This window comes from Chelon labrosus, assembly GCF_963514085.1.
Source record: "Chelon labrosus genome assembly, chromosome: 23".
Taxonomy (NCBI): domain Eukaryota; kingdom Metazoa; phylum Chordata; class Actinopteri; order Mugiliformes; family Mugilidae; genus Chelon; species Chelon labrosus.
Window position 1 is genome coordinate 20990333 of NC_140356.1, and position 68610 is coordinate 21058942.

The window sequence follows — 68610 nt, forward strand, 5'->3', positions numbered from 1 at the left end:
GGCCAATCAGGAGTTGCGAACGCGGAGCGACGGGAGGGAGAGCCAATGAGCGCCAGAGAAGACGCAAACGGGGGCGGGGCTGCACGCGGGAGTATGTGATCAGAGAGTTGATGAAGAACAGAAATGGCAGTTAGTGTTTTTATTTATTTTTATTATTAACTCGACACAAACAGCGAGTCTGAAGCTTCATCCCCCTCAGTAGTCTCCTCATATGTCGCTTCTTCGAGCTTTAATCGGGTTTAAAGTTATTTAGGGTAGAAACAGGAAGTAGCACCACGGACAGAGGCAGCAGGCTCCGTTCATGTCGGCGGCTTCCAGCCTCCAGCGGCTCTGGTTCTCTGGTTCTCTGGTTCTCTGGTTCTCTGCTCCACCCTGGTTCACACACAACACACTCGGCCTCCGTTCAGTCCAGAGCTCCGGTAAAGTTGGAGCCGGTCGGCGGCTCAGACCCTCCCCCACCCCGGAGCTCTGCCGCTGCATCAGCTGCTACTTTTCATTTCACGGCTCAGCGGTGAAACTCCCCGAGTCCTCTCCGAGTCCTCTCCGAGTCCTCCCCGAGTCCTCCGTGTGCTGCTCCGCTTTAGAGCTGCTCTCAGGCCGAGGAGGAGCTGGAGCTGGAGCTGGAGCTGGAGCTGGAGCTGGAGCTGGACCTGGAGCCGAGTCCTCTCCGAGTCCTCCCCGAGTCCTCCGTGTGCTGCTCCGCTTTAGAGCTGCTCTCAGGCCGAGGAGGAGCTGGAGCTGGACCTGGAGCTGGACCTGGACCTGGACCTGGACCTGGACCTGGAGCTGCTGCTGCATCAGTCTGAGACAAACATCCATCCTCTAACAGCTGGAGGAGATTGAACACAGACTGGAGCACAGATACACAATAAAACAGGTAGAAATAGAACAAAACAACAGCCACAAGGACCAGGAAATAAATAAATAAGATACAAAACTACAGATAAAAGACATACAGATATGGAAACATGACAAATAGAGATAAAAAAAAATAGACAGAGACAACTAAACTACTGGAGAACATCTACAAAACTATAAGAGAAAGAAAAGAGAAAAACAACCACAAAGAGACACTAGAGGACAACAGATAGATGCAAAATATGACAAAGAGACACAAAACTGGACACTGTCCTCTATGGAGACATTAACTACAGGGACACTGTCCTCTATGGAGACACAAACTACAGGGACACTGTACTCTACATAGACAATGTCTTCTAAATAGAGACAAGAAACAAAGAGACACTGTCCTCTACAGGGAGAGACAGGAACTACAGAGACACTGTCCTCTAGGAACCACAGAGACACTGTCCTCTAGGAACTACAGAGACACTGTCCTCTGCAGGGAGAGACAGGAACCACAGAGACACTGTACTCTACATAGACAATGTCTTCTAGATAGAGACGGGAACTACAGAGACACTGTCCTCTAGGAACCACAGAGACACTGTCCTCTAGGAACTACAGAGACACTGTCCTCTACAGGGAGAGACAGGAACTACAGAGACACTGTCCTCTATGAACTACAGTGACACTGTCCTTTAGGAACCACAGAGACACTGTCCTCTGCAGGGAGAGACACTGTCCTCTATGGAGACAGGAACTATAGAGACACTGTCCTCTACAGGCAGAGACACTGTCCTTTACAGGCAGAGACACTGTCCTCTACAGGCAGAGACACTGTCCTCTACAGGCAGAGACACTGTCCTCTACTACAGGAGCCATAATAACCAGATATTCAGTGTCTTTGTGGACAGACTCCAACTTTTCCTGGTCTCTGTCAGTGAAGCAGCTCCAGCTTCAGACTCCTGAGTCTCAGCGTCACTTTCAGCGGCGGCCTCCTGCTGCTCTGCTGACAGCGTCGACTCGTAGCTCTCTCTGCTCAGACTGTGACCCACTTCTCACTCAGAGCTTCTTTATTTCACTGCACCAGAAATAAATAAACTCACCAGTTTTTCTCTGGCGACCAGCCGAGCAGATAAAGGCAGCAGCTCAGCGCTCAACACAAGAAGGAGGCGTGTGCAGCCGCTGAACGGGAGGAGAGTGTATTGTTCAGCTGGAAGTTGTCACGCAGAGATAAAACGCTGGAATAATGGTGATTCACTGAGTTTTTGTGTCTCAGAGACATGCAGCGTTTTCAGGGACGGCGGCTTGTTTCACAGCTTTTGTTAAAAAATAAAAAGTAGCTGCAGAGGAAACGTCAGCTGCATGTGATCAGATTTCTACGAGCTGCAAAGAAAGAAGCGTAGAAAACATGTGGAGCTGTTCACAAGGACGTCAGCTTAGAGACACGTCTGACCTGCAGCACAAAGAAGATCAGAAATAAATGTGTTTGACTTAGGCCACGTCCACACGTACCAAAACGGTCTTTTCCCTCTCCGTTTTCCCTGGCATCGTTTCAAGAATATCTGCGTCCACACGGATTCGTTTCAACACGACAGAAAACACTACTTCATATTCCAGGCCTATAGGTGGCGCTGTTTCAGTTTCAGAAATTCACCAAAAACGGAGAGGAAGAGGCGGAGCATGCGCACAAAGCTTGAGCGCTGTTTACAAATCGGCTTTAGAAGAAACCAAACTCAAGGAGAAATGATATGTTGCCCTGGTAACCCTGATAGGCTCAATATCTTCTCCAGCAGGAACACGAGCATGTAGTCCGCCATTGTTGTTGATGTTGTTATGAGACGTCTCGCGGGACATAAGAGGTGGAAGGCTGCTCGAGGGGTGTGGCGATGACATCATCGTTTTCGCCGTTTTTGCCGTCCACACGCAAACGCAAGAGCTGCGTTTGCAAATTTTTCCACCCTGGGACCCGGTTTCAGAAAAGTGCGTTTTAGGGCAATGCGTTTACAGGATACGTGTGGACGATCGGCCAGAACGATGCAAAACATCTGCGTTTAGACCAAAAAGCGTTTCCGTGTGGACGGCCTCTTAAACAGCACCAGGTAGCAGCTGTTAAAGGAGCTGGGCTGTTGACATGAACAGCAGGGGGCGCTAGATCCACAGATGCCTCCATTAAAACACTGTAGCACTCACATATAAACAAATATAAAAACATGTGGGCGGGGCCAGTGAGGTAAACACTAATGAGCATGTGCAGTGGACAGAAGCAAACATGGAAGCTTGAAAACATCTTGAGCCCAAGCTAAAGCTAAGCTAAGTATACTGTTCAGTTAAATCTAATGACAGGAGCCAGAGCTGCAGTTCCTCTAACGTCCACCAGAGGCTCCACCAGTGAATCTGTCCAAGTAATAGTTTCAATTAAGACGACATCACCCAAATAAAAAACTCACTTTTCTTCTGAGTAAAACTTCTTTCACATTTAGTTGCAGTACAACAAGTGACCACTGGGTGGAAAATTAGCGTCTGTCCAGAAGTGAAGCCAAAACATCTCAGAGACGGGAGCCGCCATCTTGTTGCGGTGACATCATTTTCAGGCAGAGTCTCCAGGTTTCCTTTCTTGTAAACATGCAGTGAGTGTCCATGAAAGTCTACGACGACCAAGATGGCGGCGGTGGTTTAGGTCGAGGAGAAGTCAAACAACACTGAGCTTCAAAATCAAGATGGAGGAGGGTTCGTCCATATTTGTGGACAGGAAGTGGAGCAGGAACTAAACCTGGTTCCTGGTTTGTGAGGACGATCACTGAGTTTTGTGTTGAGCTGCTTTTTATTCTGAACGTCCTCCTTCAGGTTTAAATGAAATGAATTATTAATCCTGTCGGTCTGGCTGTTGTCCCTCAGTGTCTCTGAGGACACGTCACATTAGACCAGACAGTTTGTAATCAGGAGCTTTAAAGAGTCTGAGACACATCACGCTGCTTCCTCCTCCTCCATCATCATCATCTTCATCATCTTCATCATCATCAGCCACTTTAAGGATCTTATTACAGCTACAGGAAGTGAGAAAATCAAACTGGATGAATGGATGAACATGTGTGATGAGGAAACCAAAAACTGTTTCAGAGAAAGTCTCACACTGTTTTTACTGCTGTGAATGTGTGAAAGAAATAATTAATGAATGAATGAAGGGATGGATGGATGGATGTACAGACATATATTAATATATATATGAATGGATGAATGATTATGTTTAATTAATGAACGAATTAAAGGATGAATGGGCTGGGGGATGAGTATGTCCCATGAATGAATGAAAGAATGAATAGATTAATGAATTAATTGACTGACAAACAAATATATGGATGAATGAATATGAACGTGTGTGAAAATGGGTGGATGAATGAATGAATGGGTTATTAGATGTTGTCACGTTAGCTTCTTTCTCAGCCGCTAGAAGTCATGTGGTTGTTTTCCTCTGTGCAGAAGTCCATTTAAAAAACAGTCGTTTTAAGCCAGAAACAAACAGAGGAGGTGGTGTGAAGGTTTCCTGTTAATTGGAGACGTTTGGCATCGTTAAGAGACATCAGTTCTGCTTCGTCTTAATTTGTCACCGCACTAATTGACGTCAACGTGGCCAGTCAATTAATTCAGCCTAATTATACGTCTCCATTTGCTTGACGACTTAATTGACGCGTAGATCTGAGCTGAACGGGCGATTAGAGAGGAAACGTGTGAAACATCAAACACATTAAATAAAATGATTTCATCCATTCACATTCATCAGAGCCACGCCAGGGTCCATTCAGAAAAGACACAATTTTAGGTTCCACTCTAGCTGCTCATTAAAGAGAAGTGGATCTGCAAGGAAGTGAACGAATGAACAAATGAATTAATTAATATGTTGATACACTGACGAATAAATGGAGAGAGAGAATGAACAAATGAATCAATGAATCAATTAGTAAATGAATGATGGGACTAATTAAGTACATGTAAACAGTAAATAAGAGTAAATAAACAAATGAATGAATGAATGTGGACCTGTATCATCACTATCAGTCGCTCTAATCTCTGATGTTCAACATCTCTTCACGGCGGCTGATCAATAACTTCTCCTTCGCTCTCAGCCTTTCATTCTGCTCCACGCCTTGAATTCAGAGGGGCCCCCTGCTGTGAGGGGCCCCACGCTGAGCCCAGGGGGCCCAGACTGAGCCCAGGGGCCCCACACCGAGCCCAGGGGGCCCAGACTGAGCCCAGGGGCCCCACACCGAGCCCAGGGGGCCCAGACTGAGCCCAGGGGCCCCACACCGAGCCCAGGGGCCCCACGCTGAGCCCAGGGGCCCCACACCGAGCCCAGGGGGCCCAGACTGAGCCCAGGGGCCCCACGCTGAGCCCAGGGTCCCCAGACTGAGCCCAGGCTTCCTCCGTCTCCATCTAACTAACCTAACTAGAACCAAAGCTTTATTTAATTTAGCTGCTTTTCATTTGCAGCAAATTAAAATCATTGTGGATAATAACTGACTCTGAAACGTAAAAAGCAGACGAAGGAAATGAAACGATGGATGTTACATTCAGTTAATTCAACAGAGGAGGTCTGAGAGAAAATTAGGTTCTACATTTAAATCATCAAATAATGGACGGATGGATGAACGAATGAATGACAGATGATAAAAGACGAATGGGGTAATATAGGTATAGAAATATATATTATAAATGAATGAATGAAGACGCTGAGAGACTTTACATTATTCCTGCTTATTTCAGTCTAACATGGATAAACGAAGGTTTTTAATTCCTCCTCTACTTTTTAGAGTCGCCTCCAGACTGAACTCGTTTCCACCTGTTTTATAAAAACTCTTTTTGAGAATCTGCTCTGAGTCAGTGTTTCTCTGGTTTCTCTTCCTTCTGCATTAAACAGGTTTTCTCTCTCTTCTGCTGCCAACTCTCTCCATCGTCTCCATCGCCAGCTGGTCAGGGGTCTCCTGCTGCCGCTACAGCCCTCAGCTCACTTCCTTCTTTCTGCAGCACCTGTTCCTGTTTGGCAGCGCCGGCTTGGAGAGCAGCCATCTGCTGCCCAACTCTGCACCATTTTACCCCCGATCCCTCCCTGCATGCGTCCTGGTGCTTTTAGTTCCTACTCTTTCTACTCTCAGAGCGACGCTGAGAGATGGAGGGAAAAGTGAAACTGACTGCCTGGCAAATCCCCAAATCACCATTTAGCCGAAGCAGCGAGAACGTTGGATGAATGAAAGCAGGAGCAGCAGAGCTCGTTTAGTTCACCAAGGAGGAAAAGACTCTGACTGAACCGTACTTTGACTTTTCTGCAGCAGCAAAACTTTAGCTTCCTCCTCAAGCCTCTGTTTAGATTCATGAGAATAAAATAATGTTTTTAATTAATTTGTGTAATTCATTCTGACATATACTGATGGTTCATGTGAATGTCCAACTTAAATCTAACTTCACAGTGGTTGTGTGTTCACTAAATAGCATTAGCTAGCTCCCACTATTAACATAACGCAGCTAACAACATTTTACTATTTCGTTATCCTCTAGTCATTAGCCTATAACTATTGCATATATAACTCATTAACGTTAAGTTACCTTACCCAGTCATGCTAGTACAGTTAGCTGTCCAAACGTAGCCGTTGGTTCTGTTCACAATAACACAAGCCTGGCGCAGGTTTGTTTTCCCGCCTTGCCGCTAGCTAGGCACAACGTTAGCTCACACAACACAAAACTCATCTGTTAAATCTTTGTAAGTTACGTCTTGTTCATGACCATTCAGGACACAGCTGTCAAAAACAAGCCGACGCTATCTGCTAGTCAGAGCTAACTAATGTATTCCTGTGGAATGTTTTGCCTCCGGCCAAGCCCCGCCCACTAACACAAAAGGGGTCAAAGAAAAATAAACAAACGAAGACATTTTTTAAAAACCCCTGGTTATGGACTACAACTCCCACAGTGAAAGTCTCCCTTCCTGCTGCGCATGTCCAAGAAGGTGGGGCGCGCGAACCCATGCGGATATACCGCTATGTAAAATGGCGGCTTGAGAAGGCTCGTTTAAAAGTGCACAGCGCCGTTACCTGTGAGCTGGTTCTCTAACGTCGGTGAGACGGTCAGTGTTTCCCGGAGCTGTCGCAGAGTCACTCGGAGGCAGAGGTTGGAATTTACGGTCCAGAAATCGTACGTCAACTTTACGTTTTAATAAATAATCCAGAGCGGAGAGCGCGAGGAGCTAGCGTTAGTCGGTTAGCCTTCAGCGCTGTTTAACATGACGTTAGCTGCTAGCTGCTAGCTGCTAGCTGCTAGCTGCTAATGTTCGGGCCCGGTTAGCTCTAATAGCGATAACCTGCCGTTAGCTCAGCGGCTAACCGCCTGAACATGGTCGTTAGACACCGGAATAAACGCGGTAGCAGAATGTTTAGTGTTAATAGTCCGGTAATTTAGCCGCTTAGTCTAATGAATGAAACATTTAAAGGTTAATTCTGTTCATACGAGGTGAGAGTCTGGTTGTTGTTACCCGGAAAGAAGAGCTAACTAAGTTAAGCTAACTCACCGCTGGCTAACTCACCTGGATGTTTGGTGTCTGGTGTTTGAATGAAGATTAATTAATCAGATAATGGACAAAATGATGTGTTCTTAAAGAGCTGCATTAATAATCAGTGTTTATTAATAATCTATAAACCAAGTCTTCAACGACACAACAGCTAATAATGATGGAGCGACGAGTTCCTTTAATGTTCTGTTTAATTTGTCTAACTGATGATGTTCATTAAATTATCTTCACGTTTCTGTTAAACACCGATAACAAAATGTCTCTAATATTATAATGATTAATATTATAGTTAAACGTCTACATTTCATCTGCTTTAGTTCTGTCTTTATTAGAAATCAACAGGTAGCTATTTATTTAATATAGTTGTACATTTGATCACATGTTTAATAAGTAAATGTTATAAAGCTTAACACTGATTTAGAGTTATTAGAGTGTTTACATTTAAATTCATACGTATAATAATAACATATTGTCTGTTGTGAAAGGACACGAGTGAAGTTAACTGTGTCTTTAGTGTTTTATATATTATATATATATATATATATGTATAATACACACCCCCTGTCCAGTTCATTAGGTACACTAGTGAAGTCCTTCTTCACTAAGGTAGGAAGGTTTAACCTGACCTGGACCCGTGTGTGAGACTCTACAGACGTACGGGGACAGTGGGTTCAGGGGGACCCGGGACTGTTCATGTTTCTAGTTCAGACAGACTTCAGTAGTACAGTTACCTTAACACGGCGCACTGCATGCTGGGAGAATACCAGACACACCTGCTGCTTTCACTGAGCTGTAGAGTTGATCCACACTGATGGACCTGATCCTGGTCTAGCTGCTGATGGACCTGATCCTGGTCTAGCTGCTGATGGACCTGATCCTGGTCTAGCTGCTGATGGACCTGATCCTGGTCTAGCTGCTGATGGACCTGATCCTGGTCTAGCTGCTGAGGGACCTGATCCTGGTCTAGCTGCTGATGGACCTGATTGATGGTCTGTTCTTTGTGTCGTTCCAGAGCTGGTGGGATGGCGAAGAGGATCGCTGACAAAGAGCTGACGGACAGGAACTGGGATCAGGAGGAGGAGGGAGAAGAGGTGAGGCCTGAAGTCAGACTGCAGCTGATCAACGTCTGTTTTTATTTTATGGATGAAACTGAAAGTGACGCGTCTGTTCTGTGTTCCTTCTCCAGGCCGGGACGTTTTCACTCGCGAGTCAAGATGTGTTGAAGAGTCGAGCGATAAAAAAGGCCAAACGCAGAAATACTGGAGGAGAGGTACGGACTGAGTTACCTGTGATTACACTGTGAGTGTCACCTTCCTGGTGCTAACGTCAGCGTCTGTTCCCAGAGTGAGAGCGGAGCAGCTTTTAAGGGCTTTAAAGGATTCTCTTTGGCTGCAGCGACTGGAGGCTCAGCTCCGGCCTCGTTCACCGGCTTCGGCAACGGCGGAGGGTTTAAAGGCCTCGGTGGACTCACCAACGGGAACAGCAGCGCGCCTTCGTTCGGAGGGTTCTCATCTCCTGCCATGTCCACTGCTGCCACCGGTGAGAACAGCTGACTCATTCAGGTCACATTAAACAGACACTGTGATGATGTCAATGACTCAAACTGACAAAATCCCAAAGAAGAAGAAGTTCTTAGAGTTTACATGACGTTAAATCTGTTTATTATCAGGTCGGTCAAAGGATTAGCTGAACAACAACTGATCAAACTCTGAGTCTGTTTTAAAGGTTCAACGTTTTGTCGTGGTTGATTTTAAAACCTGAACTTAAACTGAAAGAATTATTGTTTTGATTAAATCAATTCATTGTTTCTGTCTCTGTCAGATTTAATCAGCTGTATTCAGAGCAGCTGTTTTATTATTTCATCCTGTTGTAGAATAAACCAGCTCCCTCATTGGTTCAGTGTTGGGGGGGGGGTGGAGCTGAAGCGGCGGGGGTGTGTTCCTCGGCGTGTCGCTGCAGGGCGGTGGAGGGGAGGTGCTTCTTGTTCTCTACTTCCTCTCATCCCTCTCTCTGTTGTCACTCAGGTCTAACGTTCAACGGGCCGTCCTCCTCCTCCTCCTCCTCCTCTTCCTCCTCTTCCTCCTCCTCCTCCAGCGCCGACACCGGCACCAAACAGACCAACGGCGCCGCCCTGAGCCCGGCTCAGAGCGGCAGCAGTAAGGAGTACAGCCGACAGCTGACGGCGCTCAACTGCTCGGTGCGGGACTGGATCACCAAACACGTCAACGACAACCCTCTGTGTGACCTCAACCCCATCTTCAGGGATTACGAGCGCCACCTGGCCAGCATCGAGCAGCGCTACGGCGCCGGGGCCGGAGCCGGGGCTGCAGACGGAGGCTCGGAGGAGAAGAAGCAGCAGCAGGGAGGGACGCTGCCGACCACAGCGCCCACCCCCCCTCCATCTTCCTCCAGCAGCAGCAGCAGCTCGGCGGCGGCGTTGACTTCAGCTCCGGCCGCCACGTTGTTCTCCTTCAGCAAGAAAACCACAGAGGACTCGACCCCCGTCCCCGCCGGCGTCACCTTCAACTTCGGTCAGAAGGTGGACAGCTCGGTTCTGGGCTCCTTAGGATCCAAGTCCAGCGCCCCCAGCTTCTCCTTCTCCTCTTCCTCCAGCGCCTCCACCAGTCAGACCTCCTCTCTGTTTGGAGCTCCGGGTTCTGCCGCTCCGCTGTCCTTCGGTGGGACGAAAGCCCAGGACTCTAAGCCTGCAGGTGAGGAACTCATTCACCCCCCCCCCCCCCCCCCAGGTCTGTTTTATTTATTCTCCTGAATGCAGCCAAAGAAAACCAGTTCCTTCTTCCTGATGGTTCACTTCCAGGTGATCGTGATGAATTTGAATCATTTAATTGGTTCAAAAATATATGAAACCTTAAAATATTCATCTTTAGTCTTTTTACTGTCAAACAGAATAAAATACTCAATTTATTGATTTCAGTCAGATTAGAAATTAACTTCAGTTTCCTTGTTGATTAATTAGTGTCAGTATTAACTAGTTCTAAACTATAAGCAGCTTAATATTTAATACTCAGTTAGATAATAGTACAGTGTTAGAAGACTAAATAAATGTTGGTTAAAGTTTAATACAGTATTGATTAACGTTAATCCAGCTTCTGCTTAAATCTCCTGTTTTTTGAATGAACTCTGGTCCATAAACATCCTTTATGTTCTGCTTTAGTTTGAATAGATTCACTTTAGAAAGGATCTGAGTTCATATGGATTTTATATCTCAGTCTTGAGGATGAAACTGTTTCTGGAAATTAAAAGCTTCTTGATTGAACATGACGTTAGTTAGTTTTAATTTAACTAAAGTTTCTTTTTTCCGTAGACGAGAACGGAGACGAGGAGTCGGAGGAGCCGCCCAAACCTGAAATCAAGGAGGTGAAGGAGGACGACGCGTTCTACTCAAAGAAGTACGTCACGTAGTTTACACTCTGTTTGGAACCAGACTCAATTTAGAAAACGTGCGATTTAAGCTCTGGCTGTGGAGCAGGAGGCTGAACTCCGTCTCTTTTTCATCCGTCAGGTGTAAACTGTTCTACAAGAAGGAGTCAGAGTTCAAAGAGAAAGGAGTTGGAACGCTGCACCTCAAAGAGACGACCGAGGGGAAGACTCAGATGATCATACGGGCCGACACCAACCTGGGTAAAACACCTCAACATGTTTAAATCTTTAGGAACAGGAACAGAAGCTTCATGACCAGAAATCACTGTTAAACACTGGAGCTGTGGTCACACGGCGCCACCTGGTGGTCAAACACAGGAGCTGCTGCAGGCTGACTAATGAATGCTGATGGAGCGTCCAGATGTAAAGCGTTAATTAATTGTGACTGATGAGCGTCTCTGTGAAGCTGAGGGACGTTAACCAGCTGATCCGTCTCCTCCTTCAGGAAACATCCTGCTGAACATCATCGTGTCGGCGTCCATGCCGTGCTCTCGGGTCGGGAAGAACAACGTGATGGTGGTGTGCGTCCCCAACCCGGCCGTCGACGACAAGAACCCCAGCTGCCCCGTCCCGCTCCTGGTCCGGGTCAAGACGGCCGAGGACGCCGACGAGCTCCACAAGACGCTGGAGGAGAAGAAGAAAGGCTGAAGCTCTGAGCGTCCCCGTCGTCCCCGTCGTCCCCGGTCTCGTCCCCCGCTGCTTTTATCCACATTCGTTGTCCACTCTGGTAAAATCTGGTCGTCATACTGTGAAATCTTTTAAATATTCTATCTCCTCCCCTCCACCAAGCAGTTTTACGGTTTTTAATTTAATCCTCCTCCTCACCACTGAGCTGTATTATTATTTTGGGGTGGGGGTGGGGGGGCCCCCACGTACAGGGTCGGTCAGTTTGGTTTCACAGATGAAATACTTCCAGCGACAGTCGTCCTGGGACCGAGCGTCTGCTGAGTCTGAAGTATTTATTGTGACGAGCGTCTGAACCCTGGGTGAACGAATCAAACGCACCCGCTTCACTCTGTTTGTTTGTTTTTCCAAGTGTCCTTTGTGTGGCCCCTGGGTGGGGGCCCCTGGGTGGGGGCCCCTGGGTGGGGGCCTCGGAGGGGAGCATGCTGTCGTCGTCTGAACATTTGTAAAAGACGTTTATTGGAGAATAAAAGGAAAGAAACCAACGAACCAAACAGACTGCTGCTCGTTTTTAAAGTCCTGCCACTTCCTGGTTTAGTCTGAGGTCAGAGGAGGAAGAGGAGGAAGAGGAGGAAGAGGAGGATGAGGAGGAAGAGGAGGAAGAGGAGGAAGAGGAGGAAGAGGAGGATGTCAGATGAACCAACGTATTAAATGATGTGTAAATGAATTCATTTGTGATAAAGTAAATGAGGTGAGAGGAGACGCTGCTCTTCATCAGTTGGTCCAGCAGGAGGCGACAGAGAACAGGAGCACGGGTCAACTTTTCTGCTAACGTGTATTTCAATAAAATACAGAACGTACAGAACGAGTGTGAATGTGAGCAACAGAGGAAGAACATGCACAGTAACCTGATGAGGACAGCGTCTCTGGTTGGTCAGCGTGGATACATTCAGCTGGAGGAGCTAAGGACACCGAGGACACTGAGGACACCGAGGACGAGGGAATAAAAAACACTTTGATCAACGACGGCGTCAACCCAGAAACATCTGGAAACCTGAGACGCAGTTTCCCTTCAGCGTTAAACAACAACAGATTTAAACATTTGATCAATCCAGTCAGAATCACCTCAACAAGGAAATAAAACACAATAATAATAATAAATACAAAGATTTTATCTCAAGTCGACGCTTTTTAAATTTAGACTCAATCTTCTCGTCACATTATTTTAATTTCCTTTAAAACATTGTGTCGCGTCTAAATTAATACATAAAAATCAACTTTAAAAACATCAGTGATCTTTAGATGAGACTTGTTTTTAATTAAAGGCTTCACCAGAGGACGACCTCTGACCTCTGACCTTTAATCTGCTGCTTCACACGTTTTATTTTATTCCCTTTAATTCATCCTCACGTTTTATTTTCAAGTCTCGGCTCAGTTTAGAAAAAGGAACGAGTCGGCGCTGGTGACGACGTGTCGGAGTCAAGATCCTCAAACTTTAAACATTTAGTGACAAAAAGAATCTGAACTGATTATTACAGATGTTTACAGACGCCATGAATTAATAACTGATTAGTTTCTATTATATAAAAAATATCTGAGAATAAAACTAAAAGTTTTACAAGAAAAGATTTTGAGTTTATGATTCTTAGTGTAACGTGAATATAAATAATGTTCCACTAACTTTAGTTTTTATAAATAAGTGAAACAGTGAAATTCTCAGATTTTACATTTTCATTCTTTCAATTTTTATTTAATTTTTTTCATTAAACTCATAATTTGAGGAGAATCATTTGTAGTTTTCTAAATAAAATAAAAGTCCCATCAGGACCTCATTAAACACTTTAAATGGTTTTTATTAAATTAATGAACTTTCATCTCAGATTATTTATGTTAACAGAATAAAGTTGAGAATTTTTAGAAATGTTTCATTTTAAATTCATTCTTAACCTTTGACCCTTTTCTTTTATAAATGTTAAAATGTGAAAGTAAAATTTACAAAGTTGACAAAGTTTTCTCGGAAATTTACAATTTATTTTTTTTCTTATTTCTTGACTTTAATTTTTTAAAGTCATTTAATAAAACCATATTTTTCTCAGTATTTAGGATTTAATGGTTATAAAGTCTCAGTTAATTCTTCTTCTATAACTAATTTAAAATCTGCGCCGCACAGAGATGAGATAAAGAACTGATGATCTAACAGCTGAACAGTTAGTATTTTATTGTGACTCTAAATGAACTGGTTCGTCGATCACTTCCTGTTTGAAATACAAAAACAGCTGATCTGAGCCGACACTAACACACGGGACGGTCCTAGAACCTGACGAGTGGGACGGGGACAGACGGTGTCTTTAAAAGCACAACCTTCAGTCAAGGCGTCTCAGTGAGTAAAGCAGCAGGATATTTACAGGAAACACACATTCTTTACTTCCCTCTACTTCCTGGTCAGAGTTCAGCCAATTGCCTTCTCACACGGAGGTCATGTGATCCTGACGCCGAGCCCGTTTCCGTGGAGACGACCTGGAACACTGCTGAAAAGAAGAGGAGGCACTTCTCGAATGGCTGGTTAGTTAGTGGTGTCTCTGACAGCGTCTCTCTGACAGCGTCTCTCTGACAGACAGCGTCCTCTCAGGTGAAGCAGGTGTCCTGTCTCCGTCTGGACACCGGGGGACGCTGCTGTTGTCTCGGGGGCCTGATGCAGGAGGCACTTGGTAGTGATGCTCTGAGGGAGTCAGGCTCTGCTATGTCATCAGGATGGGCTTCTGCCTCACCTCCACGATGTCTGGACAACGCAACACAACAACACAACACAACAACACAAACACACGTTAGAGACAGGCGTCCACCGGGGACAGCTGTGGGACATAGCTACAGAAGTAGAAACAAGCTAACTATACAGATAGCCTTAACAAGAAGCTAGCTACACACCTACAGTCACAGAAACAAGCTAACACACTAACTCAAAACAAGCTAATTACACATCATAGGTAAAGAAGGAGAAACCAGCTAACTATGTAGCTAAGGTAATAGAAAGAAGCTAACTACACACCTAGCATTAACAAGAAGGCAGCTACACAGTTAAAGAAGTAGAAAGAAGCTAACTTTACAGCTAAAGTCGTAGAAAAAAGAAGCTAACTACAGTGCTGTAGGCTAGAAGCTAGCTACACACCCACAGTCACAGAAACAAGCTAACGCACTAACTCACAACAAGCTAACTACACCTCTGATCATTGTTTTGGTTCTTCAGTTGTTTTGCTAATCAAACGCAGCTAAACTCCTGCTAAAGGTAGCTAGCCTAGCATATGCTACCGTCTATTTTGGTTTTTAAGCTGCGTTTAATCGCACACTTGAAACATTAATGTGAATATTATAAATGTATTATATTGAAAGAAAACTAAGACAATGAGCTAAACTAAGATATAGACTGTTTCCTCTACTTCCTGTATTCTGTACTTCCTGTACTTCCTGTGTTTCCTGTACTTCCTGTACTTCCTGTGTTCCCTGTTGACCTCTGACCTGCAGTGATGCGGTGCAGCGGCAGCGTGACGTAGGTCAGGTGTGAGTAGAGCAGGAAGTAATCTTCAGCTCGGTTCAGTTTGAGCCACGATCCGACCAGAGAGCGACCGGTTCCCGACAGAGAGCGAGAGCGAAGGTTGGTGGCGGTGTGGAGGTCTGGGAACATTAAAATAAATACTTTAACACTTTCATCTGTTAAAGGTTTACCACGGGTCCGGTCTGAGCGTCTGTTACCTTCGTCCTCCTCCTCCCTGAAGAACTCCTCGCTGTCGTTGGCTGAGTGAGACTTCTTCATCTCTGCGATCCGGTTCCTGGGAACTTTCCGTCTGAGGGACGGAGAGAAGAAGGAGGGACGGTTCCTCTCTGGGGTGGGAGGGGTGCTGAACGACGTGACCTGAGGGAGGACGTCCTGTTTTAGTCCTGATTAGACATTAATGCCGTGTCCAATGAATGAGAGAAATGTTCTGAGTCTGAGCTGTTCTTTAACGACGTCTAACATCTTCCTAACGTCTGATGAGATTTATTTAGTTTTAGAATCATGAATTAATTCATTCAGTCTGTTTCTTCTTCTTCTATCATTAAATCATTCTTAGTAGAACATATTCAGTTATTCACAAGGACCCAGTAACTATTGAACACATCTGTTCTCTGGCTTGAATCGGGACCAGAGAAACTAATTTCGTTCCATCCCGTGTACCAACATGTGTTGAAGTGACAATAAAGAATCCTTGAATCCTTCTCATTTCAAACATCAGATTCTTCAGTTTTTCTTCTTTTTAACGTTTCGACCAGCGACTCAGACGTCTGTGGGACGTCCCGCCACTAAATGATGCAGGATCCAGAAACATTTATTATTGATCACGACCTGATTTCATTTCTTTGTTTTCAGCTTCAGTTTTAACTTCAGCTTCTGGACCAACAACAAATAAAGTTTTATTTCCTCCAAAACGAACAAAACGCTTAATTAACATCTGACCTTTAAGGTCCTGTAGAGGAAGGGATGACGGAAGGTGAGTGTGTGTGTCTGTGAATCAGCAGCGCCATCATGTGGTCACAGCTGCTGTCTCTAATGGATCTCTACCTACCACTGGATCAGAACCATCAACAGCTGCTGGTTGACTTGGAGACATGATCCAGATGTTGGAACAAGATGGAAAGCGTCCTCACCCTCTCGTGCATGGGGGACACCTGGTCCTCCTCGGTGCCGCAGGGGGACGTGTCTCCGGTCGGGACCCGGCTGACGGCCATCTCCGCGTGGCCCTTCCCCTGGGGCCCCTTCATCCGGACGAACTCCATGTTGTTGTACTTGTAGAAGCCAAAAGACATCTTCTGGGCCATCTTAGCGGCCACGCTCACCTGCAGCAGACGGAAGAAAAAGAAAAACTATAATAAATGAATGAATGAATGAATTAAAAGGTTAGAGGTGTGGTCTGCTGGTTCCTCACCCGGTTGTCGTAGACCTTCTTGAGGGCCTCGTAGCGGATGGAGCCCTGGAAGATGACGCCCTGGAAGGTGTTGGTCTTGTCACTGGCCACCAGCTCCACACAAACCATCTCCCCCTCCCCCACCGTCATGTCACTGAACACCTGGACACACAGAGAGAGAGACAGGTAGCTTCATCATCAGCTTCATCATCAACATCCACCTCAGAGATTACTCTACAGACGTTGATTTGTTCTTATTTAATGGATCTACAATAAACATCTGGTTCAGTAGAAGAAGAAACAACAGAACAGATTCATTCATCCTCTTTATTTAGGATTCTTCTTCTTCTTCTCCTCCTCCTCCTCCATAGATCTCAGTTCTCTAGATTCTGGTGGACATGAGTAGAGACTGAGACATGTCTCTGGAGACTAAAGGACCAAAGGAGACGTGGACGCCTGGTAGAGACGTCTCTGACGAGGACACATGTCCAGTGGTTTACCTCCTCAAAGTTGTCGATCATGAAGAAGATGTTGGGGTAGCTCATCTTGGACTCCTCTCCTTTGCTGTCCATGGCGTGTTTACTGGGAGACGCAAACACTTCCTGTGAGGAGACACCACAGAAGAAGACGAGGTGATGAAGACAAAGGGATGAAAGAGACGTGATGAAGGTGAGGCGATGAAGATGCTCTCCTCCTACCTGACACTTCTTCTTGTGGATGTGGATGTCTCCAGCGTCTGAGCGCGTGCAGACGGCGCACGTCACCACGTAGTCCAGCTGTAGGACAGGTGAGAGAGGACAGGGTCAGAGGACAGGGACAGAGGACAGGTGAGAGAGGACAGGGTCAGAGGACAGGGACAGAGGACAGGTGTGAGAGGACAGGTGAGAGAGGACAGGTGAGAGAGGACAGGTGTGAGAGGACAGGTGAGAGAGGACAGGGTCAGAGGACAGGTGAGAGAGGACAGGTGAGAGAGGACAGGTGAGAGAGGACAGGGACAGAGCACAGGTGAGAGAAGACAGGTGAGAGAGGACAGGTGAGAGAGGACAGGGTCAGAGCACAGGTGAGAGAAGACAGGTGAGAGAGGACAGGTGAGAGAGGACAGGGTCAGAGGACAGGTGAGAGAAGACAGGTGAGAGAGGACAGGTGAGAGAGGACAGGGTCAGAGGACAGGTGAGAGAGGACAGGTGAGAGAGGACAGGGTCAGAGGACAGGTGAGAGAGGACAGGTGAGAGAGGACAGGTGAGAGAGGACAGGTGAGAGAGGACAGGGTCAGAGGACAGGTGAGAGAGGACAGGTGAGAGAGGACAGGTGAGAGAGGACAGGGTCAGAGGACAGGGTCAGAGGACAGGTGAGAGAGGACAGGTGAGAGAGGACAGGTGAGAGAAGACAGGTGAGAGAGGACAGGGTCAGAGGACAGGGTCAGAGGACAGGTGAGAGAGGACAGGTGAGAGAAGACAGGTGAGAGAGGACAGGGTCAGAGGACAGGTGAGAGAGGACAGGTGAGAGAGGACAGGTGAGAGAGGACAGGGTCAGAGGACAGGTGAGAGAGGACAGGTGAGAGAGGACAGGGTCAGAGGACAGGTGAGAGAGGACAGGGTCAGAGGACAGGTGAGAGAGGACAGACGCCATCTTTACCTTCTGCAGGATCAGGTTCAGGTAGACGCTCTCCTCCCAGTCGATGTCGGGGTCACCGAGGCCCGGGAGCTTCTTGGAGTCCCTCCTGTAGACCTCCACCTCCACCTGAAACACGGAGGACATCTGTTACCATGGCAACGCCTGAGCAAACACTGACGGGTGCTGCAGGACTGAGCCTGAGAGACAACAAGGAGGGAGACAGAGCCTCAGAGACAACCAGTAGTATCAGTAGTGTCAGTAGTAGTATGGGTGGTAGTAGTGGTACTAGTAGTAGTAGACGTAGTATCAGTACTACTAGTACTACTAGTAGTACTAGTGTGGGTGTGGCTGCTGGTCACCTTCTTGCCCTCTGAGTTGTCGGCGCTGACGTAGGCCAGCTTCCTGCGGACGTAGAACAACATGTCGTCCTGCCGCGGCGTCCACTTCTCCATGAAGTAGGTGGAGAACATCCAGGTCCAGAAGACGATGCGGTCGTCCTTAAAGCAGCCTGCGAGACAGAGACCAGGGCACTAATCAATATCACTCTGTCTCCGTCTCCGTCTCCGTCCTCCATCACCTCAGGCCAGGACAACCTGACCCGTCGCCTAGCAACAGTGGCCATCCAGTTTAACGTCCTGATGTTTAAACGTGTTGCTCCAGAGACCTGAGGTTTTTACTGATTATTAAAACTAAACATCTGAGTTAATCAATAAATAATAAAACACTGGAGGACGTCCAGAATAACCTCTACAAACTAAACATGATGAACACATGATAGAAACAACCTTTTATTCCTCCGTTTCTGATTGGCTGAGGATATTAAGACAATTCATGCTGATTCAACGGCTGTTTTTATTCTCGCTTTGAGATTCTTTATTTCGTTTTTATAGTTTTTATATTTTTTATCTTTGTTCGATTAATTAATGAGCTCAGACTGAACCTCATGTTTTAGAACGACAATAATAATCTGTAGTTTACGTCCTTCATGCTTCAACTGTTTCTCATCTTCATCTTCTAAAATCAAACCAGTGAACATTTGTTTTAGTGTTTAGTCAAACATGAACCAGAGACTGAACCACGACCTCCTCCTCCTCCTCCTCCTTCTCCTCCTCCTCCTCCTTCTCCTCCTCCTCCTCTTCCTCCTCCTCCTCCTTCAACACGTCCATCAACACCTCGGCCAACCAGAGCTGTCCACAGGGATCCACCTCTGGCCTTCGTCCAGTCAAACTTGGCGTGGACGACGTCTTCCTCGGCCAGAGGTGAGGTGTCGAACAGGAGCCGCTGGCAAACTGAGGAGGAGAAGCTTCCAGAAAAACCAGAGACCAAAACCAGCCGGAGGAAATCCTTCATCCAACGGTTCCCTCAAGAAGGACAAGCGTCGATGTCACTTTATTAATGATTAATAAAAGGTTCTCCAAGTCTTTGGAAAACTGTCTTCCAAAAGACGTTCTCGTTTGGGCTCTCTACAATCTCCTAAAGACGATTAGAACCAACTAAAATACCATCAGAACATTCTCAGTGACTACAGAACCTTCCTGATGAAGTCTAGACACTTGTTCAGGACACCTAGACCCTCAATCACCACCAGAACCTCCTCAAAGGTCTCTAGACCCTCATTGGTTACCACTAGAACCTAAACACCACTGACACCTCCCCAACGATCTCCAGGACGTCCCTATTGATGGAAAACCTCCTGGGACGGCCTCATCTGGATGACACTTACTAGAACAGTCTAGAACATCTGAAGACAAACAAAGACTTCTTCCATTCTAGAGCTTCTCTTAAAATAGTCCAGGTGTTTTGTTAGATTAGACGCTATTAGCTGCTATTAGCTGCTATTAGCCACTGTTAGCCGCTGTTAGCTGCTATTAGCTGCTATTAGCCACTGTTAGCCGCTGTTAGCCTCTGTTAGCCTCTGAGATCCTCTGTTAGCAGCTGTTAGCAGCTGTTAGCAGTGATGTAGAGGAGGATTTCTAGGTAGCAGCCTGTCGCTGATCTTCCTGACAGGTTCTACCGTCTCTGTCTAATCTCGATGTGATTAAACTCTAGTTTCCTGAACATCTGTGAGCTGCTGTGGTTCCAGGGTGAAGCTCTGCAGCAGAGACGCTGATAAAAGTCCTGCTCTATTTTTAGCTTCGTATTCGGTTTTAAAAATACATCAGCCGTGTTATGAAGCCGGCGCAGCATCACTCTTCGTCAGATGAAAGTGAGCTGAATCACACTCTGCTTATATAACACTCACTGATTCACTGACCTGGATGAGAGGATGAACACATTCAGTGATGACTGAAGTTCAAAATGTCCTCATGTGGAGAGTGTTCTCACTAAATCTGTGACGGCTCATCAACCTCCTAAAGAACCCGTTAAATATACTGGACACCGTCAGACAACACGTCTCAGATGTACTGAGGACGCTTTAAGACACTTCCTGTCCATTTAAACTCCTCCCCTAAAGGACCACCTTATAATACCTCTAGAACCTCCTCAGTGATCACAGGAACCAACTAAAGAACCACTTTGATAACCTTTAAAGTGTCCTATAGGACTCCTACCACCTCATCAATGGTCGTAGCCGCTCAGCTGTTTACATCAGACCTAGAACATCAACAGAGACCAATGGAACCACTGAGAACCTCTAGATCATCCTACTGGACACAAGGATCATCTTAGTGAGGAAAAAGAACATCCAGAAGGACCAGTCCAACCACCACAAACCTTTAAAACCTCTTCCATGACAGCAAGAACCTCCTAAGTCTACTAGAGCCATCTAAATGAGAACAAAGGCATCTTGAAGAACACAGGAAAAGACAACACCAACAATTAAGAGAACCACCATCCAATACATCTTAACCTTCCTCCAGGACTTCAGAACCACCTACACAGACCTCTAGATCCTCCTCAGTGACCACAAGAACCAACTAAATGACCTTTAAACTGTTCTCAGTGACCAATGCAACGTCCTCCTCCAGTACTCTCACAATGACCTTGTTAATGACAAACAGAACCACCTACCAGCATTTAGTTTATGATTAATGACCAACAGAAACATTAAAGCCTTGTAAAGTTCTCCTACAGCCTTCTTGATTGTCATAAGAACCTAACATGATGCTCTGGAAGCTCCTATAGGCCAACAGAACCATCCAAGAACCCCTAGACCCCTCCTTCAAGTCCTGGAGGAAGGTTAAGATGTATTGGATGGTAGTTCTAGTAGACCTTTAGGAGGTTCTTGTTTCCATATATATATATATATATATATATATATATATAAACCATGTGACTAGTCTCCTGTGATTCAGGCTCATGTTTTCTCTGTATGAAGGATTTAAATTTAAAGTGTCACAATGATCAGGATCTCTCTACAGGAACCGGTTTCTTCATGTCAGCACTGACTGATCCACATTTCCTCTTTTTTATTCAAGGACCAGACTCTGATCAGGTCTGGAGGTTTAATCCACATAATAATTAACAAATGGTGACTGTGTTCCACTGAAGGGGGTTCTTACGTTCTGATTTACTGGAACACCTGACTGGATCTGAGCCTTAACTAACAGTTAATAAATCACATTATTAAAGGTCAGAAGTTCCTGGTTGAACCAGTCCTCCTGTTCCTGCAGCACAACAGACACGATTACCTGGTAAAAGGTAAACTCTTGTTTTATCCTCATTTAAGTTCAGAACATGCAGAGACATTAAAACTACTGTTGTTGACTTGTAATTTATATCTAAAGTCATTTTAACAAGAACTAAAGTCCAGGAATAAATAACATCTTCGTTTTGTTCTGGATCTTTCCCAGAGGTAAACGTTCCACTGAATGAGTCTCTTCATCTGCTCTTGATTAACCTCAAACAAGTTAAACCTGTTCTCAGTTACATATTTGCAGCTTTGCCAAGAAAACAGAAGCCTGTTGTGGAAATCAGTTCCTCTTCCTGCAAACATTTTACCACAAGACGCTCGAGACGCTCCTACAGGAAAACAGAACCATCCAAGAACATCCAGAGACATTAGAGAGAACAAACACATCCAAAAGAACCAACGCATTCACCAAACAGACCTTTACACCCTCTGTCATGACAACAGGAACTATGTAAAGGTCAACCAGTGTCCCTGTAGGACTAAACACATGAATACTCTGATCACTTTACTTTTGATAACGTCTAGACTTCAGGAAGTAAAAGTTTCTCCAGAGCAGACAGAGCTCCTGGTTGGAAGCTTTGACAAGTAAACAGAAACCTTTTGTGGAAATCAGTTCCTCTATGTGAGTTCCCGTTGGAGGAACCATGACTCAGATGAAGTTCCAGGTTCTGGTTTTATCTATAAACCACTTCTTTCTCTGGTGGTTTAATGATTTATATCAGCTGATGGACTCATAGACGGTAAAGTCTTGTTAAAGTGGACGTGAACCAAACATGTGAACTATATGAGAAAATAAAACACCTTGAACTTCATATTAAAAAGTTTATTTTTTATAACTTCTAGCTAGAGAGTGAAGGAGCCGCCTTCATCACGGTGTCGGTTGGTTTTTCTTTAGACCAGTGAAGATCATGAACAAATCTTCTCTGGGTTTTTAAACTGCGACAGAAACACAGACGACAAAAGAAAGAAGAGAAACAACAACAAACCTTTTAGTTCCTCAGAAAGTTTCCAGATTTCCCCAAAAATCACCCTTCACTGTTGAACAACAAATATAGTCACTAGAGGATCTCTAGAACCTGAAATACAACCTACATGATCTACAGAACATCCTAAACGACCACAGAACCTTCCTGATGAACCCTGGAGATTAGTCCAGGACAACTAGAACCTCATTGGTTACCACTAGAACCTAAACACCGCTGACACCTCCCCAGGACGTCCTCGTTGATGACAAACCTCCTGAAGGACTCATGGGACGGCCCAGCTGACCACTAAGAACCCTTAAAGCTCATTACTGATTACTAGAACAGTCTAGAACATGTAAAGTCAAACAAAGGCTTCCCTCATTCTAGAGCTTCTTTTAAACGGTCCAGATGCTTTAGCATTAGCTTAGCATCTGACAGAAGAAAGAAGAACCCTTTTGAAAGTTGGAACTAAAACGACTCTTGGTGGAGATTTAGGAAAACTTCCTCAGAAGCTTCTTGTTCCCTTCGGTTCAAATGAACCTTTATTTATTCTCAGTAAAGACAAACAAACACGTGTCCATCTCATCAAATGAATCTGACATTCAGATTTATTTCTCTTTATTTCTTATTATTTGTTAAACCTTTTCCACTCTGACTGATTTCCTCGCCTCCGGCTCAAACACACTCATGTTAATTATGGGCTGTAATGTAAACAGATGGGAGGCGTCCCGCTGAGGTCTCCTTCTGTCTGAGACGTCCCGCCGTGGGATGCACCAACACATATGTGCATATAGACAAACAGTCGATGCATCAGACGGGTTAGAAAGTTGTCGTTGAGGGATTCAGATCAGATTTCTGTGGTTCCATTAAATATTCATCAGGTTTGTAAAGAGTCCGTCCCTCAGATCTGAGTCCGTCTCCTCCGTTAGCTGAACGTTAAACTGGAGTCGGGGTATTTATAGGCGCCGCCAGCAGCAGCAGGAGGTAATTAAACCTGAACCACTGGTGTCGGTCTCTTTATACGTGGAGGGTTAGACTCCTCAATAAAAGTGGCTTCAGATCACGTGAACAAATAAAAGGCTGAAGCGTTCTCAGATATTTATTTATAGTCGTCTGATGGACGCGTCTTATTCTCTGTTAACATTCATTAATATGTGAATTAACACATTAAAGCTTCACATCATTCACCTACAGACGCCTCTGAGCTGCTCAGAAGCTTTTAATGTGAAAATCCTCCGGTCATATGTTCATGTTTCCAGCTCTCAGACGTGACCTTGGTGAGAACAGGCAGATTATTTACCGACAGGAACGACGAAGCGAAGCGTTAAAATAAAACTGAGCCGGTAGTAAAGTAGATTATTATTTAATCTGAGCAAAGACCTGAGTCACTGTTGATGTCGACTGTCGGAGTCAGACCTGAGTCACCATCAGCCGCCCGTAGAGGACCGTCCAAGGACACGGACTCAACACGGACTCATCACAACCAGGAAGTACTCAGAGTACTCAGAGTACTCAGAGTACTCAGAGTACAAGCCTGAAGTACTTCCGTCCACGCTACGCTCTACTTCTACTCTGATTTATACAACACATCATCACATATGAAGAGAACAGACGAGGAAGCCACAAGGTAGGGAGGAGGAGGAGGATGAGGAGGAGGAGGATGAGGAGGAGGAGGAGGAGGAAGAGGAGGAGGAGGAGGAGGAGGAGGAGGAGGAAGAGGAGGAGGAGGATGAGGAGGAGGAGGAGGAGGAAGAGGAGGAGGAGGAGGAGGAGGAAGAGGAGGAGGAGGAGGAGGAGGAGGAGGAAGAGGAGGAGGAGGTCGGGGTGGATGGATGGGCTTCAGTCAACGTCTAACCTGGAAGTCAACAAAACTTCACCAAATGTTTATCTGGAGTCTCTCTGTTGGAAACTGATTCTGCTCCTGCTAAGATCTGACGGACCAATCAGATCATTGGGGGCGGGGCTTAATGTGGTAGAGAAGAGTAACAGTAGTCATAGACGTCCTCTGATTGGTTGGAGACTGTCCAGGTGACGTAGAGACATCAACTTTATAGTTTCTCAGAAATTGTCTTTTCAGACTAAATAATAATAATAATAATAATAATTAAAGGAAGAGTACCTTTAATTATTATTATTATTTAGTCTGAAAAGGTTCAGAGAATTAGTTTTACTCGATAAGAACGCCTGTGTTCAGACATGTAAATAAAGACAGAGATGGAGTTTAGTGTTTTTATAAACGAACACATTCAGCTGAATGTTCATTCATAGAGTATTAATGACTGGATAAGACTTACAGGCAGTGAATTTATATTTATATTGTTTTTTTGATGTATTAACTAAAAGAATCCGTCTATAAAATGTCCAGATAAATAAAAGGCGTCTGAACTGTGGTTTTAAAGCAGAGAGAGTGAACGTCTGACATTTTAAAGCCGGCGGCCGGCGTGCTGTGATGAAGTCATGGCTGTGAACAGAGCTCTATTGATTTATCAGAACAAACGACGGAGGATCAGACTGAATCTGAATCTACCAACGAGAAGACGTTCAGGACGATGGGTTCATCTGGACGTCTCTAAAACGAGTCCGTCGTTATGATCTGAGGAGTCTGAAGGTTCATCGTCACGACTGGGAGATGAAACCATCTCCTGTTAAATACATCACAAGAGTAAAGGAAGTCTGTGACCTCAGGAAAAACAAATATTATTCAGCTGAGATCAGACTCTGACTTTATATCTATAACTCTGACTCATTGTACCTGTGAGTTTATATTGTAACAGTAATAAAAGATATTAACTTGAATAAAATCTCATTTTACCTCAGAAGTCCAATAAAAACTCTTTAACGTGTTAAAATCTGTTGATGTTTCTGTTGATTCGTCCTTTTACATTTAAATACATTTGGAGACACAGACCATGGACATAAGAGACTTTAAGAGTAAACACAGTAAAATGAGACAAATCTAATTCTGAACATTCATTAGTAAAAGTATAATAATATATAATAGTATTTATAAACCGGTTCATTCAGATATTCTCTGCTGTAGTAAATATCTAACTATATAATCTTCAGGTTATTAGTTTGACGTAAAATCAATCATTTTACAACTTTATGCTCATTCTCCTGACGATCGATCGTTGCTTATTGAACTCCATTCAGAAAAGAGCTAATTGAAGATAAATATGTTCGTATGTGTGAATACAGAGTGAACAGAGACAGAGTTTAGTGTTTTTAAAAACCACCAGAGTCTCCTGATGAATTCTGCTGAAGACAAAACTGTTATTTGATGAGTTTAAAACTCAGAGAGAATAAACCTGTTCAATGAGAGTCACATGTGAGGAGCTGGAACCAGACAGAAGATCAATGAGATGTGTTGATAATTAATCTGGTTCCTATGTGGTGGTCACGAGGGGCCCAGCCGCACGTCGAGGCCCGGGGCCCCTCAGGAGGAGACTCCGGCTCTGGAGATAAACCAGAACCGTGTCAGTGAGCGGTTATCGGATCCTCTGCTCCGGGTCAGGGGACCGGAGCGGGCCTTAACGGTAACTCACCGATCCCGCTGATCTCCTGGCGGCTGTTCAGTCGGTTCCTCTCGTCGGCGATGGCCTTCAGCATCTGCAGCAGGGATCCGTCCAGCTCTCCGTTCTCCTCCTCCGCTGGTACGGCAGCCTTACACAAACCCGGGAAGGACGCCATCTCCGAGCTGGGATCATGACAGTCCGGGCTGACAGTTACCGACGGCACCGGTTCACGGCAGCTAACTAACGGCTAAACGGAGCGGAGGAGGAGGAGGAGGAAGAAGAGGAGGAGGAAGGAGGGAGGGAGGGGAGCACCGAGGATCCCCCCCGGTTCTTCCTCTAATATATCCCGGATAAGACTCCTATAGAGCCGATGTACGGGTCCAGGTCGGTCCGCTATGATGTGCAGCCGGGGAGCGAGCAGGCAGGTCGGGCTGCTGAGGGAGACTCCGGTCCCTCTGTTGTGTGGATCAGCTGGAAACACCCCTCACACTTCCTGTAACAACACGAGGCTCTTAAAGGGACAGAGCACCGACACGGAGATCACACACAGGCACAGTGACAGCACGGAGAGGTGTCACAGAGAAACCTGTCACCCGTCACGGTCTGTGGCCGAGGTGGCCAACTTCCGCCTGAACAAAAATAAACACTATAAAATAATATTAAGCCATTTTTCTTGTAAAGCAAATTTCTATTTGATTAACAGTTTGACATTAAAGTTTTTTTTAATTGTGAAAATGTACATAAAGTAATTATTGATGATATTTTTATTATTATTTTAATTTATTTCAACGCATCAACAGGATTTAGCTGCCCGAAGCCAAACTTTAGCTCTATCCTCATACTTTTAATCGCCAGTAAACTGATTCTGCTGTCCTCCGGTGCTAAACGGCTTTACGAATCAGACGCACCCCAGTTAGCATAGCTGCTAGGCGATTTGTGTAAATAGGAGAGTCCCCGCCCGCCGCGTGGAGGGGGCGGGGGGAATAAGTTACCATAATATGGAAGATACAGAACTAACTTCTATGTGAATTAACACCTATACCGTCTTATATCTCATGTTAACAATATAACGTTCGCTATTTATCTGTGCGACTAGCTAAAAGCTAATGTTAGCCTAGGTTTACCTGTTTTAAATTCCGCTGTGGATATTTGAACATCAAACACGGCTGCATTTGTTTTTACGAGCCGTTTAACTGCGACTAAAACAATAAAAAACACTAAAATAAACACTGACACGATAACTCGCTCACAATTCTTCAGATGGGTGACACATTTCAGCGTAACACCGCAGCGAACACTCGCAGACCGGATCTCCCCGCCGGTTGACGCTGTGTCTTTAAACGAGTGCACTCTTTGTTTAGAGACAAAGGATGACGTAATCGTCTCAGGCGCTGCTCGCACGAGGAAACCGGAAACCGCCCCCAACTTAAACTAACTTTATATCGTTTATTGTGTTTTATTATATTTTTAAAATTTCAATGAACTTATTTTATCTTTTATTTTTTTCTGAAATTATTTTGGTGGTCCGTTCCAATTTTTCAACAAAATAAAAAACAAGAGTAGAAACCGGAAACGTTTAAATTCCTTGTAGGTAGTTAAAGGTTTTAATTTAATAAACCTTTATTTATTTATTTATAATTTTTTTGTGTGCCCGTAAAGCTGTATGTTTTGTGACTGTGTTGTGTTTTATATAAATAATACGTATTAAAAAAAAAAAAAATAATAAATAAAAAAAAAAAAAAAAAAAAAAAAGACGAAGAAGAGGAAACAGGAAGTGGAGACCGGAAACTGAGCTGAAGAAGTTCCACACGTGGTCCGCACGTCGCTGCTCAGAGAAGTGAGGAGCTCCGCAAGTTCGGTTTGTTTTTTATTTCGCTCCAGAAAACATGAGGCCGGGATTCAGTCCTCGTGGCGACCGAGGCGGTAGAGGAGGCCGGGGCGGCCGAGGAGGCTTCGGTGACCGGGGAGGCTTCGGTGACCGAGGCGGCAGAGGAGGCTTCGGTGACCGGGGACGAGGAGGCTTCAGAGGGGGGAGAGGTGGAGGATTCAGGTCCCCGGACGGTGGAGGATTCCGGGGCCGAGGAGGCGGCAGAGGCACCCCGAGAGGCCGAGGCGGTCGAGGAGGCTTCGGAGCTGGAAGGAAGGTCCTGATCGAGCCCCACAGACACGAGGGAGTGTTCATCTGCAGAGGGAAGGAGGACGCGCTGGTCACCAAAAACATGGTGGTGGGGGAGTCCGTGTACGGGGAGAAGCGGATGAGCGTGGAGGAGGGAGACACGAAGATCGAGTACAGAGCCTGGAACCCGTTCCGCTCCAAGCTGGCAGCAGCCATCTTAGGAGGGGTGGACCAGATCCACATCAAGCCCGGGGCTAAGGTCATGTACCTGGGGGCGGCCTCCGGCACCACCGTGTCCCACGTGTCGGACATCGTGGGTCCGGACGGGCTCGTGTACGCCGTGGAGTTCTCCCACCGCTCCGGCCGCGACCTCCTCAACGTGGCCAAGAAACGCACCAACATCATCCCGATCATCGAGGACGCGCGACACCCGCACAAGTACCGCATGCTGGTCGGCATGGTGGACGTGATCTTCGCCGACGTGGCGCAGCCGGACCAGACCAGGATCGTGGCCCTGAACGCGCACAACTTCCTGAAGAACGGGGGCCACTTCGTGATCTCCATCAAGGCCAACTGCATCGACTCCACCGCGGCGCCGGAGGCCGTGTTCGCCTCGGAGGTGAAGAAGATGGGCGCCGAGAACATGAAGCCGCAGGAGCAGCTGACCCTGGAGCCCTACGAGCGGGACCACGCGGTGGTGGTGGGCACCTACAGACCCCCACCCAAGCTCAAGAAGTGAGCCCCACAGACTCCCGCTGCCTTTTAATTCTTTTACTCTTATCAATACATCTATTTTTTGTTTCTAGTGGACTCTATTAGTTTCCTTCAGACAGGAGACAAACATTAGACCCTGAACGCATCACCTGTTTAGGGTCCAGGTGTTTCCAGGTGTTTGAATCACCTGTGTCACGTGACTTTACACTGAGCTGTAAACTGTTTGTTGACGTGAACTTTGTTTTGATAAAAAGATTCTTGTTGAAAAAAATAAAAAGTTAACAGAAAAAAAGAGTTGATTTTATTTTGATGGTTTGAAGAAAAATAATTCAGACTGAAGAAGAATCTGTTTGTTTGTTAAAGGTGAAAAATAAAACCTTAAATATCTGAACATTAAATCTTTATATTAAATTGTGTTGACAGAGTTTTTTACTTTAAGATTAGAATAAAGGTTTATATTTTAATTATGTAAATAGTTTGTATTTATATTTTTAATATATCCTATAAGTTCTATTACATTCATTATAAATACATATTTTTAAATCCTTTTATTATTTATATATAAATATAATGGTAAAAATATAAATTCTATAAATGATTTTATAAAGTCATTTATGTGATAAATCAGATTGATGACGTCAGTATTTAATGTATTAACACTTTTAAACACTTTAATGATAAAGAAGAACTTGTAGGTTTAGTTTTAATATAAATCAGTTTTATTAGTTCTGTCAGTGAACAGCAGAGACTCTAATGATTTAATGATGTTAGAACAAACCTTTAATCAGCTGAGTTTTATTTTCTCTCATGAATGTTTTATTTCTGGAATCACACGTTCTCGTCCTGAGCCTCTGATCAGATGAATCCTCGGCGGACGTTCGCCGGTCGTCCTCCCGTCGGCCGGAGGAAGTCGTGTGGCGGTCGTCGGTTGGGGAGCGCCGGCGTGGGGCCGATGGGGTCGAAGCGGGGCAGGGGCAGCATGCCGAAGGGCAGGTTTGGTCTCTGGTCGTAGTCCCCCCCGATGATCCCGGGCAGAGGGGGCGGTAGAGAGGAGATGGGGCCGAAGCCGCCTCTGGGGTGGAAGTGAGGAAGAGGACGGTGGCGAGCGGCGCGTCGGAGCGCACAGCGAGACTTAAAGTGATTCTTATAGAGCTGGAGACGAAGACGGAAAGATGAACCACTGGTTTATTACGGAAGATAAAATAATTAATATTAGTTTAATGAAGAGAGAACAAAGCTCAGACTGAGCATCACTGCCCCCTGGTGGTGAAGATGAACTACACCCTGATTTAATATTTAACTATGTCTAACACATATAAATATATAAAGTAAAGATAATCTAATATATCAGATGAATCATTATTAGATGAGTTAGTAAACGTGTCTCACCTCTTTCCAGTCCGTGTCTCTGGATCTGTTGAAGTCTGGATCTGAACCATAACAGACACATTTAGAGACGTCCTGACACAATCACATCATTAATTATCAGACGGGTCCCGCCGTCTCACCTCTGAAGTCTCGGCGGTACAGGTGTCTCCACAGCGAGGAGTCTGCCGTGGCGGCGTGGAAGTGGCGGCTGACGGCGGAGAGTCTGACCACGGACTGGACGTCCAGCAGGCGGAGGACTCGGAGGAGGAGCTCTGGAGGGAGGACGGGGAGACCGAACGCCACGGGCAGAGACATCGCTGGAGACACAGAGACACAGAGACACAGAGACAAACTGATTTAAGCTTCAGATCGATGAGATTTAAACCCTGAACATCAGCTGATGGCGTCACGTTCACCTTCTCTGGCTGCAGCGATCAGAGGATACGCCAGCTGGTCTTTGAAGAGTCGAGACAGCTTCCTGAGGTGTTTGAAGGCGGCGGCAGCACTTTGACCTGAGACACGAAGAGACAGAGAACGATGAGGAGAAGAGGGGGTGGTAACCATGGTAACCTTTACTAATCAACATCAGGTGAGGGACAGAAACATGGAGGTAGACAAACAAGATGAACCAGACGTGGAGACATCTTGGTCGTCTTCTAAGACACATTCAGGACATGGAGGAGGACATGGAGGAGGACATGGAGGAGGACATGGAGGAGGAGGACATGGAGGAGGAGCAGGAGGAGGACATGGAGGAGGAGCAGGAGGAGGACATGGAGGAGGACATGGAGGAGGACATGGAGGAGGAGGACATGGAGGAGGACATGGAGGACATACTGACCTGTCCAGTGGTCGGTGACGTAGCTGGCTGCGTTCAGACACAGCTTACAGACGGCGCTGACGTTGTCTTTCACCTTCAGAGTTGCTGCAGAGAAACAGAGCAGAGGTTTGAACATCACGTCCTCCAGCTCTGAGACAGGAGACAGAGTCTGGACTCACTGTTGATGACGAGGGTGGGGCCCATGCAGACCGCCACCACCGACGCCAGGCTGCTCTCACACAGAGGATGAGAGTACTGCAGCTTGTAGACGCCAGCGGCAGACTTCCATCCAGCCGGCATCTCGTCAGGCTTCAGCTCGCAGCCCTGGACACAGACAGAGACGTTACAGACGGAGAGGAGACGTCCAATCAGAGACGGCGTCCGTCCGCTTCCCTGCAGCCTCACCTCAGGAATGAACCCGGTCTCCAGCATCAGCAGATGTCCGGCCGCCACCACGGCGTCGCTGGGACAGCTGATCTGGGCCGAGTGGTAGAGGAGCTCCAGAGACAGCGGCGCCTGACCCTCGTCAGACTCGTCGCAGAGCATCGGCTCCCAGACGGACAGCGGAGGTCCAGAGTCCAGCGTCTCCAGGGTCGGATCAGGGTCTTCAGGACTGAAGCTGGTGGTGGTGGTGGTGCTGGTGGTGGTGGTGGTGGTGGTGGTGCTGGTGGTGCTGGTGGTCAGCTGATTCACAACAGAAACATCAGAACAAGAGACTCGACTGATTCTACAGGAGGCAACGTACACACAGGTCTCCACCTTCTAATCTTTCCTCTGTTTTTGTGCTCAGTAGGATTTAACGCTGACTCTGAGGTTCATGTTACTTTTAGTTTCCAGTGTGTCGTGTTTCAAGCTGTGGACTAACTTTCACTTTGCTGCTGTTTGATGGATAAACACCTCTCACCTGGTCCATGCTGGCGTCTGGCCGGCTTCGCCTCTGGTCTGTAGTGCTGTGGGTGGAGCTGGTGGTCGACTCCGAGGCAGAGGGGGTGGCGGCGGCGGCGGCGGCGGCGGCGGCTGCAGACGGCGGCAGGACGACGCAGATCAAATCTCCAGAGACGATGTCGCAGGACGACAGAGTCTGACCCGAGTCCGTCAGCAGCTCTGAGCCGTTCAGAGACAAACTGAAATCTGTGTCTGAGCTGAAAGACAAACGTCAGACGTTATAAATCTACAGACAAATAAAACAAGAAGAAGAAGAAGAAGAAGAAGAAGAAGAAGAAGTGTGGAGGTCTGACCTGAGCCCATGTGACGACAGCAGAGAGTCCCTGATGTGGTCGATGAGCTCCTTCACACTCGGCTCTTCTCCCTCTAACTCCACCCGGCTGGTCTGTCTGTTGATACGAACTCGCAGCTTCATGCTGTGGACGGAACAAACATCCACCCTCATCATCATCATCATCATCATCACTTTATTTACATGAAGGAGGTGGAGCTTCAAAGACGGAGACAACCAGACTCCATTGACGTTTTATTAATGTTTACTGAAATCTGTCAGTGTGTTTTTACAACATGAAAAATAAAAGTTTCTTATTAATAAAACAGATAACATTAAACCTGTAATGTACATACAAGCATGTGGACTCTACTTAATATAAAAATATTAAAAAATGCTCTCGTTGACTTGTTTCCACCAGACTCCATTAACTTTTTATCTATTTTTATCTGTCAACAGACTTCTACATTACAATATTAAAAATGAAAACATGATTTATCTGGTAAAACAGTGACATATATATATATATATATATATATATATATATATATATATATAAAGACTGCAGCACCCATGGAAGAATATTATTCACGCATTCATACCAAACAATGCATTAAGTTTTATTTTCCATACTCTTTCCTTTCTATCTTTGGTTGTTATGGCAACAGTTAACATTGGCGTCCACATCCCATCATCATGTCTGAATCCAGTTTTATTTTTAGCAGCATCTTTCCTAAAATGGGACAGGTTTTTCTAAAAGTTGATGAAAAGTGAACGGAGTCTGGTGGTCAGACGTCAGCTTCCACAGAGCAGCACCTTTTAACGCTTATTTATTTTATAATAAAGTTTGACTTCGACGTAAATGAAAATGAAATGACACAGTTATCAAACCAGTGTCCATCTCTGTGAACTAAGTTATCCTGTACATAACCTACAATGTTAAATTAAACCTTAGTTCATTTACGTGCAGAACCTCATCAGGAATTTGTCGAATTTAATTTTTGTCGAGTCATTAATGATGTTTAGCTTCCTGTTAGCATCGCATTTAAATAACTTTATTTAAAATCCAGCTTTAAGTGATGTCAACGTTCATGCTAGCTAACACTAAAACTTTAAAACAACATTAGCACAGGATAAAAAACAAAAAAAACATTTAAGTCATAAGTTCAGTGTATTTAAATAAACTAAATACGTAGAAACCGTTTATTTTTATTTCTAAAGAAGTTAAACGTTTCGTTTTCGTTTCAGGTCTCTGGACGTTAGCTAACGTTTCAGTTAGCCTAGTTAGCTGTTTAATGCTAACTATCCAGATGATTCAGCCTTTTAAAGAGGCGGCTTGAGTCCTGGCAGCAAACGGAGCTCCGCAGTAAAACAGAACAAAACTTACATGAGGAACCAAAGTGATGTTCTCCACAGAACTTCATGTCGTTTCTCTGAGAACAAGAACAAAACAGAGTGGACTGTCAAACCGAGCCGCCACCACTTCCTGTCTGGATTTTCAAAGTAAAACCAAATTAAGCTCTTAAACATTTTAAAAATAACATAAAAATAACTTCTGTTATAAAAAAAAACTCACAGTTTAATAAAGGATATTTAATTTTCTGACTTTTAACAACTGACCTTTTCATTAATCTTCTTAAGAGTAACCTCCACCACAGCTACTGAGTTTCCTCCACTTAACTATATTTAATTAACTTTGGTTGCTGTTTTTCACCAAACATGGTACGGCGACTGTAAATGTTTTTGTTGTGGATTTAATATATTACAGTTTCATATCATTTAATTTATTTATTTATTTAATATCTACCACTCTATGTTTAAATAATTAATTTTGTCTATGTCTTAAATTGTTTTATCTTATGAAGATAATATTGAGCTTTATAAAACAGACTGATTCATGTTATTGGACACTAGAGACCAGAGGTTGTATGTGATGTGTGTGTAATAGTGTTTATTGAGTCTGAAATGGAGATATGTGTATGTAAAAGGTTTTTCTATTATTTATTTATTATTTACTTATTTACATATTAATGTATATATGTGTTTTTTTAACAAAAGCGAATCATTTTTAACTTCTGTTTCACTAAAATCTGTGTAGTGTTTTTGTTTTTAAAAAGATTTTAATCTAATAAATAAGAGTGTAATGTTTTGAAGGCTCAACTTCCGGCTCTGCTTTGGTCGATCTTTGCTAGTTTGACAAACTGTTATGTGACTACATATACGGCAAGCGATCAGTTCAGTGCTTCGCCGATACGTTGTCTTGTTCTGGTGCACGATTAAATAAATAAATAAGCGAATATTGAGCGTCACGTGCTCTTCAGTTTTACCCGAATGTTCTCGAAGTTTTACTTTTTAAATGCGTCATTATTAATTCAGAATCGCGTTTCGTACCCCGGAGACTTCCAGGCTTCCGTAGCGCTGTGACTGCTGCGGAGCCTCCAGATTGAACAGCCGGTGAAACGCAGCGTTAAACTTTAAACCTCTGACAAACTGTTCGTGTCAGAACCATGAGTCGCAATTATAACGATGAGCTCCAGTATCTGGATAAATTATCCAGCAACTGCTGGAGGATTAAAAAAGGCTTCGTTCCCAACATGCAGGTGAGACCAGCTATCTGCTAACGTGGCTGCTAGCTGTTAGCTTGGAGTGCTGCGTTAGATCCAGTCAGTTAGCACATGTTGGCTAGTTCTATAGAGTTCAACCAGACAGAGAGAAATGACTAGAACATATTTAATGCAGCATCAATAAGAAAATAAACTATTAATAAAATAACCTCAAACTAGAGTTGGATTCTGCTGATGAAGCACAGTGATGCAACAAGGTGTAATCAGGAGAGGATGACTAATGAAGTGAGATATCTAAACATTAACTTAAAGGTAAACACATAAAATTATATATCTTATAAATGAATGAACAAACCAGTTTTTGTATTAAAACGTATCTCCTTCAAATCTAAAAGACGCATATTTCTTCACAAGCTTCATGTACAGAAATACATTTAAATGTGTTTTAGTTTTCATTTACTTTTATTAATCACACAATTTAAAATTAAAAGTTTAGCAGTCACTTTCTATTTCTTTTCTTTAACAGTTTTAGTAATATTTAACTTTACAGTTTTAAAATATTTTCGTTATATTTGCTTTTTTTGAATGTGAACAAGGTAAACTGTCACTTCTCTCCGTTTTGATTTTATTGTGGGCGTTTCATTTGATAGCTCAGCATCAACTGATTAGTCCTCCAACTAATCAGTGACATTTAGTTGTAAACTAATTCATGACTTCTGTTACTCATCTGTCCATCACCACATTGAGCCCCGCCCACTTGATCGGATTGGCCCAGCAGATCTTTGCAGAAGCAGAATCAACTCCACAACAGAGAGACTCCAGAACAACTTTACTATACACACAAAATAAATGAATAAATAAATGGTCTGGCCTCCAGGATATGTTGCAGAGCCCTCGGAGTCCTCCTGGCTGGCTCGCCAAAATCTGTAGTGGTCTTAAGTCGTTTGACTGATGTTTGTTCAGTTATTTATTTTGAAACTCTTCCCCAGTGAAGCAACAATTTCTTTATAAAACAATTTATTAAAATATTTAATCTAATTAAACAGCTCTTTATTTATCCTCTTTTTCAACATGTGGTAAAGTAATTTCTAACTTAACCTTTAGGAGAACCTAACTTGTCCTGTTATTGACTCACTTTTCTTTTCCGTCAGGTTGAAGGAATCTTCTACGTCAACGATCCTCTGGAGAAGCTGATGTTTGAGGAGCTCCGTAACGCCTGTCGAGGAGGAGGTGAACTCTTGAATCACTGTGAATTGTCTCCTCCAATGCTCTCGACTCCTCCTCTGACCTCTCTGTGTCTCTCCTCAGGTGTGGGAGGATTCCTTCCAGCCATGAAACAGATCGGGAATGTGGCGGCGCTTCCTGGGATCGTACACGTGAGTGTTGACATGTTTCTATAGATCAGTGATGGTTCAAGTTTCAGTGTTAAACCTCCGTCTTATTGATCCACAGAGATCAATTGGACTCCCAGACGTCCACTCTGGGTATGGATTCGCTATTGGAAACATGGCGGCCTTCGACATGAACAACCCAGACGCTGTGGTGTCTCCAGGTATAAAACGCTCTGATTCCAGCTGTAGATCAGTTGTTGTTACATATTAAATATCACATGTGCTTACATATGAAGTAAAAGGGAAACTGAATTAGCTGTCCACATACCTTTGACCATGTTCCGCATAAATTCAGTTTTTAGCAGAATCATTGTCACTGTGTCTTTGTCCTGTAGGGGGCGTCGGTTTCGACATTAACTGTGGCGTCCGTCTGCTGAGGACCAACCTGGACGAGCGGGACGTTCAGCCGGTGAAGGAGCAGCTGGCTCAGTCGCTGTTCGACCACATCCCAGTGGGAGTCGGCTCCAAAGGAGTCATCCCCATGGGCGCCAAGTAAGGAGGCTCCTCCAGGCTGAATGTAGGTCTCAGCCCAGAGCTCCTCCCACCTTTCTCACCTGTTTCACCTGTCTGTCTTCAGGGACCTGGAGGAGGCTCTGGAGATGGGCGTGGACTGGTCCCTGAGGGAGGGCTACGCCTGGGCCGAGGACAAGGAGCACTGCGAGGAGTACGGCAGGATGCTGCAGGCCGACCCCAACAAGGTCTCATCCAAGGCCAAGAAGAGAGGCCTGCCACAGGTACCAGCGCCTCACCTGGATCCGTCTAGTCAACGAGGACGACGACCATGAGCCTGGGACGGTCTCGGTTAAAAGCGTCTTGTGTGTCTCTTGTGTTTTGAAGCTGGGAACTCTGGGAGCTGGAAACCACTACGCTGAGATCCAGGTGGTGGACGAGATCTACAACGACTACGCCGCCAAGAAGATGGGCATCGACCACAAAGGCCAGGTGTGTGTGATGATCCACAGCGGCAGCAGAGGCCTCGGTCACCAGGTCGCCACAGGTAGGAGCGCCACCTGTCTGAAGACTGCACACATGAACCTGCTCTGACAGGAACAAGAAACATCGCCATGTTGTTGTTGTTGTTGACAGACGCTCTGGTTGCTATGGAGAAGGCCATGAAACGGGACAAGATCACGGTGAACGACCGACAGCTGGCCTGCGCTCGCATCACGTCTCAGGAGGGTCAGGACTACCTGAAGGGTATGGCGGCCGCAGGAAACTACGCCTGGGTCAACCGCTCGTCCATGACCTTCCTCACCAGACAGGTACGCTCACCTGGAGACGCTCCAGCTCAGTCGTTAACGAGCCGAGTCCATGTTTTTATTCTCTGATCATCACAACAACGATCGTCTTGTTTTTTTCCCAGGCCTTCTCTAAAGTGTTCGGTACGACGCCAGACGACCTCGACATGCACGTCATCTACGACGTTTCTCACAACATCGCTAAAGTGGAGGAGCACATGGTGGACGGGAAGCAGAGGACGCTGCTGGTCCACCGTAAAGGATCCACCCGGGCCTTCCCTCCTCACCACCCCCTCATCCCCGTGGACTACCAGGTTTTTAGCCACGCCCTTTAACTGCTCGCTGGTTTTTTAAACAGAGCGGCTCCAGGTCTGAATCCGGTTTCCTTCCTGTCCAGCTCACAGGTCAGCCGGTGCTGATCGGCGGGACGATGGGGACCTGCAGTTACGTCCTGACGGGGACGGAGCAGGGGATGACGGAGACGTTCGGGACGACCTGCCACGGAGCGGTACGTCATCACGTGATCCTTCGTCTCGTTTAGTTTAATAACGGTGCTCGTTAAATGACTTCCTGTGTGTTTCAGGGTCGAGCTCTCTCACGAGCAAAGTCTCGCAGGAATCTGGACTTCCAGGACGTTCTGGACAAACTGGCCGACAAGGGCATCGCCATCAGGGTGGCTTCCCCCAAACTGGTCATGGAGGAGGTGAAACATCCAGATTATTGGTTTTCACTAGAGACGTCCTGAACTGATCTTAAACGAGACTCTACTTCTTCTACTGTCGTCTTATTGTTTTGGCAGCTTTGACGCCAACCATCATTAAAACGAAGGAAGAAGACGTTTTGTCACTTTTACATCAGACCTAAAACAACCAAGTACTAAATATGATTCTTGGCTGAAGTCTGACACCGATCAGGACGTCTCTAGTTTTCACATCGTCTATAAAACCTAAAAACCTCCCGTCTCTGTTTGTTTCCTCTCAGGCTCCTGAATCGTACAAAAACGTGACGGACGTCGTCAACACGTGTCACGACGCCGGCATCAGTAAGAAGGCGATCAAGCTGAGGCCGATCGCTGTGATCAAAGGTTGAAGAGTCGACGTTTAAAGAGACTTGATTTACAGACGAATAGACTGAAGAGAATGAAGTGGATTTATGTTGAAAGCCTCCGTTCAGACTGGAGGGGTTTTTTTTTTTTTTTTTTTTTTTGAGTTTATGGCAAATCTGTGATCCAAATAAAGACGATCACTGAAAAATGGATTTTTGATTTTCCATCACAGATGTTTGAAACTGATCAGCCACAACATTAAAACCTGCAGCAAGTGAGATGGTTTCTACCTGCTGGAAAACTCTTCAAACATATTTTTACTCCAGTGCTTTAGTGTCTGTAGGAAGCTGCTCCATCCTGTGTTTTGTTTATTAAAATGTGTCTCCACATGTGTCACGGTACTTGTGACGACATGTTTAAGAATAATGTAGGGAATAAAACATGAAAGACAAAGAAAAGACACCAATTCTTCAGATTAAAACAATTAAAATAAAGCTTCCTGATTAAAGTATTCATGTTCCCGGGTCTGATGAATAACTGAAGCAGGAAGACGATGGATTAGTAAACACTTTATTGGTTCTAACAGATGCTGAAACAGAAGGTTCATCAAAAACAAAATAAATGTTTCACCATCAATGAACAAATTTATTCATTTGGCAACTTCTCAGTTCTCCCCTCGGTTTAAAACAGGAAACTGAATATTTGAAGACGTCCGCTGATTCTTTATTTAACGTTGTAAATAAAAACACTTGGTTGAGTTTTAGTGGATGTTTTTTTTTGTAAACATGAGGAGAGTGGACTTCTAATGTCAGCGTCAATACTTCTACAGTACAAACACAAACGTTCAACACTTCAGGTGAAATGAATCAGAGCAGGTCCAGACTCTTTTAGTGTTGTGACTGATGTACGGAAGCCTAACTGAGCCAAAACTAAACACAGCTTCAATATTTGGCTTGAATTAATATGGAGTGAACTCACGGTTAGCCTAGCATAGCTCATCCCACCGTCATCTGTGTATTTACAGTGAAAAAATCAGATATGTGTTAGTTTTTAAACTTTGGAGAGAGCTAAGCTAAGCTAGCTTTCACCATTTATGCTAAGCTAACAAATGAACACGCACACTTAAAACTGATTAAGCTTGCCATTTGTCACTAGTTATTGTTGCCAACTGTTGCTATACTCGTGAGACAGGAAGCAGGGGAAACCGCTAGCCTAGCTCGCTTGAACTTTATTTCCTTAACTGAAACAGAAGTACAGAAAGGAGACCTCGTGGTTTTAGCAGCAGTTAGCATTGATAGCTAAGACCGAGCTGGAGCTAGCGGTTTCTCGTTTTTGGTGGTTTTGTGTTAAGCTAGGCTAATGTTGCTATTACACAGCCATGTAGAAAGGAATACAAACCTAACAAAGACATGATGATAAAACTGTGCTAATTGGTTTGTTTTGAGGCTGCAGTGGCTAGCAGTTTCCCTCTCGTTCAGTAGTTGTGCTAAGCTAGGCTAAACGTCTTAAACTAAACCAGTGGCTCTGGCGTCAACATTAGCATTAGCGTCAACTTTACGGTTAAGTTCAACAGCAGATGATTGCAAGAGCTGTAGCTGACGTTGTCTGTGACCAACTCCTTTATCGTGGTTAAAATTAGCATTGTGATAAAACTGAATTAGCTCGCGTGTTAACGTCCAAACCAATCAAGCTAATATTTGACTCGATCTTTTGTCGTTCTCGTCAACAAATCTCACCCACAACAATTAATGTGTCCGACAAAATCCAAACGTGAATTAATCCTCCACTGAAAACACTTCCTGTTTAGCTAAAACCTAAATTAACCAGCTGTTTTTGTAATTTTCTGATCTATTTTAAGAAATGAATCTGTTCTGTTGTTTTTAACGTTTACATCAAGTTTTTCAGGAATTAGTTGGTTTGAGTTTAAGAGCCACAAAAAGTTCTGAGATTTTCACAATTTTTCTTGAGTTTTTTTTTTTTCGACTGAATAATTCATGTTATGTGCCCGTATGATTTCTGTTCATCGAAAGCAACAAATTCAGGCACTTCCTATGGAGTTATGTCAAAGGCAACGAAATTTAACCGAAGGCAAATAAACCAAATTCCGAGAAATGACCTGAACAGATTTAAAAAGTAGAAATATTTTCTGAAATGTCACAAAAAAAAAAAAAAAAAGGGTTTAAACATTAAAAGCTTCTGATTGTTGCTGATGCAGGTTGGTTTTAACTGTATGGCAGCTCGTTCACAGTATCACTCGCGTTAAAGCGTTGCATAATCAATCTGTCGATCAAACTGAATTGTCAATAAAAAATAATTAATCGAGCTGCGTCTGTACACGGGAAAATTCATGTATTTACACGATCACGCTGTACATGAATGATTCCTATGAATGAGATCATGTGTTCACTACGGAAGCCCATCAGCGCCAAAAAAAGCAAAATCTATAGAAGATTTTAGCAAATAATATTTGTTAACAATTTTCAAAACTGATAAGGAGATGATATGAAATCAGAACTTTCACCTTTTATGAGATGTGGAAAAAGAAATTTATGATATTGATTCAGTCACAGTATAGAAAAAACAAAAGGATTCATTTCAAGTCAGACAATAAATAAAACGTAAATTTATAAGGTCAAAATTTCGACATTTAGATTTTTTTTCAGTCGTAAATGTAAATTTCAAACCTATGAGATGCAGAATCAAAACTAAATACAAATAAATGTTCAATGCAATAATCAAATATTAATTCTGAGTGGCAGGGTGAAAACTATGTGCTGACTTTTAGTTTTAGGTTTTCATTCATTTTTTTCTGGCACAAATGGGCTTCCGTATGTAATTTCCAGATGGGAATGAATATCAAAAAAAAAAAAAAAACTAAGCCAAGGAACTTTTATTTACATGTGTTTTTTTTTTTTTTTAACATCTTATTCTCTTATTTACACTTTGTTCCTCCATTTTAAATTCATTTCCATCTGAAATAAAAAAAAACAGAAATTTCCCCACGTCTCTCAGTAGAGATCCGGTAACAAATATAAATCGTGGCTGAGATAATACCGTTAATATCCGCTCTGCTGTTGAACAACTGAGCAAAATGAAAGTCTGTGGATGGAGACTCCCGGGCTGTAACGCTTCACTTCAAACCTAAAAGCAAAGTTCCTCAAGACATAAAAATAAATCAATGCCACGTTTTAAATAAAAGAAATAGTAATAATCACTTCAGCCCTTTATTTTCTGTCCTCTCTGTGGCAGCAAACACCAAAAACCAAGAAGTTTCTTAAGTAAATGTTTGACTAGGATAAAGCTATAGTTGACGGCTCCTAACCGAGAGGAGTTCAGACGCTTTCAGGATATTTACCAAACGTTTTCCAGGTCGGTCGCATCCTCTCCTACAGATCTGACGTCTTCTTCTTTAACTCGCAGTCCACAAAGTTTCTGATCAGAAATCGAGCTCCGTCACTCGGACAGCTCGTCTCATTTCATATGGTCAGAGGCCGGAGGGGGGGGTTCACCGGCTCGCCGAGCTTCAGTCCGCCTCCCATACCCCCCCCCAGCCCGGCTCGGACACACCGGGCTTTGTTATGCATTTAACTTTATAAGTGCAAAAGCAGCTCCTATGCTAAGTTCCATGTTTTACTGATGAGTGGTAAGAGCAACCACTTCCTGTTCAGAGTCTTTCAGTCCCAGTGAACGTCCAGTTTCTCTTCCTACAGCTTCGCTCGCTGAAAGAACGCCTGCAGACACAAGGAAGGACGACGGTCAAACAACGAGACGATGGACAGGACGTCACTGACGGGAGGAAACACGTACCTTAATGTAGTTTTTCAGGACTTTGACGTCGGGCTGCTGGAGCACCTGACACAGCTCCTGTTGGACAAAGATGAAGAATTAATGCGTCTGGAAAAACTTGAACAATGAAGATGTGATGGACACAGACAGACTAAATAAATATAGTTACTGAGCATTAAAGCACACTTTCTTTCATGTAGAACAAAAAATCTTAAAGATAATAATTTTATAAATTCATGCAACAAAAGAGAAAATAATAAACAACATACTATGAAATAAAACAAAAACATAAATAAAAGACTTTTTACATTTCCGTTCAGTCTGATATTTCTGTCTCACCTGTGAGATCTCTGGTGACACCTGAAGTGAGGGCAGGTACTCCTGCTGTAGGAACTGGATGAACTCCGGCCCCTGAATCAAAGACACCATAGAAATGTTCACATCATCACAACATCAGAGCTGATGACACATTTACCTCCAATAATTCCAATAAAAGAGTTCCTACCCGTTTGAGATGAATCATTTTAAGAGTGAGAGCACACTCCGACAGCGTCTGCAAAACAAAGATTTTGGGTTTGTACTGAAAGTTTAGCTTAAATTGGGTATTTTTTGACTGGACTTTGGTTCAGCAACTCACCAGGACTGTCTGAGCATCCGAGAGGTCGAAGGTGGGTTTGAGTGGAGCCAGGAAACAGGCTGGGACGATGTGTTTGTAGATGAAGTCGGGGAAGCCTACCATGCCGTCTTTCCCTCCTGCAGGTTTGATCAGAACATCAGAATAAAGAAGACAAAAAATAAAAAAAAAAAAATAAAAGAGACTGAACCTGGAGCTCCACTCACCCCACAGCTCCACCAGCTTGGAGAGGATGATGAAGCAGGTCTTCTGAGCGATGGGGTCAGGGAAGTCCACGGCGCCCTGGATGATGGTGAACACAACCCGCTCGATGTTCTCTGCCCCTGGAAACGAGATCAGGATGTTACTCATTTAAATTACAGGTTTTAGATTTTGTTCAGCTAAACTCACGTATTATCTTTTATCACATATTATTATTAGTAGCCTCCCAACAGCCGACAAAGTTTCTGTTTCACAAACTGAAGCTTCAAAACTATTTTTGAAGATTTTGGCGAGCCAGCCAGGAGGTATCCAAGGGCCACACCAACTTCAAGTTGTTCTAGAGTTGGGAACCAATTCTGCTCCAGCAAAGAGCTGTTGGGCCAATCAGATTGTTTGGGGGCGGGGCTTCATGTGGTGATGAACAGAAACTATACACGTCATCTGAGAAACGTGGAGTTGAATCAGTTTACAACGAAATGGCTGCAGTCAGACCAGTGATGACAAAAGCATTTTGAGAAGCATCCATCACACTATTCTCGGCTCTGATTGGTTGGAGAACTATCCAGTTGATGCAGAGGTACAGTATTTTTCCAGATGGAGAGAAATATTCCAGCCACATCTTTCCTTCTGCCGTCACTGAGACTCACCCTGATTGGCCATCACCTCGTTCATCCCACTTCCTGTGATGGCTTGGATGAAGCTGAAGTAGCTCCTCCTCAACATCTGCTTCTCCAGAGCGGCCGTCTGGTCGTTCTCCTCCGCCGGCCGGGCCAAGACCTCGAAGATGGCGAGCACCAGAGGCATGAAGACCTGCTGCAGGAAGGGAGACACCTGCCGCTGCCATGGCAACAGGAGGACAAGCATGTTTAGATCAGCCTCTCAGGTGAAGTTCTGTTTAACCTTTAGGAGTGCTTTTTATTTTCTCTGGATCGGTACCTTGAACTTGGCGGTGATCTGGCTGATGAGTGGGATGAACTCCTGCAGGTCTTTGGCCTCGCAGTCCTTCAGCATGTGTTCAGAGGCAGCGGGGATGAAGGGCAGCACCTCCTCCTCCAGGCAGATGATCATTCGGTGAAGGAAGGAGCGCACCGAGCTGCGCAGCACCCCCCGCTGGACGGGGCAGCTCAGTGCAGGCAGGAAGGTCTGCAGACAGTCCATGTAGACCTCGGTGCAGCCACACTGCTTCACCGTCTGCTTGTTGCTGAACGCCTTGCTGGTCCGACTGCAGACACAAGAGGAGATCAGTGGTTTACAGACACATACAGGGCTGGAACAACACAACACTCAGCAACGTGACAAAAACAGCTCGCCATCTTCACCTGGCGAAGCCGACGGCGTGGCTCAGACAGTCGGCGAGCGCCGTCTGGCGTTCCTCCTCCGTCTCCTGGGGCAGTTTGGTGAGCAGCAGACGGAAGGCGTCCATCAGCGGCGTCAGCAGACTCCTCATCAGCGCCTGCTTCCTCTCCACGGGACTCTCGCCGTTCACGATCAGGACGCCTGCCGCCTCGAACATGAAGAGCTGGTCGTCGCTGGTCAGCAGCGCCGGGAAGCCGTTTTCCTGCAGAGAAGAGAAGATCAGGGGCGTTGACAAGTCGGAGTTGACGAGTCGGCGTCTTGAATCGAGGACAAAACTGTGACGATTAAATGATGAAACTTACGGGAGGAGCGAGTTCCAGAAGGTCCTGGATCCTCGTCAAGATGTCCTCGATGAAGGCGTTCATGTGTTTACTGTCAACAAACACAAACACACAGGTGAACGTCTGAATGGACATGAATCTTGATCTAGTTATCTAAAATAGTTTATTAATAAACTGTTCTCATAAAAACTTGTGTTAATGAACCAGAGTTTGTTAAATGACTGAAGCTGAACTCACTGCAGCGTCTTGATGAATCTGGAGAACAGGTAGGCCACTCTGCTGCGGACCTTCGGGCTGTTGTGTCTCAGTCCTCTGTGGTCCACAAACGCCATCTGACAGCGAACACAACACCACCGTTAACCAAGCGTCACCACGTGATGACAGATTTATATTTCATCATCTCTTTCATGAAGCTGAAAACTCACCAGAACATTTGGAATATGCTGAGGCTCCACCAGGAAATATTTATCGTATCGAACGACCGTTTCAAAAAACTCCAGAGACACCGAGGTGTGCTGGTAGCTGCTGACTCCACAGGAAACCAGCTGAGGAGACAAATAAGAAACATGATGCCGGGTGTTAATGTGCTAAACATACGAGAGACGGGAACCGATCAGATTTGATCAATATCAACGCTGTAGTCAATTCTGCTCATGCATCCGGTTCTTTATCAAAAAACCCAATGTGAATAATAAAGAAACAGATTCTTCTCTACAAAGTTTCACTTTCACCACAACATTGTTTACGTTCAATGAGATGTTTATAAAACTATTATTCCAGTATTACTATAAGGGAAACATTGCTAGCATGAGATCACGGTCTTCACTTCCTGGTTAAAGTTCCTCACATTTGCAGAGTTTGAAACGTCATGAAAACTAACCCTAACCCCATCTAAATGTAAAAATGTCCTGATTATCACTCATTTTGATTTTTATCTTTCCTACTTCTCAGTTTTTTTGGGATCTATAACGTCGTAGGTTTGAAATTCTGATGGATTGGAACAACTGAACTAAACCATGACTGACCGTCCTCATCATGTCCTGCAGGGCGCTGGTCTTCGCCGTGTCCCCAGTGAAGTGGGCGCCGTGAGACGCCGGCAGAGCTTCGCCCAGCATGTAGAGCAGCCTGATGGCCACCTCCACCTCCATGAACGGAGCCGTCTGCCAGTTCCTGAGAGGAGACACCAGCAGATTAATAATCAACACTCCTGATGCAGAGTTTCTGCAGACGTCTCCACGTTCAGTCAAATAACCTGACAGATCTACGTCCTACAGCGTTTAACTGAATTAAATCCTGAACTCACTGCATGGTGTTGGTGAAGACTCTGCGTACGGCTTCCAGCAGCAGCTCAGGAGAAACCTGAGCCAGTCGGTCCAACAGCATCTTCAGCTGCTTCCTGTACTCCACGAACATCGCCTCGTCTTCACCCTGACCAACAAACAAACCACAACGTCTGTTCCTGAACACGTTCTCTAAAGTTCTCCTGGCAGCAGAGCGGAAACAAAACTCACCTCGTTCTCAAAGTTGTACTCGTCGTCGTACGTTAGTTTCTTCATGACAGCCAGCATGATGGCCTGACACGCAGAGGGAGGAAGGAGAGTTTTAATTCTCTATCTTCAAGTAAATAAAGAAACACTTCAGAAGATCAGACTCACCTCGATGTTGCCTTTCTGCTGGTCTGTCAGCTGAGGGAGCTACAAACAGAAAATGACTTTAAATGCAACTATTCTTTAATTATTTTATAAAACATTAGGAAACAAACTTAATTTGGAAGATCTGATATCATTACACTGGTTTTAAATATGAATCCTCTTTGTAAGAAACAGTTCAATGATTCATCTAAAAGTTAAAAACTACGTGACTGTGTCTCCAGCTCTCACCTGTTTGAGGACGTGCAGGTATTCGTAGCAGAAGCTGACGATGTTGGCGGAGATGTCGTCGTCCTCGTGCACCAGCAGCTGCAGCAGCAGCGGCACCTTGGACTCCAGCGCCTGCAGCGTGTCCGCCGCATCCTTCACGTTTCCGGCCTTGGCCAGTTTGGTCCAGCACAGCACCAGACTCTGACCCATCCCGTTCACCAGCCGAGAGAACTTGGCCAGGAAGTCCACATCCTCCTCCTGAAGGGGGGAAGGAAGAAGAAGAGCTTCAGGAAACGCTTGTGACCTGCCGACCTCCGGGTGTCACATGGTTAGAAAATAAATGACCGACAGAGACTGAAACGTGTAGTGTACCTCTAAAGAAAGATTTACAATAATTAAACCACTACAGGAGGCAACGTACCTGGAGCCTGGACATCATCACATTCTACCATTGTGATCATTATACAATCCAGAAGAAGATTCAGATTTCCTCCATGTTGTTCACACATGGAACTCCTCAGGGAAACCAGTCACCAAGGCATGCCACATATCAATGCTAAGCTAACTGTTACTACTAGATGGCTGTGTTGTGTTTGCTATAAAAGTCTTCACCTGCTCCACATTGAAGAACCCGGCCGACTGCAGCACTTGGCACAGAGACTCCACCAGCTTGGTTTTGTCCACGGGGTCCATCCCTTTGTTGATGATTTCAAACAGGCAGTCACAGGCCTCCTCCCTCAGCTCCTCCACAGACATCTGACTCAGCAGCAGGTTCACAAACCTGCAAACAACACGTCAACACGTGGTTGGTTAGATGGATCACTTCCCTCAGGTCAAACCTCTCAGAGCGGCGGCGTTCACCAACCGGTCGTTGGCGATGAGGTTGAGGTCGATCCAGGACACGTAGGCTCCCACCACCTCCAGACACTGACAGGTGAGCTCTGGGTGGGACTGCTGGTACGTCTGCAGGATCTGGAACCAGGACTCCACCAGGCTGGGGATGCAGTGCTCCCTCATGGAGTCTTTGATCAGGGTGTTCCTCCGAGTCTCCTGGAGGAACGATAAAAAATAAAACTGTAGATCTGGTGACGTCAGTAGAAGTTTAATAGATTTAACATTAATCACAGGAGTTAATTAATATTATCAGTTTTAAATTAACCTTAAAGAATATTTGTCAAGTTTGATTCAACTTATCAACACGTGAGTGAAATATGTTGATTTATGTAAATTATGTTGTTATGGCAACGATCAAACACAATGACTGATAGTGTCCAGAAGATTCTTGTCCAGGCCTCCTCCTCCTCCTCCTCCTCCTCCTCTCTCCTTCACCTCCTCCTTTTTCCTCATATCTTCTTCCTCCTCCTAGCTTTTTCTTCTCCTCCTACTTCATTTGTCTCCTCCTCCTCCTCCCTTCTTCTCCTCCTCATATCTTCTTCTTCTCCTTCTCCTTCTCCTCCTTTTTCTTCATTTATCTCCTCTTTCTCCTCCTCTCTCCTTAACATTCTTCCTCATTTCTTCTTCTTCTTCTCTCCTCCTCCTCATATCTTCTTCTTCTGCTACTACTCCCCTTCTCCTCATCCTCATATCTTCTTCTGCCACTACTCCCCTTCTCCTCCTCCTCCTCTCTTCTTCTTCTGCCACTACTCCCCTTCTCCTCCTAATCCTCCTCTCTTCTTCTTCTGCTACTACTCCCCTTCTCCTCCTCCTCATATCTTCTTCTGCCACTACTCCCCTTCTCCTCCTCCTCCTCCTCCTCCTCCTCCTCTCTTCTTCTTCTGCCACTACTCCCCTCCTCCTCCTCCTCCTCTCTTCTTCTTCTGCCACTACTCCCCTTCTCCTCCTCCTCCTCCTGCTCTCTTCTTCTTCTGCTACTACTCCCCTCCTCCTCCTCCTCCTCCTCTTCTTCTGTCACTCCTCCTCCTCCTCCTCCTCCTCCTCCTCTCACCTCCCTCTGCAGTGTAAACTTATTTCCTACCACCCTACTTCCCATTCTGTTTTATTTCCACATCATTACTTTCATCACTTCCTGATTCTCCTAACTACAGTCAGACTGTCGTCATGGTAACAGCTCCACTCTGAACATTTAAATGTTTTAAACCTGATGAATGAATAAAAAGTTCTGAACGTATAAAAACACATTCTACACATATTTACTATTTTCCTTCCTCGTCATGTTTTTATTCTTCTATCTGACTGGAACGTCTTTATAAACCAGTTTGTCAGTAAACAAACATCTGCTTCCTGATTCATCTTCTAGTTCGTCGTGTTTCCTTCTTTAGGATCAACATGAGCTTGAACACAGCGGTCTGGGCGTGGCCTTTTGTTCTGATTCAGTTTGTCTTACTGACCTCCGGCGAGTGCATGATGTCTCGGTCGACCACCTCGGCGTCGATGGCCATCAGCGTCCTCAGATAGATGTCCACGCCGTGAGGGTTCAGACCCACCAGGGACAGGATGTCGAAGAAGAACTTGGGCCACAGGGTCAGGTACTCCATGATGAAGGTGAGGGCGAACACCTGAGCCGCCTTGTTCCTGATGAAGGGCTTCTCTGGCTGAGCGTTCATCAGCTGCAGTCGACAGGGAGGGACGAGGAAACCACGACGGAAAAGAGAAGTTAAAACCAGGAGAGAAGAAATATACTGTTTACTCTTTGCAACAGGTGTTGAGGTGTTTGTATCTTGTTTACTGGAAATATAATCTACAAAAATGCAAATAAAGATAATAATAATAATAATAAACTGACAAAAATAGAAGAATAAGAAGAAAGTGATAAAGAAATGTTTAAGTTCATCTTCTAAATGACTCATTCTTCTCTCTACATGAACCAGTTTATTTCCATTTACTTTGTCCTAATAATAAAATAATAAAGCAGCATATTAACCTCAGACATGTTGATAAGAGGATTAAATTATATTAAATATATCCTTTAAGGTTCATTTCTTAATCTATCATCAGCCTTATTAAACATTCACTAGTGTACCTAATGAACTGAACAGGCAGAGTAGAAACATCTTATTGGTTGAAATTATTTTTAAAACTAAATGAACGTATCCTCATCAACATGTTGTTTCATTTCCTGACGGTTGTTTGTGTTCAGTCATAAAGAGTTTAATCTCTGTGTTTATCTCCTGATGTCGTCTCTGTGACTCATTTCCCTCGTTCTCTATAAAATCATCAGATGACCTGAAGTCAAAAACATTTTTTAGGTCAATGAAATCTAAAATGATTCACATATTATTCAGATTATTTGAAATAATTCTAGTCAGTCCAGGAAAGAAGTTACAGATAAAGTCTTTACAGGACAGAATACGATGAGTTTTATTTTGAAAGGTTATTTCCTGTGTCGTTACCTGACACTGCAGCCACTTCATCAGTGTCTCTCTGATGAGCTGCTGCTGAACAGCACTCAGACCGCCGTGTCTGCAACACAAACATCATCCAGGTGAGAGCAGCTCAGGTAAATAAATAAAGATGATAAAAGCAACGACGCCTCCCTCACCTGAACTTGATCTGATGCTCCAGAACTTGAAAGCAGAAGAACTTCACATGGTCGTCACTGAAACAACAAACACAAGCTTTTAGTCATCTTGTTCCGCTCCGCCCCGCCCCATCCTGTCCCGTCCCGTCCCAGCCGGAGACGAACGTGGAGGAGAAACTCACTTGTAAACCCCTTTAGCGAGGGCCTCGGCACAAACCTCCCAGGCGTCCTGGGACTCCTTCAGCTGCTCAAAGTAAGCCATAGCCTGAAGACACAAACACATTCATCACACCATGAAGGGACCGGGGGTCTCTACTGATTCACTAAATCATTTAGAGAGATTTCTGTTTAAAAACTATTTAACTTCAAACTAAAACTAATGTCATCGGTTCCAGAGGTTTGTGGGGTCTCCTCCATCTCCTCCATCTCCTCCCTCTAGTTTGTTTTCAGCTCTTCTCTGTCCTCAGACTTTTTAAATCAGAGTCAGAGAGTCAGACGTCTACAGAGACCGGACTCTGAGCCCCTCACCCTCTGCCTGTAGCGGGCGTCGGCGTTCGGGTTGAGCCCCAGCAGGGCCTGCTCGTCCATGACTGCAGCGACAGACTGGCAGGCCATTCGTGGGTTAGCTTTCCTCCAACGATGGTTCACTCCTCTCTGCAGCCGTCAGGAAGATTTCTCTCATCTGGTCCAGAGGAAAACAAACAATGTTGATGTTGAAACAGCGTCAGAAAGGAGGTGATTCATCTGGAGGAGAATCAACATCTGTCTGAGTTATTAGAAACTAAAGCTGAACACCAGAACCTTCATGGAGACTAGATTTAGAGCAGGACTGGTTTCACTAGCGTACCTAATGAAGTGGCAAGGGAGTGTAGAGATATATATATTTATATTTAGTAAGACTGTCAATGGATTAAAATGTGTAATGACAATTAACTGGATGGTTTCCATAATTATTAACACAAATAATTACACATTTTGTGCCTCTTTTAAATTAACTTTAAGGGATATTTTTCAACTTTTTAATCCTTTTATTCATGGTTATTATACCATAATGTTTTCACTGGTGTACCTAATGAACTGACATGGGAGCACATATGTGTGACGTGTAATAAAAAAGCAGGTTTATAACAGAAAATCTGCTTCATTAGAAGATTTGAGAAGGAACATTTTAACTCGTATTATTTTTATATCAACGTCTCTAAGAGCAGCCAACACCTCCACTGTGGATTCATCTTATTTATGGGTTTAAACCAGCTTGGATCACCAGACCAAATATATTATTATCATTTCTGCCAAAGTCAATGATAAAAAGATCAGATTGAAGAGTCTGGCAGCAGCAGATGTTTGACAGTTTGCTGTAGCAGACAGGTGTTAGTGTCAGTACTCAGGTAAATACGTGGCTGGCTAACAGTGTGACATCCAGGTGGGACAGGTTGACCTCTGACCCGGCTCCTGGATGCCTCCAAACCGGAGGGACGGGCGGTGACAGCTCATCTTCATGGAGGATGCAGAGGACGAACAATGCAGCCTGACAGCTACATGATGCTACAGGATGCTACATGATGCTACATGATGCTACATGATGCAACGCAGTGTCAACAGCTCCGGCCACGACGTCCCCGTTAAACCGTGACACCGGGAATAAACCACCAACCTTTACGGGTCGGTTAGCGGCTAAATGCCGGGGTTAGTGTCCTGTCTTGGGGATAAAGCCAACATAAGCCGGGCCACTCCTAAAGAAAAGTTAGCGCTGAAGGCTAACAACTTCAGCCCAAACTAGCTGACTGCTGCTAATTCAAGCTAGCGCTAGCCGGCTAGCCGCTGAGCTAGCTGCCGGAGGTGATAATCCCGACAGTTAAAATACAATAAAACACACAGAATCTATATTCTAATTATAAACAGCATTAGCTCGGTGTGTGTGGGAGGAGAAGGAGAAGTTTTAACGTGTTTTTATCCCGGTTTATCTCCGTCCGGTAACGTTACCTGCTCACGTCTCGCTCGCCTCCGTCAATCACATCATCACCAAATCTCACGATGACAAACTCCGCGAGCGTTACTCGTTTACTCTTATTATTTATTTATTTAAACCCGGATCTCTGAGGAACTGAGAGGAAGGTCTCACCTTAAGAAAACCCAAACTGATCCGGTGTGTTTTCTCTCCGTGCTCAGCTCATCGCGGAGCCGCAGAGAGTCCAGCAGAAACCAGTCGCATGTCGGTCGGTCTCGACAGGAGCAGCAGCGGTGGCGTGTCCGCTCCGTTCACATCCGGGTCACAAACCCCGGAAGCGGGTCGGCAGCCCGGGAAGAGCTTCAGACACGTGTCGGTTAAAGGACCGAAAACATCCAGTTATTTAACAGTTATCCTTAATGTCCGTTATTTCTTCACCATGTCCTTAATTCATTATTTAATTTTCATTATTTGCTCTTTTCTTGTTTTTCCCTTCATTCATTCATTCAGTCATTTCTAATTTTAGTTTTTACTTCCCGTTTTCCTTCTTTCCCCCATTATCTTGTTTTTCATTCATGCATCCACTTGTTCTTATATAGTTTCTGTTCTTATAGCATTTTTCCTTATTTGTTCATTTTCTACTGGTTTTGTTTTCCTTCCTTCATTCACTCATCCATTCATTCATTCATCTCTTTATTCTTTTTAACATCTGCTTTTGTTTCTTTTCCTGTCACCATTCCTTGTTCTTCATTCTTTCAGTCATTTCTTTAAGTGTCTAATTCTTTTCTTCCCTTGTTTTCCTTCGTTTGATAATTTCATATAATTATTTTTATTCTTCTCTTTATCCATCCAGTCAGGAGGTCAACATCTAGTTTTCTCGCATCCTTAGGCCACATTTACACATAGCCGGGTATTTAGAGAAACGAATATTTCCTCCCCTCCGTTTTCAATAATAACATTGTGCACACAACATTGTTTTCAAAAAACTTGTCATTTACATCAACCCGCATAAATACGCCGTTGAGCGCCATAATAACTATGCCAAACCTATGGGCGGCAGTATAGGGAAAAGAATAAAGCCATGCAAGCCAATCAAAATCCTCAGAATCGACACCAACGAATAACACGAGCGACTTCCTGTGACGTATGAGAACCTAAAACCCCGTTTCTCCCAGTTGACACGGCAACACATAACCGGCGTTATCAGAAATCTCCACTTTGGCCGGAGTTTTTAGAAATAATCGTTTTCTGTGATAAAAACAGGGTTTTCGTGTAAATGAGAGGCCAAACCGCAGGGAAATATCTGCGTCTTCCCATCATGTAAACGGGGGCTTACATATCTACATAGTGTACTGTTGTGTATACACTGCGTGCACAGTTATTAGGCAAGTTGCACTTTTGAGGATTAGTTTTATTATTTAACAACAACAGAGCTCTTAGTCAATCCAAAATGTAAATAAACTTCAAACCTGAATATTAAAGGAAGTGAAAGTGAGGTTTTGGCTTTTGTACGAGAATATCTGTGTGTTCACAATTATCAGGCAACGATTAGTGTCCAGAATTATTACGCAACTCAAAGAAACACTAAAGTATTGTCATCTCACTTCTTTATGTTCAGCTTTTAAAAATTCAGAATAAACAACTCAAACTTCACAAATAAACATTTCTGACATTTCAAAAAATAAATCAATGACCAATACAGCTTTTCAATAACACTCAGAAGTCTCCATGGAGTCTCAGTTTCTTCATCACTTGACCATCAACTTCTTGTGCAGCAGCAGCAGCAACAGCCACAGCCTCCCAGACACTGTTCACAGAGGTGGACTGTTTTCCTTCACGCTACACGTCACGTTTAAGAAGGACCCACAAGTTCTCAACAGGGTTTAGGTCAGGTGAAGAAGGGGCCATGTCATTATTGTTTCATCTTTAAGGCTTTAGTACTTTGATGCATAAGATGGAGCTTTGTCCTGCATAAATCATCATGGTCTCATTGAAAGATGCAGACCTTTTCGTGTACTACTATGTGAAGAAAGTGTCTTCTAGTTAAGTTTGAGTCCATCTTCAACCAGAAAAGGTCTAACAAGCTCATCTTTAATAATTCCAGCCCATACCAGTAGCCCACCTCCACCCTGCTGGCGTCTGAGTAGAGCTCTATGTTCATTGCCGATCCAGCCACGGGCCCATCCATTTGGTCCATCAAGAGTCACTCTCATCTCATCAGTCCATAAAACCTTTGAAACACCCGTCTTCAGACATGTCTTGGCCCAGTCGTATCAACTTGTGTGTTTTGTCAGTGCTGGTCGGGTTCCAGCCTTTCTTACCTGGGCCTCGTCTCTGAGCACTGAACACCTTCTGGACACTGCAGGTAGGTTACAGTTGTGGAATATGACAGCACTGGAGGATAACAGGCTCCTGGTAGCTTCACGTTTGATTCTTCTCAAATCTTTGGCGTCTGTTCATTTGAGTCTTTTTCTGTCAACACGTTTCTTGCGACTCTTTTGGTCATTTGCACCAAAACGTTTGATGGTTCTGGGGTCACATCCTCATATCTTGACAATTTCAAGAGTGCTGCATCTCTGAAATCTCTGATAGATGTTTAATAGTTTTTGGCATTACACAAATCACCTCGTATGTTTACATCCAGTAGACATTCAAGTTTATTCAGCTTGGAGTTAGAAAGTTTACATAAAAATGACGATATGGTCAAAATACTCACTTGCCTAATAATTGTGCACACAGTGTATACCTTTATACTTTTTACAGTGTATTGTATATTATTCTTCCACATATTTTTGAAAACTATGTTTGATTTATTTCTGTTTTTTTTTTTTTTAATCTGTTCTGCTTCAGCACCTTTGGCTTCCTACGTGGGATTAATAAACATGTCTTATCTTATCTTATCTTATATTATCTTCTTGAGTATCTTGGTTGTACCACTCTTATCTGTGTGATCTTTGGTTTTGGGGCTGGGTTGTTATGTTTTCTGATGAACACCACTGATATGAAATCTTAAAATTCAGATTCAGATTCTGAAGTCAAAGACTATAAAACATCTTTAGGAGGGATGCAGCACTCTTGAAATATCTTGAGATATGAGGACGTGACCACCGGGGAACAATTTCAAATACATTACACTGTGCACTGTACTGTGTATAACTGTGACAAATAAAATCTTATCTGTCATTCATGTCAGATATGGCAAACATGACAGAAAAACAAAACATCAGAGTAATTTAATTTAATATGTATAATAGTAATATATGGTTTGAAAAAAATAATAACTATGATATAACACAACGCAGGACTAGATCAGGTTATATTTATATTTTATTTATGAAAAAATAAATCCCTATGAAAAACAACTCTTTGCTGTAGCGGAACCAAAGTGAACAGGACATTGTTTCCAGGTTCCCTCCTTGGAGAGGAACCGTACTTCCGGTTGCTGGCTGAGCCGTTTCCCGCTGCAGTCCCTCCTCCTCGCGGCCCTTCGTCCATTTGACATGCGCAGTCTCCGCCCTGCTGCTTCCTCTTTTACTGTGGCAGTGAGCGAGAGACACCATGAAGGCGTCCGGCACAGTACGTAAAATCCTTTATTTACAGATATAACATCTACGCACACGGCCGCTGAGCGCAGATATACAAATATAAGATCGATATAACTTGATTCGTGAAGTAATGTTTCCGAAAAGTCCGTCTTAAAGTCAGAATTTGGGTCTTTTTCGTGCCGTTGCTTTTGCGGCTACAACATGGCGTCGGCTGTACCATGTGGACGGCGGCGTCTGGAGTTGGGATGATGTCTGGTACAGTTACACGGGATTAAGCGTAATACATTGTAAAATAACACCAGTTTGCACCGGATTGCACCACGTCGTCATTAGAAACTGAGTTAAAATGTTAAATTTCTTTCCCGGCCTGGTTTGACCTGAGCTAACTGAGCTTTTATGGAAGCTAACGTTAGCTGCTAATGTGTGTGTGTCCACACCGTGTGCTCTAAACGTGGCTTTAAAGTGTCGATAAATTAAAACATTACATTTTATGAATACATAATCTCAGCCTGGTTACACGTGATCATTTAGAATAGTTGGTACAAAATTCAGTGCAACATAAATAGGCTTTAGAAACCACAGGAGACGAAGGCTGCAGAACTCCTCTGAAAATAATGACAGTTTAAAGTTTACTGAAGTGTTGCAGTGATTCAGTGACAGATGTCTGAAAGTAGATTATTACATAATAGTTAAGATATGATAAGAGATAATTCGGCTACTTTAATTGGAACTAATTTAACTAAAAATAAATAAAAGCTGTATGAATTAAAACATGTTAAACTCCAATATGTGGAAACATCCAGACATTTACATTTGATTTAAACATAAGAAGACGGAGTGAACTGTGTGAAATAAGTCACTAAACTTTCTAGAGTTCATAAACTCTACATCAGATGATAATGCATTAAAACCAGCTGATTATTTATTATTTATTAGTTGATTTGCACCCAAACCCAAAGGTCACATCGTCTCAGTGTTGTGATTTTGTCTGGTGTGCGAACAACAATCTGATCCTTGTCGCCTTTCTCTGACGCTGCCGTGTTTTTGAAAGTGAATTCAAGGTTCAACAGACCATTAATGTATAATTATATATTTATAAAGTTAATAAGTTCTGTGTGATGCTCTGACGCCTTGGTTTGTTCTCTCAGCTTAGGGAATATAAAGTCATTGGGCGTCTGCTGCCCTCTGCCAAGAACCCGGCGCCCCCCCTGTACCGGATGAGGATCTTCGCCCCCAACCATGTTGTGGCTAAGTCTCGTTTCTGGTACTTCGTCTCCCAGCTGAGGAAGATGAAGAAGGCGTCTGGAGAGACCGTCTACTGCGGCCTGGTAGGTCTCTGAAACACACGGGGCTCCGGTCAGCTGATTCTAAACGTCCTCATTTAGACTCTCTTCTATCAGTGTGAGTTTTATCTCCATCAGGAAAACTGAACCTGGATAGTTGATAGAAAGTAGAACAGCTGCAGCATTTATCCACCTCCAGTGTCTCCTCATTCATTTGTATCTGCTTCTCATTCCTCTCTTTAGTCTTTTTAATGTCTTCATTTCTTCTCCTTCCATCATTCCTACATTTCTTATTTGAAGGCTCTGATTCTTTTCGTGGTTCTTCTCTTATTTTCTTCACACATAGAAACATTTGATCCTGAATCACAGCAGTAGAGGCTGGAGGGTCCTGATGTGAACCATTCCTTTAAACAGTGTTAAAGATGCTTCTGTATATTATAATCTAATCTATAACAGTGCTAAACCAGTAGGAAATGATCTGGTGTAGCCTTTGAGGGACGACTGGCTCCGATAGATAGAGGGTCATCTATCTCTGGGGGCCCCGGGGCCACTAGGGCCAGATCAGACCACGTACCTGGAGCTGGGGGATGTTTTTGTGAAGTTTAAATGTTCTTTCATCCTCCTCTAACCTGACTGTCGGTCCACGTCCTCCAGGTCCACGAGAAGACGCCTCTGAAGGTGAAGAACTTCGGGATCTGGCTGCGCTACGACTCTCGCAGCGGCACCCACAACATGTACAGAGAGTACAGAGACCTGACCACCTCAGGAGCCGTCACTCAGTGCTGTGAGTATCCACCCACTCATCCATTCATCTCCTATATCGATCATATCAGGTTCAGATTCAGTTATTGTTGTAGATCTGTTCTCAGAGTTGACCAGGTCTGCAGTGAGGCTGAGCTGTTCTCACTCAGTAAATCTGTCGTTTGTCCAAACTACGAGGTTCCTGATGGTTCTAGGAGGTGATCGTGTTTCAGAACCAGCTACAGTTCAATGAAACGTCAGTTATTAGAAGCTAAAGCTGAACACCAGACCCTTCATGGAGATGTAAAGCGCTGCTAGTGTACCTAATGAAGTGGCCAGAGTGTAGCAGCAGCGTTTGCACCCAAACCCAAAGGTCACATCGTGTCAGTGTTGTGATTTTGTCTGGCGTGCGAACAGGAAGCTGATCCTTGTCGCCTTTCTCTGACGCTGCCGTGTTTCTGAAAGTGAATCCAAGGTTCAACAAAAAGACCAAAACATGGATCATCAGATGAATCCAGTTTAACAGTGACCCTCCTGGTGTACCTAATGAAGTGGCCAGGGAGGGTTGGAGTCAGTCTGGATGCTGAGGCCTCGTCTCTCTCTCTCTCTCTCTTCCAGATCGGGACATGGGAGCTCGCCATCGTGCTCGCGCCCACTCCATCCAGATCATGAAGGTTCAAGTGATCGCAGCCAACAAGTGTCGCAGACCGGCCATCAAGCAGTTCCACGTGAGTCTCTTTGGTTTTTACCTGAACGCCCGGCGGCTCTCTCTCTGGACCGACGCCTCCTCCGTCGGCTCCAGCTTCAAAACCCGCCAGAGAGAAAGCCAGATTCCTCTTCCAGGGCTCCAGCCTCCATCTGACGACCTGGCGGTTTTAAAACTGGCGACACACCATGACGATGATGATGATGATGATGATGATGATGATGAAGAGTTGAATGAAACGTGTCTGAACCTTTTCTTTCCTCCTGCAGGACTCCAAGATCAAGTTCCCTCTTCCTCACCGGGTCCTGCGTCGCCAGCACAAACCCCGGTTCACCACCAAGAGACCAAACACCTTCTACTAGAGCGACGCGTTCTGTCTGTGTGGGAAATAAAAATAAAAAGAATCCGAGCGACGAGCAGCCGTCTGGTTTCTCTTTGTTCCAGTTCTTCTGATCCATTAGAAACAACAGAGCAGATTAATAAAACGGCTTAAATAGAATAAATAAAGTGAAAAAACCTGAACTAGGAAATAAAACAAACTGTTCAAGACAAAAGTAAAATATTTAAAAATAAATGGTAGATTCAAAACAGCTTTATTGGAATAAATGAAATATTAAAGTGGAAATACTTGACTTAATAAATGATTAAAACCAGATTACATGTGAATCTGTTCAGCAAAGTTAAGTTTGGATATTTTTTTAGTAGAATTAAAATTAGTTTATTTTGACATTAGTGTTTTATTTAAGGTTTTACTTTAATATTCCTATCGGTTTCCATCCTCTAATTTTAAATGAGTTAATTTGATCATGTCCAGTAGTTTGAGGTTCGTCCACATGGTGGCGCTGTTCTCTAACTCATGAGGGTGAAGCAGCTGAAACTAGAAATAAATCTGTTAAATGTGAATATTTCAGTTTTCACTTCATGGTTTGTTTCATTGATTCAGGTTGATCTGTTTATTTTGTCTCATTATTAGAATATTTAAAATAGTTTATAAATGTTAGAAAAGTTCACAGATGATTTAAAAGTTGATAAATTCACATAAAACAATGATACAGGTCAGGATTCTGGTTTGAGTTGAAGTTATTCATGATCACTTTAAGAATAAATATAAAGAGGTTTTATTTTATTCAACAATTCAAAAATAAGGAATGAAAAAGATAATAGAATATAAAGATCAGGAAGAGGCTGATTTGAAGCTTCCACGTCCAAAACTACTTAAATAAAAAAAGATAATAATTTACATCAAACTGACTAAATGGAACCAGAATAAAACAAAGTGGAGTCTGTAGTTTATAAACCTGGTCTGTGTCCTGACACCTGGTAAATGTTTCATTAACATCTTATTCCCTCAGTTTCTGATTCTAAATTTAGTAAAAATTAAAACAAAAGTTCAGACTTCCTCCATTAAATGATTGATGATATAAGTGTTGACAATCTGATGGTGTGAAGAGTTGGATCAAATCTACATTTCTGACTTGTCCTCCAACACCTGAAACATACGACTTATTAAAACCCTCAAACTGAAATCTGTCTCCAGACTCGGCTACTTCCTGTTTGATGTTCATGGGTGGAGTTCCACAGGGCTCTAGTCTTGGTCCTCTGCTGTTCCTCATTTATATTAAAGATTTATCAAATGTCTCGTATATTCTTTCTATATTCTCTCATATATACACCATCCTGTTAGTCAGTACATGTTAAACTTCATGGTTTAATGTGTAGTTCCTGGTTCTGAGCCGTTAGCTGGGAGTTAGCGGCGCTGGGTGGGTGGGTGTCTGCAGGAGAGACCTCACTCATTGATGGAAAACCTTCCTCTGAGTCACAAACATGTAAAATCATTAGAGACTCACCAGAGAGGAAACCGGAGCCAAAGTAAACGGCAGAAAAACGGTGATTGTGACGGTGAATTAAATTCTTAACTTACGGCCCGATCACGTTTACGAGCCGGATCCGAGCGGCGGCGCTCACTTAGCAGCAACATATTTTCCAGGAAGCAGCTTCACAGATGAACAGCACACAAAGGAGCTCAGTATATTTTTATTGTGGGGATTAAAAGAGCGTCTAGTTCTTGGTTCTCGGGTCCAGTTAGTTCTTCCCAGCGGAGCTCATTGAGGACGATGAGGAGCCAAGAACCCAGACACGTCTCTGCTAACGGTTCCCACACAGAAAACAGTGACTCATTCACCAGAGGTCACTGAACAGGAACAAGAAACATTAGCTGTTAAAAGATTAATTAATAAAATCAGCTGCAGATCAAACGGCTCTGAGGCCTGGACACGACCACAGTCTGGTCTCGGTCTCTGGCAGGTCCACTGCTCTGTGGTCAGGAGGTTTCATGGAGCCACATCGCTCCAAGAACTGAAAGCCACAAAGTCCACAGGACATCATGGCCGCCGGTGTCAGGAAGCAGCCGACAGGTGGAGACGGTGATGGATGAGGAGGAGGAGGAGGAGGAGGAGTCAGCTGATCAGAGATTAACAACGAAAACTTTAACTGCTTTAATCAATATTAAGACAACTGTCAGATAAAACCATGATATAAGACAGTAAATAAAGACGGAGGAGGAACAGCTCCTCTAGAGTGAAGCCAAATCATGTAGAGCTCCCCCTGGTGTCTGGCTGCAGTATAGGTCATAAGCTCCACCCCCTCCATGTTAGTGGGCGGGACTTGGGTCACACTAAAACACTAAAATACACGTCACACTTTTTTTTTTTCAAGGATGGTTTCTGTCATTTTAGGTAGTTAATATAATGTTGATGAATGTTCAAGAGTCAGTCTTTAGGACAAGTTTCATTTTAGTTATTTTACGCTATAGAAACAGGATGTGACATAATGGCGAGCAGTTGTCATGCCAACCGCTCCGTAAAGCGATCCTGTGAGACTGTGAGAGTTGTATAATAAACATATAATAAATCAGTCCAGTGTATAATCCATCATGTCCTTGTAACAGGTGGAGGTAGAGCAGAGCGGAGTATTAATTAAACTAAAACATGAGCGAGTCTGGAGGAAGTGTGGGCGGGGCATCAATATCACGGCTCCACGTGGCTCCGCCCTCAGACCGTACTGATCAGACTCTGGATCCAAACTCACAAGATGGCGCCGCCCGTATCCCCGGGAAAATAGAGTCAGTTTGACCAATGAGAGGAAGAGTAGACGTGGTGTCCATGTTTATATACAGACTATGTTGTTAACTCACAGTCGCTTGAACACCAAAGAAGAAGAAACTGTTCTTTGTTGTTTACCGTCATATATTCAGTAAAAACGTGATGTGTATTAGCTGCTCGTGTTGAAGACATTTTCTTAATTTTCTTGTGTTTTATAGAGCTGCAAGAAAAATAGAAACCTTTGCTTAATTGTGTGAAAGTTTAAAAAGGAATAAGAGAAATATTAGACTTAATGTCCTTGAATGAAGCAGGAAGTCGTGTCCCTGTGTTTTATTTTTTCATAGATTAAAGGTAAATTCATTTGTTTTTTAAACTGAAAATCAAATCAACTCTGTGCCATCACTTCCTGGTTCTTTACTCAGCTCTAACTAACGATGTTAAACTCATCAGTGACTTGATTCTAGTTTCTGGTTCTTCATGAATAAATGACCTCTGGCTCTGAAACACTCTCAGAGAGCAGCGTGGGGGTTTTCCTCTGCAGTGTAAAACTAAATCACTCTTCAAACACTGAGTTTCTTTCTTCTCTGAGGAGAAGAAGAGTTGGAGCCAGCTCAGCTATCAGCGGCACGATCCTGGACCTGCTGACTCAGGTTGGGCCGTGTGATGGACTGGTTTTCAGGACCGGACCCAGACCACGTCCTCGTTCAGCGGCTCAGGAATGTGCTAAAAGCTCCGTCCTCTCGGCCAAACACTTTCCCTCGCATTAACGTTTCTGAGAACCTCCCACGAATCTGTGGAGCAGCCGGAGCCGAGTCGACATGTAATCACAAAAATCAACAAAACCTTAAGAGCTTCGACAGAAGATCAGAGAAACTGACGAGGCCTCGGTTCAGGCTGGAGGATGACCCCTGGAGGACGAACCATGCTAATGCTACAGCACCACAGCACATAATATGGACTGAAACTAGCAGGCTTGAGCTAAATGCTAACATGCTGGTATTCTGCAGGGTTTAATGGGGTGCTAGCATGCTAACATTAGCTAAATTACAAGTGTATTTACCACAGAAATAAAGCAGTGTGAACAGTTGAAGCTAGCGTAAAATAAAAAAATAGAACATTCTTAGCAGCTTTTCCTAGCCTCCCAGCTAACAGTGGCTCCTCCTAGCCTCCCAGCTAACAGTAGCTCTTCCTAGCCTCCTAGCTAAAAGCAGCTCTTCCTAGCCTCCCAGCAACCAGTAGCTCCTCCTAGCCTCCCAGCTAACAGCGGCTCTTCCTAGCCTCCCAGCTAACAGTGGCTCCTCCTAGCCTCCCAGCTAACAGTGGCTCCTCCTAGCCTCCCAGCTAACAGTGGCTCCTCCTAGCCTCCCAGCTAACAGTAGCTCTTCCTAGCCTCCTAGCTAAAAGCAGCTCTTCCTAGCCTCCTAGCTAACAGTAGCTCTTCCTAGCCTCCCAGCTAACAGTAGCTCCTCCTAGCCTCCCAGCTAACAGTAGCTCCTCCTAGCCTCCCAGCTAACAGTGGCTCTTCCTAGCCTCCCAGCTAACAGTAGCTCCTCCTAGCCTCCCAGCTAACAGTGGCTCTTCCTAGCCTCCCAGCTACCAGTAGCTCCTCCTAGCCTCCCAGCTAACAGTAGCTCCTCCTAGCCTCCTAGCTAACAGTAGCTCCTCCTACCCTCCCAGCTAACAGTAGCTCCTCCTAGCCTCCCAGCTAACAGTGGCTCTTCCTAGCCTCCCAGCTAACAGTAGCTCCTCCTATCCTCCCAGCTAACAGTAGCTCCTCCTAGCCTCCCAGCTAACAGTTGATGAGTTTTATACCAGTTTGATGGTGGTCTCTCTGCAGCTCTGTCTCTCTTCTCGTCATTAATTCTCCAAACATCACTTCCAAAACGCACTAATTGAATAATTGAGGCCCGTTAGCCGAACAAACACATGATTCACTGACCTGAACGGGATTAATGAGCTGCACCTCAGAGTCTTTAAACCAACATCCTGTCCTGATTTAGAGGAGCAGCGTCTGTCCAACAACAACGACCTGAAGAAGGAGAAGGAGAAGGAGGAGAAGGAGGAGGAGGAGGAGGAGGAGGAGGAGGAGTGTCACATCCAGCTCTGGTCATCTTTAACTGTTTCTCTGGGTTTTGGTCATTTCCTGTTTTATTTTGTAAGATGTCTTCACTTCCTCGTGTCATAGCCCCGCCCTGATTGGTCTCACCTGTGCCTCATTGTTCCCTCTGTATTTAGTCGCTGTGTTTCATTGACACTTTACCTGTTTGTCCTTGTTTTCCATGTCAGAGATGTTCTTGTCTTCTTTAGTTTCCGTCATGATTTCTTTTTGTTCCTTGTTACTTTTTTTGGACTTTGTCTTCGTCTGCTTTTAAAGTAAAGACTTTCTATCTATCCACACCTGAGTCGTGTGTTTGAGTCCTCCTCTAACCAACTCAATGTAGCTAAAGCAGCTAATGGTAGCTACAAACCATCTCACTATGATGTTCCCATTAGCCGCGGCTAAGAGTTAGCTTTAGTCCTTATTTCACGTTAGCTTTAAATGTTCACACTGCAACAAACTTTCTATTTAGCTAATGTTAGCATATGAAGAAAACTTGCTTGTTTTCTTTGTTTTTGACTTTATGACCAAGATTCCTCCTGGAAACTCCTCACCTGATGAAGAGACACTGTTAGCTGGGAGGCTAGGTGGAGCTACTGTTAGCTGGGAGGCTAGGAAGAGCTACTGTTGGCTTTCATTTTTTGTTTTTGGATTTAAAATCAAACAGCAGTAGTTTTTCAAAGGTAACCCTGTCGGGGCCTCTCTGTCCTCGTCCGTCCATGTTTTGACCAAAGCTCAGTCTGACATCTGGTCTGAAACCAGAACAAACTGGTCCATCCTGCAGCCGCTGATTGATCCGGACTGATTTCTTGCTCCTCATTGATCACCTTGGTCTGGTTGAGGCAGCTCTGAGATTTATGGAGCCGCTGGTCTTGGATCAGTTCACGCAGCGAGTCTGAACGATGAAGCAGAGAAAAGGAAACAAGCCATTCATCCTGCAGTGATCCTGGGAAACAGGAAGTGGGAGGATCGCAGGTATCGGGACTGAAGGAGCTTTGTGAGTCTGAGAGCATGAAGAAAATAATTAGAGGAAGGTCTTCAGTTCAGCCTGAAGTGGAAATAATTACTCAGGAGTCTGAGTTTTCTCACGGCTGCAGGCCGCACACGATCCAGACCTGGAAACACCAACGAGGCTTCAGCTTCAACTCAGACGCTCAGGACAGAAAACACTGGAGCAGGACATAATCTGGTGGACATGAGGACATCTGGAGGACATCTGGACATCTGGAGGACACAAAAATAAAAGATGTAAACCAGGACTATCCTCTGGTCTCTATGGACCCTAACAGTGATAGCAATGATATCCCTTGACTAAACTGGACCAAGAGTTTAGAGAAATACCACAAAGGTTCTAGTAACAATAGAACCAGGCCCACTCTCCATTTGGACATTCACCAATGTGCTCATTATACAATCCAGAAGAATATTGATGTTTCTCCAGGGGAAGAACTTAAGGATATTTAAGATCAGATCAGGGTCTTAAAGGTCAGCACTGATCCACTGAACCAATTCAGTTTGCTGTGACCTATAATCAGTGACCAGTGCATTAACACAGTTGCAGTCATCTAGCGCCACCTCCAGGATTGTTTACGTCCTCAGCGCCGTCTTCCAGGATTCTCCACCCTCTAGTCATATTTCTGTCTCCAGCTCCGTTCGGACTTCGCGTCCCCTGTGATGACATGTTGTCAGCATCTGAGCGTCCTGCAGCCTCGCAATCAAAACAAGGAAGAGCAGCTGTCAGCGCCGGGCTCCCCACCCAGAGACAGAAACCCGAGCCAGGGGCGACGTCCTGCCGCCGGCCGCCGTTGAGCTTCGTTACAGCTCTGCAGAGAAAACACAGTTTAACCAGAGTTCAGAGACGCTCCAGATCCAGACTTTATTTAAACTCTGAAGATGTTTCATTAAAGACAGAGAGAAAGAGAAACTGGATCTAAAACACTGTTCATCCTGTTTGTCTTTAAAGCTACCGTCCTGGATGTTTGTCTCCCCCTGCTGGCAGCCAGAGGAACGACACAAACAGTGGCTGTAAGAAGAAGTCCATCACTGTGGCTTAGTTTTACCCACAATGTTGGGTTTCAAACTATATTTGGTTTCAGAAGAAAAGTCTTTAAATCGTCACAGATACGATTATTAAACACGTTACAGAATAAAACATTTATAAACTGTTTACTGGTGTTTATAATGTAGGGCTGATGATTCATAACGTGATGTTTAACGGTTTAGAAAGACTTCCTCCTGAACAGGTGTTCTCCAAATAAAATGCACCATTAGTAACCCAGAGGTCAGAGGTCAGAGAGGTCAGAGGTCGTTGTGTAAATATGTGACTGAAGAGGACGGACGGAGGACGTTAAAAATAGAACGATGAGGCAAGAACTCGTTAGGAGGATAAATATAGACGAGAAGAACTTGGGTTGTTTTGGGCGGAATCGTTTTCTGAGAAACAATTTAAAGAAAAATTAATTATACGAGTTCTTATCTTTAAGATAATCAGAGTCACAGATAAACAGGTTTATTTCTGTCTTTCCTTTAACAGATTTATTTAAACAACATCTTTAGTTTATTGCTGTTTTATTATATTTGTGACTTTTTAAATTCTCTCTTATTTTTATTTTATATTTTATATTTAATGTCTTTACGTCTCTAACTGTTCTGTTTGTATTACAGTAATAATCTCATTATAATATTATAAGTCATATTTAGTTTTATCATTCTGCCTGTTGATCTCATAATTAAACATTTTCCTTATAATTGTTTTCATTTCTTTATCCAGATTTTTAACTCTAACTCATAGTTCAGTATTTTTATGTCTTGTTTTTCTTTCAGATGTTTTTATTCCATAACAGGGACTTTTTTTTTATCATAATCTTTATTTTGGAGTAAATAAAGATTTTTTTATTTTTTTAAACATGCTCTTCAGCCCCTGACCCCTGACCCCTGCCCCGGGTCAGTCGTGGCTGTACGTGCCTCGGCCTCTGTCCTCAGATGGGCGTATGATCTCAGCTTTCATCAGACGCTGATGAACAGATGAACTCATAGACTCCTTATCACCTCATCAACCAATCAGATGAGGCTGTTTAACGTGATGTCAGCGGGTTATTAATAAAGTTATTCAAAACATCCTGGAGCCGAGCCGGGCATTATTCTGCCCTGAGCGGCGTCTGCAGGAGAAAGTTGACAGATTGGAAGTGTGACAGGAAGTAGAAGGACCTGGTGACCTGATTGGATCGTTCTGTTTTAGTGTAGAACAGAACAACATCAGCCTTAACGAGGCTAATAACGTTAGCCTTTATCTCAGCTTACTGTTTGAAACTAGCTCCAAGCTAAGGCTAGCTTGCGCAGTAACACTGCTAATAGCATTCACACTTATCTCAGCTAACTACAGAACTTCATGGCAACAGCTGCTGAAGCTGAAGTCTCCAGATAACGTCGTCAGAGCCCAATTGATCCAAGATGGCCGCCTCCACAACATGATGCTGTTACCTCCATGCGTCACCATGGAGACGGTGTTCTCTGGTGATAAGATGAGTCGTTTCTGCTCCAAACATAACAAACTAATATTATATATACGTTCTGCTTGTTTCACTGGGAAATATACAAGGGTTACCGTGGCAACCAGAGCCTGGGACGTCCAGTAGAGACCAACTGATCAGCTGGTTATGAACAATCAGTTCTGGTTCCATTAATGAGAACGTTGAGCCTCCGGTTCTGCTGCAGAGAGTAAAAGCCGTTGAGTGTGTGACGTCTGAGCCGAGGATCTCCTGCTCTCTGCTGCTGAATGGACGAGTGTTTCATGTGGAAATTGTTATTCTAACCGCATACAGAAGAGTTTCAGGGGCTGTTATGGAAAAGTAATTGGCGCAATTACAGAGTGGGGGTGTAGGGGTGGAGGGGTGGGGGGCAGTTATGTGTCAGAGGGTCGGGGGCTTTCCCAGAAGTTTCCTCTGCACAGATCGGCTGCAGCGACGTGGAAACTGACTTCATGTGGAACTAAAGGACGACGACGATAAAGTCAGAGCTGCTAAAGACCTGGGTCTGTTCAACACAGCATCACACCACATCTACAATAATAATAATATATCTTTAATTAACAACATCTTTAATCATTAATTAAACCTGAGAACCTCAACAAACGATTCATGGGCTGGAAGATAAATCATGTTTAATGTGTCGTCTTGTTCTAGAGGTGGAACTGATCTGATCTGAGCTGCTTCCAGATGTTTCTCATCATCTGTTTACATCAGTTCTGTCCTGATCTCAGGTTTAATGAACTCAGAACATCTTCACTCAGACTGGAGGATTATTAATAAACTGTTTAATAAACTAATGAACAGTTTAGTTTTTCAGCCTCAGTCACTGACCTGCACCAAACACGTGTTCATTCAGTTTATTTTCAGGCTGCTCAGAGGTCAAAGGTCGACTCACCGGTCACGGCATCTGTCAGAGAGACGAGGCTGGAGGACCAATCAGACGAGAGGACGACGTCCAGCAAACAGCAGCAGCTCTGAGTTTAACTTTAATTAAACCTTAAAAGATTTAAATAAGAGGAAACTGAAGATGAATTAAATGTTAACGATGAATAAATGAATCATCTGATTTAAAAACATTCAGAATTTATTTGACAAATCTGTCGTGAAAACTGATTCATTGTTTAAAACATCTGAAGAACAAGACGACAGCATTAAATAAATCAGTCTGTTGGTTCTTCTCACAACCTATCAACTGATGAATGAATGAATGAATGAATGAAAGACCCCAGCTTCTCAGATCTCATTAGTTTTCTTTGTTCTTATATTTCAGGTGAATCAAATCCTTACATCCACATTTAATCTTTATTTCCTCTCGTATTAAATCCTCTGGAGGCGTCAGGACGGATTCAAAGTCTCGTTCTGTTATCAGCTGAAGCTCGTTCTGCACCAGGAGCCTCCTCAGACCAGTTTCCGCTCTGGGGCCCCGGTCTGAAGCCGTTAACCCCGTCCTGACGAGGAGCGGGGACCA

General features: G+C 44.2%; 7 protein-coding genes across 7 annotated transcripts; 4 read left to right on the forward strand and 3 right to left on the reverse strand.

Moving 5' to 3' along the window:
• Positions 1-6850: 6850 nt before the first annotated feature.
• On the forward strand, positions 6851-13203 carry nup50 (nucleoporin 50). Its single transcript, XM_084573720.1, has 8 exons — positions 6851-7023; positions 8409-8487; positions 8583-8666; positions 8740-8935; positions 9421-10107; positions 10722-10806; positions 10920-11038; positions 11283-13203. The coding sequence occupies exons 2-8, from the start codon at positions 8419-8421 to the stop codon at positions 11483-11485; spliced, it is 1443 nt and encodes a 480-aa protein (XP_084429846.1). The 5' UTR covers positions 6851-7023; positions 8409-8418; the 3' UTR covers positions 11486-13203.
• A 194-nt stretch (positions 13204-13397) lies between these two features.
• Positions 13398-26698, reverse strand: kiaa0930. The gene is made up of 10 exons (XM_084573725.1): positions 26157-26698; positions 18372-18520; positions 18034-18138; positions 17097-17174; positions 16899-17000; positions 16420-16560; positions 16142-16330; positions 15209-15368; positions 14975-15130; positions 13398-14240 (listed from the first exon to the last, which is right to left on the reverse strand). Exons 1-10 carry the CDS (start codon positions 26299-26301, stop codon positions 14200-14202), a joined length of 1266 nt encoding a protein of 421 aa, XP_084429851.1. The 5' UTR covers positions 26302-26698; the 3' UTR covers positions 13398-14199.
• A 1216-nt stretch (positions 26699-27914) lies between these two features.
• Positions 27915-29308, forward strand: LOC311508773 (rRNA 2'-O-methyltransferase fibrillarin-like). Its single transcript, XM_084573726.1, has one exon. The coding sequence runs from the start codon at positions 28013-28015 to the stop codon at positions 28979-28981; it is 969 nt and encodes a 322-aa protein (XP_084429852.1). The 5' UTR covers positions 27915-28012; the 3' UTR covers positions 28982-29308.
• A 350-nt stretch (positions 29309-29658) lies between these two features.
• fbxo7 (F-box protein 7) lies at positions 29659-33868 on the reverse strand. The gene is made up of 10 exons (XM_084573716.1): positions 33748-33868; positions 32383-32505; positions 32049-32286; positions 31550-31828; positions 31324-31468; positions 31166-31249; positions 30741-30836; positions 30465-30641; positions 30346-30386; positions 29659-30108 (listed from the first exon to the last, which is right to left on the reverse strand). Exons 2-10 carry the CDS (start codon positions 32502-32504, stop codon positions 29812-29814), a joined length of 1479 nt encoding a protein of 492 aa, XP_084429842.1. The 5' UTR covers position 32505; positions 33748-33868; the 3' UTR covers positions 29659-29811.
• A 910-nt stretch (positions 33869-34778) lies between these two features.
• rtcb (RNA 2',3'-cyclic phosphate and 5'-OH ligase) lies at positions 34779-38899 on the forward strand. Its single transcript, XM_084573717.1, has 12 exons — positions 34779-34960; positions 36076-36154; positions 36233-36300; positions 36377-36476; positions 36651-36807; positions 36893-37049; positions 37153-37312; positions 37402-37577; positions 37679-37867; positions 37951-38061; positions 38137-38256; positions 38535-38899. Exons 1-12 carry the CDS (start codon positions 34868-34870, stop codon positions 38640-38642), a joined length of 1518 nt encoding a protein of 505 aa, XP_084429843.1. The 5' UTR covers positions 34779-34867; the 3' UTR covers positions 38643-38899.
• A 128-nt stretch (positions 38900-39027) lies between these two features.
• Positions 39028-52424, reverse strand: xpot (exportin, tRNA (nuclear export receptor for tRNAs)). The gene is made up of 25 exons (XM_084573712.1): positions 52316-52424; positions 50722-50875; positions 50376-50458; positions 50215-50271; positions 50066-50135; positions 49064-49282; positions 47581-47765; positions 47328-47496; positions 46737-46973; positions 46512-46550; positions 46368-46430; positions 46160-46284; positions 45882-46026; positions 45282-45401; positions 45094-45188; positions 44878-44947; positions 44539-44777; positions 44156-44441; positions 43867-44056; positions 43225-43341; positions 43022-43137; positions 42890-42937; positions 42724-42795; positions 42406-42462; positions 39028-42329 (listed from the first exon to the last, which is right to left on the reverse strand). The coding sequence occupies exons 2-25, from the start codon at positions 50806-50808 to the stop codon at positions 42303-42305; spliced, it is 2916 nt and encodes a 971-aa protein (XP_084429838.1). The 5' UTR covers positions 50809-50875; positions 52316-52424; the 3' UTR covers positions 39028-42302.
• Positions 52425-55593: 3169 nt separating this feature from the next.
• rpl18a (ribosomal protein L18a) lies at positions 55594-58832 on the forward strand. The gene is made up of 5 exons (XM_084573733.1): positions 55594-55717; positions 56835-57014; positions 57624-57753; positions 58329-58438; positions 58686-58832. Exons 1-5 carry the CDS (start codon positions 55700-55702, stop codon positions 58776-58778), a joined length of 531 nt encoding a protein of 176 aa, XP_084429859.1. The 5' UTR covers positions 55594-55699; the 3' UTR covers positions 58779-58832.
• The last annotated feature ends 9778 nt before the right edge of the window (positions 58833-68610 follow it).

Excerpts from the sequence above, each read along its gene's own strand:
- LOC311508773 (XM_084573726.1), top strand. The coding sequence starts at position 28,013 with ATGAGGCCGGGATTCAGTCCTCGTGGCGACCGAGGCGGTAGAGGAGGC.
- xpot (XM_084573712.1), bottom strand. The coding sequence starts at position 50,808 with ATGGCCTGCCAGTCTGTCGCTGCAGTCATGGACGAGCAGGCCCTGCTG. Across the intron at positions 46,027-46,159 it reads GTCTTCACCAACACCATGCA|GAACTGGCAGACGGCTCCGT; the intron begins GTGAGTTCAGGA and ends GTCTCCTCTCAG. Across the intron at positions 43,138-43,224 it reads CAAGCTGGTGGAGCTGTGGG|GAGGGAAAGACGGCATGGTA; the intron begins GTGAGTGGAGCT and ends TCAAACCTGCAG.
- fbxo7 (XM_084573716.1), bottom strand. The coding sequence starts at position 32,504 with ATGAAGCTGCGAGTTCGTATCAACAGACAGACCAGCCGGGTGGAGTTA. Across the intron at positions 30,837-31,165 it reads CGTCACCGACCACTGGACAG|GTCAAAGTGCTGCCGCCGCC; the intron begins GTCAGTATGTCC and ends TTCGTGTCTCAG. Across the intron at positions 30,109-30,345 it reads GAGACACGGACTGGAAAGAG|CTCTATAAGAATCACTTTAA; the intron begins GTGAGACACGTT and ends CTTCGTCTCCAG.
- nup50 (XM_084573720.1), top strand. The coding sequence starts at position 8,419 with ATGGCGAAGAGGATCGCTGACAAAGAGCTGACGGACAGGAACTGGGAT. Across the intron at positions 8,488-8,582 it reads AGGAGGAGGAGGGAGAAGAG|GCCGGGACGTTTTCACTCGC; the intron begins GTGAGGCCTGAA and ends TTCCTTCTCCAG. Across the intron at positions 10,807-10,919 it reads GACGCGTTCTACTCAAAGAA|GTGTAAACTGTTCTACAAGA; the intron begins GTACGTCACGTA and ends TTCATCCGTCAG.
- kiaa0930 (XM_084573725.1), bottom strand. The coding sequence starts at position 26,301 with ATGGCGTCCTTCCCGGGTTTGTGTAAGGCTGCCGTACCAGCGGAGGAG. Across the intron at positions 18,521-26,156 it reads CCAGGAGATCAGCGGGATCG|GCTGCTTTAAGGACGACCGC; the intron begins GTGAGTTACCGT and ends TCTGTCTCGCAG. Across the intron at positions 17,175-18,033 it reads TGAACCTGATCCTGCAGAAG|CTGGACTACGTGGTGACGTG; the intron begins GTAAAGATGGCG and ends CCTGTCCTACAG.
- rpl18a (XM_084573733.1), top strand. Across the intron at positions 57,015-57,623 it reads AGACCGTCTACTGCGGCCTG|GTCCACGAGAAGACGCCTCT; the intron begins GTAGGTCTCTGA and ends CACGTCCTCCAG. Across the intron at positions 57,754-58,328 it reads AGGAGCCGTCACTCAGTGCT|ATCGGGACATGGGAGCTCGC; the intron begins GTGAGTATCCAC and ends TCTCTCTTCCAG.
- rtcb (XM_084573717.1), top strand. The coding sequence starts at position 34,868 with ATGAGTCGCAATTATAACGATGAGCTCCAGTATCTGGATAAATTATCC. Across the intron at positions 37,313-37,401 it reads CGGTCACCAGGTCGCCACAG|ACGCTCTGGTTGCTATGGAG; the intron begins GTAGGAGCGCCA and ends TGTTGTTGACAG. Across the intron at positions 37,868-37,950 it reads TCATCCCCGTGGACTACCAG|CTCACAGGTCAGCCGGTGCT; the intron begins GTTTTTAGCCAC and ends CTTCCTGTCCAG.